The sequence below is a fragment of the Podarcis tiliguerta genome, assembly GCF_965153285.1.
Source record: "Podarcis tiliguerta genome assembly, chromosome: 4".
NCBI lineage: Eukaryota > Metazoa > Chordata > Lepidosauria > Squamata > Lacertidae > Podarcis > Podarcis tiliguerta.
The window spans coordinates 50,229,638-50,301,726 of record NC_139537.1 but is presented as its reverse complement, the minus strand read 5'-3'; the positions used below and the strand labels follow the sequence as shown (position 1 = coordinate 50,301,726).

Sequence of the window (72,089 nt, the reverse complement as noted above, 5' to 3'; positions counted from 1 at the left end):
AAGTAGGCATAAATCCTCTGCATAGTCACATGATAAATAAAACCATATGAATACATGCAAAGGTAGATTAAAAAGTCTAGCAAAAAAACTAAGGCTTGGGGGGGAACTCACAGAAATTAACATTATTATAGGCATCTGGCTTCCCAAAAAGAGAGAGAGAGAAATAAGATAAGGCCATAAGCTCTTAATAAGACAAGAAATTATAATCAGCAAGGAGATTAAGAAAACATCAAATTAAACATTTTACATAAATATCTCTGCTTTTATCATAAACTAGTTAAGTACTCCTGTGAAACTAGCCCTTACCTCAGTAGACTACATGTAGCACCTTACCAAACTGTTAACTCTTTGGGGATGGTAGTCAATCACGTATCAGCAAATTCAAGTTGCACAATTATAAATGACCAGGAGGTCTTGTGCAACAAACCCACTTCCTCAAAAAGATCAGAATTTTTGTGATAAGGAAAGAGATGGGAAAATGCATTGGAAATTTTGACACAACATTTTCTCTTTTGAAATGCCCTCTAACCACTCCACAAACAAATCAGAATGGATTATTATTAAATAGCTAGTGTTGACTAAGGTAAAGGTAAAGGACCCCTGACTCTGGGGTTGTGGTGCTCATCTCGCTTTATAGGCTGAGGGAGCCAGTGTTTGTCTGCAGACAGTTTTTCCAGGTCATGTGGCCAGCATAGCTAAGCTGCTTCAGGCGCAACGGAGCACCGAAACCAGAGCAGTGCACGGAAACACCGTTTACCTTCCCGCCGGAGCGGTATCTATTTATCTACTTGCACTTTGACGTGCTTTCGAACTGCTAGGTTGGCAGGAGCAGGGACCGAGCAACGGGAGCTCACCTTGTCACGGGGATTCAAACCGCCGACCTTCTGATTGGCAAGTCCTAGGCTCTGTGGTTTAGACCACAGCACCACCCATGTCCCTTTATCTCCCTGCAAACAGATCAGGTAGAATGTTCAATAAACAGGTCACCTGGAAGCACCCACAGAAAATCTAGAGATCTTGATCCTACAGAACCAATTTAATACACTGTTATCCCTTGGGGTTCCTCCAGACAACCTGTTTATTTAGCATTTGTCCTGATTTGCTTGCACAAAGCTTATGCAGTGGTTAGGTTGTATATGGTCTTTACTGAACATTCGTTTCGATTTGTATAAAGGGTGGTTATAAAACAATCAGCATCCATCCTAGTCTGCTTGCAGAGTGTTCCTCATGGTCAGTGTGTCCTATTTTGCTGCTTGAGGTGTCGGAGGAAGTGCTGCCCTGCTACTGCAGCCAGTGCTGCAAAACCTGCTGCCACCATTAATAATTCATCTCACACTTTTCAATGCATCCACCTGTTACTTTGCATGTCACAGAAGTTCAGTGTTGTTGTTTTCTATGTGGATTTGTTGAGCTAGGCAACCGGATGCTGTAATTCACTTTAGCTGAGCAAACCTGAGGTTCTGGTGTGCATTTGAATCCCTTCTGCAAAACAGTGATGGTCTGGAGGCCCCCTTGGTTCATGGAGAGCCACCTGTTTTTTGAAGGAGGTCCGCACAACTTATGATGAAGCAGGCCAAACATATGGCAGTTCATCAGAGGCTCCTTTCTCCTGATTCTTCTGCCTGCCTGGGAAGGCAAGGAGGTAGTCAAGCAACTGCCAGGCTACCATTATTGGTGGGTTGGCTGGATTTTGCTTGAGTCACAAGCTGGGCAGCATCTTATGATGTATATTCCAGATGAGGAAGCGCTATGGGGGGGGGGGGGGACAAGAATGTAAATAAGGTAATTTAACAAAGATATTCCTCAGGCACTTAATGTCTAGTTAGCCCCTCTAAATATAGGGAAATTTTCTCAGCTAGGTAGGTAAGTTAAGAAAGACCAAACTATTTCTGATGGTGTTCCATCACAGGTTGAGGTCAATACTGAAAATAATATAGGTTTTTAATGGACACGAAAGTAATTCAGAGATGAACATTTAGAAACCCAGAGTCTATGAATAGTAGACATCTCATTATTTCCCATTATGATTAATAAGTACTGGATGAGGAAGAAGTGTATTTCATGAAGAAGGTGGTTAAGTGAGCCGAGCATGCTTTTCGGAACTAATTAATCCCACCTCTCTGATTTAGATCTTACACGGGATAATCCCTACACGTTTATGTGATTTTCTTTATGACCACAACTTTTAGGACTTGTTCCATTTTTGTATGAAAGCATGTAGATGCCATACCACTTGGATATTAATTTTGGGGGCACCATTTATGACTCAAGGGCAGCAATAGTGATTGACTTTCATTATCCTTCCATTTATTTTGACTGTAGCTGACTGTAAGTTGTATCAGCATGTTTGCCTTCTGCACATCCATGAACACTATGTCCCCTATTTTTAATGTATGAGGGTTGCTGTTGTTTTTTTAGGCCTACAGCCTGGCGGAGCGGCCTGCAGTCAGAAGGCCCGTCCTGAATATCTTTCACATGAGAGGAAGGTGCATGTCAACACCTTTTCCTGCCCAATGGCGAAAGACATGCAAGAGGAGAGGCATTCAAGGGAAAGAATGGCAACTCGTGGCACCATATGGCTGGGAGCACCACTGACTTGCAGTATGTGAATCCAACCTGCATGTATTTAGAAGCTAATGATGGCTGAAATCCCAGTAGGAAAATTAGGGTTTTTGTTTTTGTGTTTTGCTTTTTGCAGCCTTGCACATATTGGCCCCAGCCTCCGTCCCTTGTTGTGTGTGCCTTTGGGGTCTAAATGTTATTAGGCTGGAACAAAAAACTTCAGGTAGCCTCTCCCTCCTTCACAATGACAGCAGTTAGAAAAGCTAGGCTCCTGCTGGGAGGGACAAGGCCCCCTGTGAAGGGAAATCGCCAAGGTCAATGGTGGGGAAGGATGCAGGCATCTGCAGACAAGCACTCCCAGCCACCCACCCCCATTCGACACTCATGGTCATTGTTGCTTTCCACTGACCAGCTGCCTACGATCCCTGGACCAAAAACAAAATGGGTAACACAGCCCCCATTCAATGGAGATTAAATGCCTGAAATGAGCCACACCTCTGAACAATTGCTTTCTGGAAAGAGGAACAGCATTCAATAGCCACCGAGGCCCATTGATCAGGGTTATAAAAGAGGTGAAGGCCTGCATGAAAAAGGTTTCACACCGCCCCTTAAACTAGCTCAGATTCTCCGCCATCTCCCTCCTTTCCCATTTTGACTGCCCATTTTGCCCACATTGTAATCAAGTATCTCTATCATCACTGCCCAAGATTCAAGTATTGACTTCATATATATACATATAGATCTATAATCAGCCAATACTGCAAAGCAACTTATTCCTCACTGATCACATTAGCACCATTATCTGTGCAACTTTACTACTTAAAAAATTAGTTACTATCATTCACACTGTGCAATCAGCTGTTAAATCCTCATTTATGTTAATTTGAATTTGAATGTACCACTCAGTGAAATGTTGGATTGCCATGTTTACAAATATACTACAGGTATTCAGGAATGTAGATGATACAAAACATGCTGTTTAATCTATTTGTGATGCAGTTTTAAATAAATTAAGCCTATTTATCTGTTACTTAGCAATTCTGGGCACATACTATTTCTTTTCTGCTTGTTACCACCCCGTCAGCCAAGATGTAAATTTGATATCTTTTATTTTTAAAGTTTTTAATAACTGGTAATCCTAAAGATAGGATTTAAATTGATGGATGCACAACACAGGTATAATTTAGATGAAATATTTTTTTCTAATCCATGGAGATTTTTTCCCGCCTAATCCGAGCAGTTGAACGGAAACAACTTCCTTAGTTTGGTAGCAACAGTTCTATTTTGGATATCTGTAATCTTAACATTAAATTTCTTTGCACAAAGTTATTGAAAACAGAATGACAGCTAGGCATGTTCAGACAAAACTTTCACTCCACCCGCAACTAAAATGATCTAGGGACTTCTGAAAGTTTGGATAATTTAAGAAGTTCAAATAATTTGCAAGCCAATCATAAAACTCACTACGACACCCCATGAGAAATTAGGAAAGAAATTACCAAGCACTATCCCAATCACAAACCTAGACAGCATCTTAAAAAGCAGAGACATCACCTTGACAACAAAGGTCCGTATAGTAAAAGCTATGGTTTTCCCAGTAGTGATGTATGGAAGTGAGAGCTGGACCATAAAGAAGGCTGATCGCCGAAGAATTGACGCTTTTGAATTATGGTGCTGGAGGAGACTCTTGAGAGTCCCATGGACTGCAAGAAGATCAAACCTCTCCATTCTTAAGGAAATCAGCCCTGAGTGCTCACTGGAAGGACAGATCGTGAAGCTGAGGCTCCAATACTTTGGCCACCTCATGAGAAGAGAAAAGACTCCCTGGAAAAGACCCTGATGTTGGGAAAGATGGAGGGCACAAGGAGAAGGGGACGACAGAGGACGAGATGGTTGGACAGTGTTCTCGAAGCTACCAGCATGAGTTTGACCAAACTGCGGGAGGCAGTGGAAGACAGGAGTGTCTGGCGTGCTCTGGTCCATGGGGTCACGAAGAGTTGGACACGGCTAAACAACTAAACAACAACAAATCCCAATCACAATGTGGTGTAATGGTGCTACTGTAATGTCACTCACAAGGGGATGCACCCATGGCTAGCTCCCCCTGGCCTCCCCCCTGTACACTTTCATGTGAAATAGTCAATGCATATACACGAACCAAGTGCCCATAGGCTCCCTGTTCATGACTGGAGCCCCCTGAACAGGCAGGGACGCTGATCAAGCGTCTTGAGCTTATTACATGCTTTTTGTGGGTATTTGAACTCACACATTTGGCCTAACACTAGTGGGGCAAGTGCTATTACACTCAGATCCTGTTTGTCGACTTCCCACAGGCATCAGATTGGCCACTGTGAGAACAAGATGCTGGTCTAGGTAGAAATAGGCCTGTCCAATCCAGCAGAGCTCTTTTTATAGTCTTATGTTTTTAGTATTTTATTATTCCATCTCAGGGAGAAGGTAACACAAAAGACATTTGCCAGGAATGTTACAGAGCCACTGTAAGTCAGAATAAGGTAAAGGTAAAGGTAAAGGTACCCCTGCCCGTACGGGCCAGTCTTGACAGACTCTAGGGTTGTGCGCCCATCTCACTCAAAGAGGCCGAGGGCCTCTTCCGGCTCACGTGGCCAGCGTGACATCGCTGCTCTGGCGAGCCAGAGCCGCACACGGAAACGCCGTTTACCTTCCCGCTGGTAAGCGGTCCCTATTTATCTACTTGCACCCAAGAGTGCTTTTGAACTGCTAGGTTGGCAGGCGCTGGGACCGAACAGCGGGAGCGCACCCCGCCACGGGGATTCGAACCGCCGACCTTTCGATCGGCAAGCCCTAGGTGCTGAGGCTTTAACCCACAGCGCCACCCGCGTCCCGTAAGTCAGAATAGACAGTTCTAATTCCAGGTTTAGCTCAAAAATATACACATAAGACCAGCATGTACTGTGCGCAGGTGTCATGACTCTTGCAAGGTATGCATTAGAGGAATCTAGTTTATATTACATGCTTTTAGTGCATTTAGAGCTAGGTTCACATTGCTTTCTCTTTGCTGTTTATTCAGGCTAGTTTTACATTGCTTTTATGCTGATTTTGATACTGTTTTATGTTAGGTTTTTGCGTTGTCATGTCATTTGCATATTTAGATTGTTTTATTGATTGGATTGGATTTGCTTTTGTAAACTGCCCAGGGACCTTTGGACAATGGATGGCCTGGAGATGGGATCAAAATAAATAAATAATCTGTAAAGAGCCTTGGGGAAAAGACTGGGCCTAACAGGTTGATGTTTCCTGAATTAAAAACAAACACCAAAACAGCAGACCGATGACTGGAAGTCTCTCTCCCCTCCCTTTGGAAAGCAATAACTTTTAGCTATTGGGAAGGGAAGAGAAATGGCTTTGCAGTTTGAAAAGAGAGAGCAAGTTAGACAGAAAGCTGGGTTGTTGTTTTAGCTGAAGCAGGCAGGCAGGGGAGTGGGACTGCAGGGTCGCAGGGAATTGCTTTCCTTGAGAATCCAGTGCAGGATTCCTGGATTTGCAACTTGCTGTAACAGCCAAACAGTAATTACATAAAAGCTACTACCCTTCTGAGGGACGCTGTGGTCTAAACCACAGAGCCTAGGGCTTACCGATCAGAAGATCAGCGGTTCGAATCCCCGCAATGGGGTGAGCTCCTGTTGCTCGGTTCCTGCTCCTGCCAACCTAGCAGTTCCAAAGCACGTCAAAGTGCGAGTAGATAAATAGGTACGGCTCCAGCGTGAAGGTAAATGGCGTTTCCGTGAGCTGCTCTGGTTCACCAGAAGCGGCTTGGTCATGCTGGCCACATGACCTAGAAGCTGTACGCCGGCTCCCTCAGCCAATAAAGCGAGATGAGTGCCGCAACCGCAGAGTCGGCCACGACTGGACCTAATGGTCAGGGGTCCCTTTACCTTTACCTTACTACCCTTCTAACAGGAGATATTAACTCTAAAGTGAACAATATATGGGGGCAATATTATACAAAAAGAGCTAAGTGAAAGAGATTAAAAATAACACAAGTAGAGCTTGTTGGATCAGGCCCATGGCTCATCTAGTCCAGCTTCCTGTTCTCACAGTAGCTAACCAGATGCCTATGGGAAGCCTGGAAAGAGGACCTGAGCATTTTGCCCATTTGTGATTCCCAGCACCTGGCATTCTGAGGCGTACTGCCTCCAACAGTGGAGGCACAACATAAATAAATGTCTTAGTGGTAAAATTGCATGGGAGGGCAGTATGGAAAAACGGACGTTATAAGTAGAGGGCTGGATCCAGACAAAGGGAGCAATCCAAAATTAAGACCTGCTGGAATAATGATAGTTTGGAATAGACAGGACTTTGGCTAAGCCAGAATCCAGTCCCCTATCCCAACTCAGCCAGAGATATACCAGTGTAAATCCTCCATTCTGGCTCATCTGAAACCAGCTCAGCCAGGGCAAGTTCTAAAAAAGAAGGTGTTTCGTGCTTGTGTGTGTGATGGTGGTGGGGTGAAGCAGAGGGAGACTTGCCCCATTCCAAACTTCTAGCAGCTTGATCACATGACCTAGTAACCCAATAGATTGACAAAAAGGGTGGTTTAAGCTGAACAGTATTTTAAAGACTTGGGTTTCCCCTCTGCACTCTAGAAATGAGTTTGGCATAAATTACACCAGCATAATTTACTGTGGAATAAATTACACTGGCTTCCTATTGTTTGTATTTCTCTGTCTGGATCCAGCACCAAACCCTATAAAATTCCTAAGTGAAAATGATACATTTTTTTAGCAACGTCAAGAGGATGAGCCTAAAGATTTAAGATGGTTACCCATCTCTAGTTTGTACTGCTGCATTTTAACAGAGCTCTCAGACTTTAGAATAATGATTGTTGATCACTCATAAAATCCCTAGATGAAAAAATGTTAGTTTCTGCATAGCTATCCTTCTAGCAAGCTAACTGGTATCATACAAGATAAGTCCAAGATGACTTTACTAGGCACATTTTAGTAGCATTAATTTGATCTGGCTATTCTCAGTGACTACTTTCCATTAAGAAATTTGTTGTTAAATACAAAGGATAAATTGCGCTCACATTTTGTTTGGTAGATCATTAAAATACTTCTATTTTTATTTATTTTTTGGATGCCTTTTCTTGCTGTCCTGCATAATATGCCCTTTTTGTTAAACTAGTAGATAATATATATTTATAGTTATTTAACTATACACTTTTGAAACTGCAGGCTAACAAAATTTATCATGAACAAAATGGCTTTTTCCCTGCAGTTTTCTAAGTGCTCCAATTCTATGAAGTTGTAATCCATAGGGACTCAATCATAGCAGTTCTCAGCTAGGGGATTCTTTTCCTAGTTCACACACCTTGAGACAAAGAGTATATTTAAGATGAAGGAAGGGATGAAATGGCTTGTAGGGTTTTTTTGTGCAAGATGTGGAGCAAATTTATTCCAGAGAGTGTCTGAAATAGGCTTCAGAAACTGGATAGAGTGTCTTCTTGAAGAAAAGACCTCTAAGTAAACTCCAGCACCATTCAAAAGATTTGCTCTGACACTTAACAAGTGGTGCGGGAAGAAAGAAAAATCTGTTGTCAGGTTTGGGGTGTTTATCAGCTACCCTCAAGACACTTGACCTGATGCTGTGGACCCCCTAATCCGCTGATCTGCATGCTGCAAGTCCTGCGAGATTCAGGCCCACAACCGCTGATGAAATTGACTGGGGCACTTGTCCTAATACACTGATCCCTCAGTACATTGTGTGCCACTCACCTACTCCCGCCTCTTCCCCCCTTCCCTCCCAGACAACTCCTCCTAAATTTAATTCTGCTCACAAATTGTGAAATAAGTTGTTTGGGCTGGATTTGCAGAGTGAATTGTCCCCCTAATGAAACAGTCTGTTCATTATACAGTTGTAGAAGGAAGATTTAGCGCTCCCATACCCCACGACTCACACAGGTTAACATTTTTAGACTGACGGTTGACAAAAGAATGAATAGCCCTATGCTGTCAAATCAGGCTTACAAACAGCTTGGCATACAAACAGTTACTGCTTGTGTGCATGTGGATTTAGGGACCCCCGGTCTCTTAATGCCAAAGATTTGTAAGTACAAATGGGTTAGCCTTCAAATTGTTTACAAAGGGAATAAAATGCCAAAAAAATGAGTTTGTTTTAGGCCAATTCCTTCCACTTATCACCAAAGAACAGTCTTAAAAATGGGGAGAGTTGTGCGGCATGGCGGCGTACAACATCTTAGTCACCTGAGGAACATACTCAATTCTTCCTTTTGTGAAATCAATCAGTCTTTGCCTTTTCCCTTCAAATGCCACAGAAACACTAATAAAAACCATTCTAAAGTCAGAGAAAACAGCCTTTAAAATTAAATTTAAAACCTGAGCGCCTGAGCTATTTTGAGCACCCACTCAAGAAAATAGCAACAATGCTTCAAATTGTACTCACGTGTCACAAATTGCAGAGGTATGAGAACATATCACATTAATATTTTTTTTAGTGTATAAACTAGAGTTAAATATCTTTATTTTTGAATACTGTATACAATAGGCTGGATACATAAAATTATTGAAGTAAGTAGAAATTAGAAGGTATTGCACTATCAGTAAAAGTCCAGAAGCCTGTGGGTAAAATGTTAGACTTCAAGCACTTTTAAACATGGTGCTTTTAAAGGGCATTTGAATAGGGCTGGATGCTTTGGAGGGGGTATAAATGTTTCCCTCATAAAACCTTAATTGTGAGGATGTTTACCTTTCCCTCATCCTTTTTACTACCTCTCTCTGTCATTCCCACCCCCTTTGAATAGCTGATTTCTTCTTTCTGAATTAGTTACATTATACAGTATTAACTATCTCAGCCTTGGGCCAGTCCTGCTGTTAGGCAGACTAAAGCAGGTGCCTCATGTAGCAAATATTCCCGACAAGTCAGGAAACAAAAGCAGTTATTTCCACTGTGTCGTCGTTACAGGTGAGCGATTTTCCTCCCCCCAAAAAGTTCAACAACTTTGAGTTCGCCCCCCTCCCCTAAAAATTTTGGGCCTGGACTTATACCTCCACAAGACCCTCCTCTCCTGTTTCTCCACAGGCAAAGTAATTGCTGCTGAGACAGTGCATGTTCTCTATGTTGACCCTGATCTTGAAGCACAGGAGAGCCATCTCACATCAAACGACTCCCCAGACCCCTGCTCAGTGAAGTGTCTGAGAAAGTCTGAGAATACCTGCATTTGAAATGGAAGATGGCACAGTCAAATAACGATGTAAAGTGTATTAGTATGAGAGAATGGGAAACATGAGCTTTTATTCAGCCGCAGTAGACAGAAGTTCAGTGGTAGGTTTCGAAATTCAAACGTAAGAGCAAGCAGCACTTCATCCCCAAGTTGAAAGATAATTGAGCAATTAGTGGCTTGAGGTCAATAATGCCAGTGCTAGATGCTTTTGAGATAATCAATTCAGCCATGCATAAAAGATACAAAGGTAGAAACAGAAAATAGCATTGTGCAAGCATTTTGATATAATGAACACCAGTGAAATCATTATCTCTTTACCTACTCTAAATGTAATTGTACAAACATACACTTTGATTAACTTTAGAATTTTGCAATGAGTTCAGTCTCGTCCCTGATCTGAGTTACATTAAACATTTGGACACCTGACCATGAATTTGTTTTTTTGCCCTGAGGATCTACATAAGTAAATTTAAGCTAGTGAAAACTCATTAGTTAAAGTGCTCAGTACAGTTTAGTTGGTACCCATGGATGATAGAGTACAACATCAAATTCCAAACTTGGTATAATTCTACTTTTCCTGAGTTTGACTTTTGATCATATGTTCTGCTATGGTCCAAGGGCATGTATATGTATGACAGTCCTCCAGCACTGTATGAGAACAAGCAATAATGTACATTACTGCTGCCCCATAGCTAGAGAAGCAGAAGTGTGAATGAACTTAACACACTTTAAACACATAACCACATGTTCCTGTAGCTTATCACATTGCATAGCCAAACAAAGATGCAATAACTGCATCAGACGTGCTCAAGACTCCATCCCATTATATTGTGTGCATCTTTTTACTGTCTGGTTGTCTGTTGTAATGTGCTGCTACTCCAAACCACTCAATGGCCATGAGCACAGTACAAAGAAAGCTATAAAAAAGAGTGAATTGGCCACATGCACAGACCTAATTCTGACCTTGTACCTGAGCTATACTATTTCAAACTGCAGGTGAGAGTTCCTGAATGCTTCACCTGTTCAGTTTTCCCTTGAATAGAGCACAATGCATTCAGGGAGTGGCATCGTGCTCTTTGCTCATAAAAGATTGCATTTACATAGCTTCCTAGACATGGGAAAATTTGGTGTTTGAATAAACTCATCCCAATCCTAATATGTAATTTAAAAAAAAAAAAAAATCCAGTAGCTCCTTCGAGACCAACTAAGTTTGTTCTTGGCATAAGCTTTCATGTGCATACAGTTGTTTTTATTTTTTATATATATTTCGACTGCAACAGACCAACATGGCTACCTACCTGAATCTAGTCCCAATCCTAAATATCCTTACTTAGATGTAAGCCTCAGTGAGTTTATGGGACTTCCTTCCAGGTAAAATATGCTTAGGATCTAGCCTATCATGTGCATCCTGCAATATAATTCAAATTCAGTCATTAAAAGGAACAATTTAGTGGTGTTGGAATCAGGGCAATTCATTGTTCATCAATTATGGGACGACTTGCCAACACGATGGCACTTCATTCCCTCAAATTAAAACACTAAAGGAACATTTTAAAGAAACCATATGGCTCTACTTCAAAAGTAGTTAGCTGGCAAATTGAGCACATTGATTAGTCCTTGTTATCTATGAAACACATGAATAAGTACATCAAATGAACTTGTTTTTCTCTCCACAAATTAAGTGTAATGGATAGAGTCAGCTTTAATTGCCACCAGAAAAGAGAAATTCTTCTTGCCAGAGTCCTTGTTTGTGGCAGGGGAGAAAACGCCAGAATGGATGGCTCCTCACGTGGACCGGATGTGAGAGAAAGAGACACTCCGGGCTTCTTTTTTCCTTAACCCAGCAAAGCAAACAGGGAGTTAATTATATCACTGTGACCAAACAGAAATAGAGCTTTGTAAACAGTTGTTAAAACCCCAGCTGAAAGGCAAAAGCTTTCAACCTGGAAGGACATGCTCCAAAGCCTGCAACAGAAAAGGCCACTGCTCAACATTACAAAGTCCCATTTGAGGGAGTGGCAGGGAGGAACATTCTGCAGAAGGGGTATGTGGGCTTTTTACCCACCTGGATAAGTATTTAAGTTGAGAAACAGAAGTATACATATTCCTTCCTCCTGCTCACTGTCACGTTGGAGGAGCAATTCTGATTAACCACGTGTAAAAGTAGGGCCAGCCCAAGACATCTTGCTGGTAAAGTGGAGAAGATCCTAACTCGAATCCAAGTACGGAAGCTGTCCAAGCTGGCAGTTGAATCTTACTTATTTTATTTATTATAATTCCATCCCACTTTGCCTCTACGAAGCTCAAGCTGGCACACGTCCTCCTACCCCTTGCCATTTTATCATTAGAACAATCCTGCAAGGTCAGCTGGGCTGAGAATTGGTCGCGGGCCCAGGTCATCCAGTGAGCTTCATGGCTGAATGGGGACTTGAAGTCACTGGTCTCTGAGGCCCAATATTCTAGCCACTGCACCAAACTAGCTCACAACACTTGAAGTTGAGAGCTTTAGCAGTGGTGACAGTACAGAATCCTTCACTATACCTGAGGGCAGCAGACTAGATTAAGTGGTGCAGGGCAAGTCACATGGCACAAACAGCTCTGCCTGGCACTCCCTGCCCTCTAGTACATGGGTAGGCAAACTAAGGCCCGGGGGCTGGATCCGGCCCAATCGCCTTCTAAATCCAGCCCACAGACGGTCGGGGAATCAGCATGTTTTTACAGGAGTAGAATGTGTCCTTTTATTTAAAATGCATCTCTGGGTTATTTGTGGGGCATAGGAATTCGTTCATTTCCCCCCCAAAATATAGTCCGCCCCCCCACAAGGTCTAAGGGACAGTGGACCGGCCCCCTGCTGAAAAAGTTTGCTGACCCCTGCTCTAGTATCTACCCCATGAAGCAGCTGTCTCACTCTGTCTAATGGTAGGGATGGTGGTCCTGTGGGATGGATAAATCATTATAAAAATAAAATAGAGATTAACGTGCATGAGTACAGAAGAGAAGAAGTACAGGCCATAGGGTCCTTAAGGATAGTTAGTTATATGGTGTAACATCTCCACTGAGATAAATATAGGGTTTTAAAACAACAATAACTTGAAACCTTATGAATGATAGGATAGGAAGTCAATACTTTTTTATTTACTATGCTTGCTTATTCTTTTTAAAGTCTCAAAGTGTCTTAACAGCAACATAAAATACAAACAAATAAAATAAATTAAAATCAAAAGAATGTTCAAAACAAAAATCTCCTTAAAGTCCTCATCCAACAATATGCCACACAAAAAGATGAGCATGACAGTAGATGCTAAAACCCTATGCAAATATCTATGATGAAATATTCGTAACATTGCATGCAACAGTATTGTTCTTGTTCTGAAATCACAGCAAACCATCTTGTGTGATATTTGATATCTCGCTGATTTCACTAAGGTTGTCTAGCACTTTGTGTGAAAGTACAGTTTTGTCTTATTTTCAGAACACGCAGGCATCATATTTTCCATAGTGACTTCCCTGACTTGCACAGCAATTAATTGCTTCCTCTTGAAGCTTTAAATAAGAGATAGCTTCAAATCAAGGATGGCATCTATTAAATTTAATTAAGTTCCCATGCTGCTTGCATGGCAAAAGGAGCATGGCTAAAGGGCAGGTGCTAATTGAGAGCAGATTCTGTGTTGCAGATGAGTGAGTTTCTCTGCTAAATGTATTTTTTTTTTAAAAACAAATGCGTGGTTTGTTTCAGAACACTTCATTCCTTCCCATGACACATTTTTTTTTTCATTTCAGTGGATAAGAGTCTGACAGTATCTTTTTACTTCCTCTCACCCTGGAAACCTGACACAGTGCAGTCCCTTCATATTGCCATAACATCTCCACCGTTGACTTGGCTACATCACCAACCAACTAATTTTAGAAGAATTTGGGAACACCATGTTTGCCATAACTGATCATCAAGCCAGAAGATAAAATGTGAATGAAAGCTACAAAATGCATCTATATGGAAGTTGTGTCTTGTAATTATGTTGTAATAGCCCACACTGGAATATTTCTCTTTTAGCCTGCAGTTACCTACAGTGGATTGTCTCCAATGAAGTTTTACTCCCAGCAGACTCATTGGTATTAATGGGCATGTCTAACTTATGTCCATTGATTTCAAAGGGTCTGCTCTGAGCAAAACCTGGCTCTCTGCAACCTAGTGTATTTGCTTGAGCCAATGATGATGAAACTCAAAGAGTATAATAAACTGTGATGGCCTGCGGTGTTTGAGTACACCCAGTGCATCTTGCATGCTATTCATTGAAGGCTAGATCAGCACTGGGAGGACACATAGCCTACATATCCAATATGAAAATAGAAAACAGTCATTTATTTGCTGCAGCGACACAACCATGCTTCAGGGTTTTTAAAGTATTGGACACAATCCATTGGGAGGGCCATCTTCACATCCATGGGAGTAACATCATGGGAGGGCTGTTTCTAGGACTAAGGTGAAACTATGGACTCCCTTGCTAATTTTTGCTATTAGGTGCTGCGTGTTTTTAAAGTAATTTTGTTATATTTACAATTTGAAATGTGGTTTAATATATCTGATCATATTTTTTGTTTGCTATGTTATTATGAAATTGTTTTTGTAGTGTTTTGTTTGAAATGCACCCAGCTGTTTCTTTGTTTAAAGCTGCTTTGAGCATGACTTTTGTGTGTGGAAAAGTGGCCTAGCCTCTTTTAGTGCCAGCTTGAACAATGAATATACTAACAAAAGGGTGCAGTCAACAGTCACAATAAGAGATGCTTTACATATTGATAATTATTCAAAATTTATTCAGATATTCCTTTCAGAACCTGCACAATTCATCTCTAGATGTCTAGCAATATTAGAATGCCTACAAATTAGGATAAAAGTATTACTATATATATTAATTTGAGAAAGTATGATAAAAGTATGCAGTAATACATAGACAGTTCCAGACCTTAAAATAAAATTAAAAGTTTAATGATGTGAATAATAATATTTTGCTGATTGATTCATCAGAATGTTTGTATCAAGATGAGCCATCTAAAAAAATAACTAAACTTCATCTTGATTAGACAAAGGTCTGAACACCAAAAGGGTCTGATTAAAGTAATGGCTACTTAACAGCAACCAATGAATCAAATGTCCCTTTTTCAGCAGGGAAAGGTTCTTAACCACTGACTGTTATCCGATGCATGAAACCATATGAACGCAGTTTCACTTCGTTAGTCTGTACCACATTTCCTTGGAACTGTGACTAATCCTCTTTAAATGACCAACATCAGAGTCTTTCATTTGACACAGGCAAGACACATACAAGAGATGCCTCTTCGCTTCTAATTACCTGCTGGCAGAAACAACAAAAGGTGTATCCAGAACAAATGGTTCACTACTCTAGTTAATGTTGCAGTTGAGAGACAGACAGACACACACACACACACACACACACACACAACAGAAAGAGAGAGAGAGAGATGTAGCCTATTATTAAAACACTGCCTCCCAAGTGGTACAGTTTATTTAAAACATTTATTATATCCCATCGTTTATTAATGGTTTTGAGATTTAAAAACAAAACAACAACAATACATACATACATACATACATACATACAACACAGCAAGCTGATATAAGTTCTGTTAAGGGTCATAGGGTAATAATAGGGTAACTAATAAGTCCTTACCAGCAGAATCCCAGACAAGGACTTCTGCTGATGCAATGAGACCCCACCCCTTCTGCACCACCCCCTCACTGGCTCAGAAGGTGGGACCAGGAGAACCCTTAAAACAATGCACAGAGGAAGAAGAGGGCAGAAATGTATTTCAGAAATAATAAATTCCTTCTTAAGGGATAATCCATCTTATCAGCAGTCAGGTTCCGTAGCCTCCTCTTTTGCAAAATGTGACAAATATACAGTGGTGCCCCGCAAGACGAATGCTTCGCAAGACGGAAAACCCGCAAGACGAAAGGGTTTTCCGTTTGCAGAGGCGCTTCGCAGGACGAATTTCCCTATGGGCTTGCTTCGCAAGACGAAAAATGACGAAAAAATTTGAATTTTTTTTTGCTCCAAAACCCCTTATTTTGAATCGCTAAGCTGCTAAAAGCATTTTAGCAGCAAAACCGCCAATCCCCCACCCCTTAAAAAGCCGTTTTTAGCCCTTAAATCGCCAATAGCGCTACTCCGTCAATGGGCTTGCTTCGCAAGACGAAAAAACCGCAAGACGAAAAGACCCGCGGAATGGATTCTTTTCGTCTTGCGAGGCACCACTGTAGTTTGTCACATGAAAAGTTTCCAACCACATCCAAAAAGGGAAACCTCTGATTGTACTATGTAGTGTCCAAGGCTGAATACACATTATACATTTAAAACACACCTGGGAACTGTAGCTTGTTAAGGGTCCTAGGAATTGTAGCTCCGGGGGGAGACACATTTTCCAGGATTCTGGGGGGTTGGAGGGGGGTGGCGGAATGTGTCTTAACTGTATGGTGTGTACACAGCCTTAGACCTCCTTCTCACTTCAGCTTCCCACCAACAACAACCTTATGCACAAAGTTAAGAGAGCGCCAGTAACAGCCTCAAATAAGAAGCTGCATCCAAAAGAGGAAATTCTGACAGCCCTTGACATGTACAGGAGACTTTGGGTCCTGGCTTTTGTTTGGATTCTTCTCCCTGCCCCCCAATTTTACAGTGACAAATATAGCTGAGGAGAAGCAGTAATGGAAAAACTCAGGTGAATCCATGATTCCCTAACACAAAGTCTTGGAAACCCAAACGACTTCGTTTTGAATTCCTGATCGCATACTGTGTTTCGATCCGAGTGCCTAAGACTCTTCATGATAATCAATCATACATGTGTTTGACAACAAGATAAAGGGAACCAACGGCTAATGTGCCAAGGTTCCATAGAAAAATAACCAAATGTCAATCACAAGAGTAGCTGGCAGCAGGGAGGTTGGCCTTCCTACCATATGCCTTTTTTCTTGCATTAGATCCTCTGTGGCATTTGTGCAGTGTCAGTACTTGTTGATTCCTTCCATTACCTGGTTTTAATTAACCCTCTAAAGTCCCTTTGTGTGACTGGTGATGTCAGCTGTGGCTCTGAATAGAAGCCACCCCTGTCAATAATTTTCGGAACAAGCTCCTTCTGAATGGGCCCAATGAGCCAGGAGGCTGTTTCCTCTTTAATCCCACATTTAATAGCACGAGCTGAAGACAATGGGCAGCTTCTTCAGCCTCTTTAAGCTTGATTCCATTTGACATATCCAGCCCTCTTTTGTCAGCCTCACAAGGATATTCCACCTCAGTGTACTCCACATAAGATTCACTTCACAAGTGTCATTGAGATGAAACAGTCAGAATGCTGGGATCTGCAACTCTAGGCCTCAGCCTCCATGACCAAGGCTGACACTCCTCTCACATCCCTTTGTGGCTATATACCTTCAGTGAATAAACCCATTTTATTTTCTGGAGTACTTGTACAGCTATAGTCATCAAAGCAGCGCAAACGAATACCGCTGTATAACACCCCCCCCCCCTTATATTCCTATACAGACACGTTTGCATCAAAAGAATAAAGGATTATAGATTTTGCCATGGCAACAAGCTATTATAAATTCTAATGTAGTACTGGAATGGAAAAGGCATTTATTTCTCATACTTAAAATTTCAAAAGGGCAAAGCATTGCATTTTCCCACACTTTTTTTTGTAATTGCGGATTGCATGTTGTGCTGTTTCATTTTCATCTTGCATGGCTGATTCTTACAGAGCTCTTAAAAATTATATAAATGCAACTGCTGCTTGATGCAGCATTTCATCCTGACAAAATCCAGAACATTTATTCTGAAGCCCTACATATATTATTTTAAGAAATTCACATTTTTCTCAAGGTGGCAGAGGTATGGCACATGCTTTTGTTTTGGTTAGGGTGGCCTTATTGTGAGAAGTTACCTGGGATGATTTACAATGTTGATCTTATAGATCAGGCATCTGTAGCACTTCAGACGCTGTTGATCTCCAAATCTGATTAGCCCCAGTCAGCATGGCCAATGGTCAGGAATGATGGGAACTGTAGTCCAACAACATCCAGAGAGCCACAGGTTCCCCATCCCTGTTCTATATATCTATGAATATCACCTTCATTCTTAAATTTTTAGTTTTTTACAGACTTGTACGATTCTCAGAATTGCAGCTAAATCACAGTAATCAATAAATGAGCAACATCTTTGTTCATGGACTCAGCAGTGTTCTGTCCAGTTCTACCAATGGAAGATAACACTTGATAAAAATGGGAACACACTATTTGGGCATCTTTTGCTCCTGTGCTGAACAACACAAGTGCAAACAGAAGCAGATTTAGGGCAGCGCAACCAGTTATGCCACACTAGGGGACGCTGCAATGATGACATAATGAATGGAGTAGAACAGAAGGCGAGAGGCAGGAGGGACTGACAGATTTTGGCTGTGTTTATTTGTTGTTAGCTATCCAATTTTAAATTTAATCCACAATGCAGTTTCACTATTTGGATGAATATTTCAATTTTTTTTTTTAAAAAAAAACCCATATAGGTACAGTAAAAACAAATCTTTGTAATTTGCAAATTACAAAGACTGATAAAAATATGTTGATTAAACAGCAGCAACAGGAAAGGTAATAGTGTCACTATGCATAAGGAGATGAGTGGTGACAATATCACCCACCTGACACACTGCAGGTGTCAAAACTACACCTGTTTTTGAAAAACGAATGAGTATCACTAACATGATCTAAAACTCTGGAGATAGGGTTTTTTTTTAGTCCAGTTCACAAAAACCATGGAGAAAATACAAGACAAGGATGATGATACCCTGGAAAAGGTGAGTTCCTCAAACTGCTGCATCAGTTTTTTAAAACCCTCATGAATATTCATTGACATCTTTGTACACACCCCTTTTAAACAACACATTTATGCAAGCAATCTCTCTTAATGCATTTTATATGTTATTTCCATTAATATACGCACATTTCCCCCAATATACACCTTTTTGTACATATTCATTTGGGTAGAAAACTGCATTGCAAAATTCAGAGAACTGTGATTCCCCCCGCCCCCAAAGGACAGCTGTCTTGGTTTGCATATTATTTTGAGAAATGTGAATTAAGTAGGATAACATTACAAAGAAACTGCCCATCCCTAGCTGGGGTCTCCCATGAAAAACTGTGCACAGGTAAATTGCAGGTGATGTTTGGGTGTTTCTCCCCCACTCATTTTCCTGATGATTAATAATAATCTGTTAACAGACAAATAAAAAGAGATCAACAAATCAAATATACATACCAAAATGTATGTCACTATATATGTATAAATATTTGAACATGCGTATCTGAGTAAAGCCATCAGTGCAAACACACCAATCAATTCCTGAAATGGTTTCCAAGAGAGTGTTTAAATAACTATTGTTTTGTGTCTCCTTGTACCAATACAATTACTCAATTTTTCAATAAATAAGAAGTCTGTCTGCCTTCTCTTAGTTAATTTTACGTTAGTTAATTTTACCATCTGAGCTATTTCCCATTTTCTAAGGTGATTCTTACCAGTTATAAGATATGGCTATACTATATGGCTGTTAGTAAATGTATTGTCAGTTGCATATCTGCTGGTAAAGTCAAATTACAAGTTGTAAGTAATTTCAAACCATTCTGGCTAACCTCAGATATGAGAGTGAGAGATTCGTTATCAGACTTCCAGCATTTTTTAAAAGGCAAAATGCAGCCACTGGGGACTCTGATTCAGACCAAGCCCATAGTGTGCCGAGCAAATAGTTAACCCTTTCCCTGTGCATGGTTTTTCCAATACCAAGAACTCGTTCACACTCCCTTGGGTCAATTCTTTTGCTGCAAGGAGCAATGCATTCACATATCTGCATGTTTTATCTCTTAAAAAAATAAGCGGGAGATCTGATCATGGATCTTCTGCAACCTTAACTAGCTATATTCTTAGGAATCTTAAAAGAAAAAACACCACTGAAATTTAGGTTACATAAGAGTTTTCCTGCAGGGTTATTTTGGCCCATAAAGATTTAAAAAAGAGACAATTTTATTAATAAATATAAAATAAATCGCAGCAGCTATATGTAAGTGTAGAATATTACAGAAAGGGTTGCAAGGTTGCAAAGAAAATGAGGTAGTGTAATCTGATCTAGTGTTGAACTTAGAGTAGTAAAAAACTAAGGAAAAATATACCACCTGCAGATTCCATTCTTCCACCTGAATTATATTCACTCTTTACTCTCCGAGACTTTTAAATGTTTTTTTTTGACATGTATAAATCCTTACATTTCACAACAGAATTTGTAGTAAAGTTAGCTTGGTTCTACTCTAATCTGCATTTTAATATATTAATCCAAGAAGGGTGGTAGAATTAAGAAGTCCATTCACCACTCTCAACTGATGAAATGTATGTGAATATTGCACTTGGATGTCTGCACCCAAGTTCAAAAGATATCATGTATAACTCCTGCACAACAAAGTCAATCTTATCTTGATTCCTTCTTCCTTTCATACGTTGGTCATGACTTGTAACTTTGTTTATGTTATTATATCTGAACACACACACACACATTCATTTCAGTATCTAAATAATGGTGCACACCATTGAGATGCAAGCAAGCACTGATTGGACATATGCTTGGATGCATACTAGAAGTACAATTGTGTGTCAGCAATTGGAACACTGATGAGTAGTTGTATGTTAATTGATATCTGATTGTAATAATTAGATGCACACCTTCATGAAGTTGTAACCCTATCAAAGGAGTGCTAATTGTGAACTGTATTACCCTTGGAATTATATGTTCCTCCATTTTTCCTACCTAGAAGGCAGGTTGACTACTTTTGTCACTCTCATACACACATTTCTAAGCCACTAATGAAGAACCTGTGGCCCTACAGATGTTGCCGGACTCCATCTCCCAACAGCCCCAGCCAGCATGACCAATGCTGAGGGACGATCAGCTGTACTCCAGCGACATCGAAAGGCCACAACTTTTATACCCCTTGCCCAAAGCCGTTTCCAGAGGGGAAGCCATGTTTGTCTGTTACAACATAAACAAGATGTCTTGTGACATCTTAAAAGACTAACAAGATTATTTTGGAATAAGCTTCCATGAAGCCATACATTGGAACTGGTTAATCTTTATAGTTCCACACAAGGGTGCCTACTTGAATAAAACATTGGGGGGGGGGGGACCATTACTCCATGCAAGAGAAATGGAAGTTCTTTGAATGTTTACAAATCATCTTTTTCTTTTTTTACAAATCTTCAAAGCCTTTGTTACTCGCAACAATTTTAAACTTCATTATAATTCTTTTGGCTCTTTTCTTAAGTCAATTAATGCATGTTTAAAAATGAAAACATTAAAGAGAGAGTGTGTGTGTTATATACACACAGTTTATAACTTTAATATTATTCAATATGGAATTATCTATATAAATAAATGGGGGAAGTAGTGGGAGCTATACAGAATTAAATTTAGGTGATATCATCATTATTATTGCTGTTGCTAACTTTTTCAACACAACAGAAGTAACATGGTTCAATACATCATAAACCAAGCAGATTAAAAAACCCACACATCTTCCATAAACTATGCTAACTAAACTTTTAGTTGTAAAAGAAGGCCTGAATGCTTCATTTTCTCCTCTGTTCCTTTCCATCCAGAAGTCAAGTACTTTCAAAACCTTTTTCAACCCACTTTCCTTTGTAAGAGCACTTTCTCTAGCTCAAATTTAATTTTCTGAAATGTAGCATAACCTAACCTTCATTTTCTTCATTATAAAGAAGCACATTAGAATTTATTTCTTTGTTTTGTTCTGTTACAATTTGATAGTGGGTACCATCCTGATTCAGGCATGAAATTAACAGTCGGTCTCTTCTTCCTATTGCATTTTCATAGTTTATTCATAGTTACATTTTCCCTGGAGTTCTTATGTGAGTTCTCAGTGTCATTAAAAAACCAAACCAAAAAAACCCAACCCTAGCGGTTGACAAAATATTTTCCTAATATTATTTCCAAAACAGCATCTTCCTATCTTATCATATTTACTCAGTGCCTTGTTGGGTACATGAAAAATGTGTACATTCTATTTCTTGTCATTAAGTGTACGTATTTACTACTGGTTTTTAAGGGGGGGGGAATCTAAATAATATATAGATTAACTTTCTACTTTTTTCCTGAAATCTAACAAAGGGATGCTACAGACAAATTTCTTTTAAGTTGCAATTCTAGATGGGCATACCTGGGAGTAAGCTCCCCTGAACAAAGTGGGACTTACTTCTGAGTAAATTTGCATAGCTGTCTTACTAAAGCAAGGGAAGTCAAATAGTGCCATCTGTAGATATTATGTTGCCATTACAGCCATTTTTCTAATTGTCAGACAATTAATAGTTTAACTACTCTGGCACCTCAGTGCCATAGTTATGCATGGCAGGGATCAGAGGTGCCATTCACCATAGAGCTGTTCTAATTTTCTGCCTACTCCTCCTTGGTGCCCTAAATTCACCCTACAATCCCACCAACATAAACAATAGATCCTCCAATTCATACTTCAGAGAAATAGCTTGAGCACCACGTCTTCCTATTAGCCTGTGGACTTGTCCACATTTGAGCATTATTTAGGTGTTAAACCATTCCCCCTCCCCATTCAGATTTAGCCAGAGTAGACTACACCCACACATATTCGAATTTGTAGTAACTATGAGTAGCAACTTTGGTATTTCCAGTACATACTAGTAGGGAAAGGTGAAGGTAAAGGACCCCTGGACAGTTAAAGGTAAAGGTAAAGGGACTCCTGACCATTAGGTCCAGTCATGGCCGACTCTGGGTTTGCGGCGCTCATCTCGCTTTACTGGCCAAGGGTGCCGGCGTATAGCTTCCGGGTCGTGTGGCCAGCATGACTAAGCTGCTTCTGGCGAACCAGAGCAGCACACGGAAACACCATTTACCTTCCCGCCGGAGCGGTATCTATTTATCTACTTGCACTTTGACGTGCTTTCGAACTGCTAGGTTGGCAGGAGCAGGGACCGAGCAACGGGAGCTCACCCTGTCACGGGGATTCAAACCGCTGACCTTCTGATTGGCAAGTCCTAGGCTCTGTGGTTTAACCCACAGCACCACCTGCGTCCCCTGGACAGTTAACTCCAGTCAAATTTGACTAGGGGGTGTGGTGCTCATCTCCACTTTCAGGCCGAGGGAGCTGGCATTTGTCCGCAGACAACTTTTCTGGGTCTTGTGGCCAGCGTGACTAAACCGCTTCTGGCACAACAGGACACTATGACAAGTGCCAGAGCCGTTTACCTTCCCGCCTCAGCGGTACCTATTTATCTACTTGTGCTGCTATGCTTTCGAACTGCTAGGTTGGCAGGAGCTGGGACAGAGCAATGGGAGCTCACCCCATTGTGCTGATACCACATACTAGTAGGTCCCGACAGGGCATGCACACAGAAAGTTGTGTGCACCTTGTTTATATATGTGTGTGTGTATATATAAATCCCTGCCCAAGAAGTGTGCAAAAGTACCCAGTTGGGCAATTGTAAATTTGCTTGTGTGGTTTTATGGCTTTGTGAAAATCTGAGAGATCAAAAGAGGGGTGTGCTCCTGTCATGGCCTTACTAGCTCACTGGAAAAATAAATGAAAGCAATTATAAATTCCTAACACACACATTTCAGATTGTTCTTCAATATACATGGGGTGGAAGTTTTTAAAAAAAGTTTTTAAAGTTTGCTTATGCAGTTTTCTGGTTTGGTGCAAACCTGAGGGTTCAAAAGGATCCTCCATTCAGCGGTACATTTAGAAATACCGTATTTTTTGCACCATAACACTCACTTTTTTCCTCCTAGAAAGTAAGGGGAAATGTCTGCGCATGTTATGGAGGGAATGCCTACGGGTGGCATGCCTACGGATTTTCCTCCTCTAAAAACTACGTGCGTGTTATGGTCGGGTGCGTGTTATAGAGCGAAAAATACGGTAGTTAGAAGCATGTTGGAAAAGAAATGAAAGCTTTCAGGAAGTAGTGGGCATGGAAATGGTAGTAGCAGAAAGTGACAATTAATTCACCCATCCCCAAACACTGAAACAAACAGTCTGCAACCTCAAGTGCAGTGGTTTATGCAGTGGGCAAAGTTTATCAGATTATCTACATAATGGGTAAACCCAAATTTACAGGAGGAAGGCATTGTGGTGGCTGGTGCTTGAGGGTTATGTTATGTGGACTGGGCAAATTAAATGAGAACACAAACGGTACACATAACATTCATTTAAAGGCTTATCTACATTGGAGTTTACTGTGTATCTATGGTAATGCCTATATTGGCCCTCTACTTTAGGTTTAAAGTTAGTTTGCTTTAGGCATCTGGTTAAAGACACCTCTGTAAAATCACACATTTGATCAGGGTCTAAGGCTGCAAGGCTACTCCTACTTACCTGAGAGTAAGCCCCATTTAATTCAATATAATTAGGCATGGCTAGGATTTGGCAATAATTGCTGCAATTGATAGTGATCCATAGATTGGGAGTTTATGTATTATAACTTGCTGGGGGGCTAATAATATTATCAAATTTGGTTTAGCCCTATTGTCACCCCATTGTGATTGCTGCCTATTATAAAAATCCAAGTTAAATACACATACCACATTTGTAAAAAGGGTATACGTAATACTGCATCGTGTTGACAATTTGTACAAACAGCATAATGTCACAGAAACTGCACCATAACCTAAACTTTGTCTTAAACGCTACTGGAGTCTCACAACTGATCAATGATATGCCTTATTCAACAAACACAAATGAATTAATTCTCCCTATTGTCTCCATCTGGTCAAATAAATCTTTGTCCCCAGGGTGTCCCTAAACCCCAGGGACCTTCTCCTGAATGACAGAGGTGGAACATATCTACAGTTGCTCAATGGCATCTGTTAGGTGCCTTTAACATCTGGTGCTACTCTTCTGTTTGAACCTGTGGCGCGACCCATCTAATATGTGCTAGGCACTGTACAAAAATAGAAAGAGCCAGTCGTTGCCCAGTGATTCACAATTTATTTACTTAAAACAGTATACATCACCTTTATTTCACATACTGATTTCAAGAGGATTTGATAGGAAACACTTTCTCTTTGAATGTTCTAGCATACTTCTATTTCAAGCCAACCTGCAAAGTATATCACAAATATACTAGTAGTTGTGTCATTGATTTATTTAGCAACTTAATTGCATTCCCACGCTATAATAGAGTATCTACAGGTGACCAAAGCAACTATCTAGTCTACAAAAGTGTGACTTGACTGTATTGTTTGTTATGTTTTGTCTGGAGGATACAGTTCACACGGGCTTACTGTCAAATAAGTGGGTATAGGCTTCAGCCCTCAAAAGAATCTCCTTGGTATCATGGAAAACAATAACATAAGGAAATATGAAATAACATTTCCTGTGACATAGCACACAAATTTCAGTGCAATCCTATCCATCTCTACTCAGAAGTTAAAAAAACCCTCACTGAGTTTAATAGGACATAATCCCAGGTTTGTGTGCATAAGACTGAAGCTTAAGTTACTTCTGTCTACTTTTACTGTACAACACAGCATGTCTGGTATTTCTTGTAATTTAATTATATACTCATACTAGCATACATAGTAAACTACAGTCATTGCATCACAAGGAGCTCTGAGCTACACCTTTGGAACCAATATGTGAAGGAGATTTTGAGAGAAATTCTGCCACCTTGTGGAACCCCAAGCCAGCTGGCATTAATATCTCACAAGTATCACTCACATACTCTTTCCCCTCTTTTTTCATAGGGTTCCTTCCAATTTCTGCTTTTCTCTCAAAATCTCCTTCGTGGCTTGGTTCCAAACTTGTAGCTCAGAACTCCACGTGACATAATGATTGTAACTTACTCTTCATTTATGATAGTAAGACTATATGTTTGTCTCATTGCACTACTTTGAGGTTTTCCATCCCTGCACACCTCAGAATGACTGGCCTAAGCCATTTTATATTGTGACAGTCATTTTAACTATGTAACCAACCCCACATTCTGTTCATGCCTTTTTTAAGTCTGTTGAAAAGGTGGTGAGAGTCTGCTTGTCTATCTGCCTTCTCCTGAACAAATCTGCTGGTGTGGCTGAGAGAGACATTATAAGAAAACTGAGAGGGGAAGGTAATTTTTTTCTAACTGAGAAATCAGTGTTGTCCATAATACATTATTATATTTGATTTGATTTTTCTAAAGTATTTTCAATTGAATGATACAAGTGAAGAATCCATTCCTGGATTTGAGATGGATTAAGCCACTGTATGGATTAAGCAGTGATCGTATACAGTAAATGAAGATCTCTGTACCTAGAAAGGGATTAGAGAAAAATATAAATATTCCGTTTCCTTTTTCCTCTCTGCTCACTTTGCATATTTGGCAGCTTGTTCTGTACAGCCAGTATTAACTGGTTCTGCAGGATCATTCAATCATTTTCTTATTGTACGTGGATTCTTTCACACTAAATTGTTTTTCAAAGCATGGGAAAACTTCACAGTAAAACTACAAAAGAAACCCAACCTAGCAGTATGATGTATGCCAGGATGCCATGCCAAATGAAATCTAGAAACCATTATTTAAAGCATTTAAGTTCCGGACATTCTCTTCTTTTTAAAAGTCCTTAAGAAAAACAGATTAGCCTGTTCCTGCTCTACCCAGTAGCAAAATCTGCAGCATATGTATACTCAGAAGTAATGCCTCTTATTTCTGTGGAACACATAGTAAGCGTGCATAGGATTTAACTTCTCTAGCCTGATATTTCCTCCAAAATTGGTTTTGTGGGAATGGGCATTCCTCTTAAATATTGTAGCTTAAATGAGGCCTGTATAGAGCAACACCATTATCTGTGTGGTCTAAGGACATGTGGCATAACTATCTTTAGAGAAGGCTGGATGAGAAATGACCTACAAACCTCATGCACACTGCCTGGAATCCCATGATGAACTAAATGAGGCATATAAATGCCCTAAATAAATAAAAGAATAGCAGGACTCTCCATGTTAAGATGAAAAAGAATTGACTGCTTGATGTTTAACATGAACACAAATATAGCAATGTACTGGAAACCTGCTGGAATGGAGAAAAACGGAGGTGCAATTATTCCCAGATAGACAGTGAAAAGCATATTTATTTTACCTATTAAGTACATTTATGTCCCCACCCTTCTTTCATGCCTATTGGGAGCCGCTTCGGACCACATTCCCTTTCGGTGGGCATTTTGGAAAGTAAAATCTCCTGTTCTCCCATGAAATGAATGGGAACAGCTGTACAAAAGTAGGGCAAGTTTCATTCATTTTAGTTGGCCTTGCCCAAGAGAATGTTCCAGTAGATTGTACTCATGATCTTTTTATACCTTCTGGACACTTCAGCCTTGATGATACCTTTGATATTATTAATTTTCAAGCTTCTGAAAGTTGATCAGCTCTTTTTCTTTATTGTTCCTGCCTATTGCTTGCTGTCTTGCATTTGTATTGTACCATCTACTTCCTCTCCAGATATATTACGGATCTCTTCCCAATGTGTATATTGTTTACTTCAGTAATAACACATGCATATGAAAATGTGGTCCACTGATTGTATGTATGTATGTGCATAATTTTCAAATCTATTTCACTTAATCATAACAATACTGAGCCACTAGGTGGCATATTTCCACCTATAACAAATGCAATTAATACACTTTTTCTTCTCCAACCTTCTTATCTTCTCATCTTCTTATCCCTATAATGTAGTTAATTTACTATGGTTAGTTTGGAAGCTTCCGAGTTTTCTGTACACTTAATCTGATAGGTAACATTGAGACTAGGTGGGATGAGACTCACAACTGAAATATAGCAGATTAGGGAATCTACAGACCAGTTGGGCTGATGTTGGTAAATTCTAAACAGGTTGGCCCAAGTGGGCAAAATTATAGAACAGATTTTTAAGTGATTTTCATCTGTGAGCATCTAGAAAAAAAGTTGTGATTTCTAGGATCCATCATGAGTTTATCAACAATGCATCATGCTAGGCCAGCTGTATCTCTTTTTTGATAGCTATTAGTGCGGTAGATCACTTTGATTTCAGAAAAAAAGGCATTTGACAAGGTATCCCATGATCTGCTTGTTGACAAGATGGTAAAATGTGGTATAAAAATACTCAGGTCGGTCCACAGATGGTTGAGCAACCATACCCAACAAAGACTCATTAATTGGTTCTGTATCAAACTGGAAGCAGATCTCAAGTGCCACAGAGTTTTCAATGTGGTGTTCAACACTTTAATGTTATGCACTTTAATTTGGTTTCATGAGAAATAATACCAACTAATTCCTCAGCTCCCCCCCCCCTCAGGTAATTCCAGTTACATGAGGAGAGAGAGCAGGGGTATGCTCATTGGCACCATCCCCTAGATTGTGGTCTTCATGGCCCTTCCCTTCAGTCCCCATTTGAGCTGAATGCCTGCATCTGACAGCCTATTCTGCTCAAACTGGCTTCTCATGCAATTTGGAACCCTAATCTCCACAGCATGAGTCCCACAAGTAAGGAAACAAACCTTGTGGGCATTATCCAACCAGTTAGTTCCTTAGCTGTGCAACAGAACTTCCCCTCCCTCTCCTCGTGCCCCTCCCCAAACTGTGTTCCTGGATTTCCCTCAACCCCCAGAGCAGGTTGGGGAGGGTGCAAGGGCTGCAAAGGAAGGGGAAGGAAGAGGGAGGAGAAGTTCCACTGCACAGACAGAAATCCTTCAGCTAACTGAATTATTTTGTTGGATATTATCCCATGTTCTGAAATAGTATTTATTATCCATATGTACGTGACCACAGAAATCATGGAAAGCAAGTAGTGTACCAAATTTCTTCCATCAAAATGTGTCCTATTGCTGGGGATTCTGAACACAATAACCAGCACATTTTCCATGCAAAAAGTTGCCTGGTCCAGGTACCCAAAAGTTGGTACTCTACACAGCAACTCAGCACCTATGGAGAGTTTACATATGCAACACAGTTAAAATCTGTTCACAAATTAAGTCTGAATATATGCCCCTCAGCTTCCACACCAATCTGTGCCCCTTGATTGCTGTCACCTGTTCCAAACCTGTAACTATTAACTTAACCTGTAACTTAAATAAAATATTGGGGGGGGGGCGAGGAAAGCCCCAACCCGCATAATCGATCATGCACAACATTTGAATGGCAATGCCCATTAACATGGGGGAGCCCAGCCCCATCAAATATTTTATTGTGGGGTCCAAAAACACCCCTCCCCCTAGCCCCTAGGAGTTGGCTCCTTTGGTGTTAAGATAAAGAAGAACTCTCAGTGTCCTGTTCTTCTTTCACAGACATCTTACAGATTGTGGCTATTTTGTTTTACAACTGTACATATGCCTTCCTGTATGATTTCTGTCATTTCCAAGACAAAATCTTAAACTGCCAATCTGTGCAAGAGGGGCTAATAAAGCCAGGTATTTATTTTACTGAGTTATTAATGAAGTGGTGTAGGCCTCAAGCGTCTCTCCTGGTTGTCATGGTAGCTCAGGCTGCGAGCCTCCAGAAAACATAAAAGAACAGTAAGTGCAAGACCACACATTCCACCCGGTCTTGTTGATTAACCAGGCTGTCAAATGAAAGCAAAGCACCAGTACAGTCGCAGATAAAATCTGCAAAGTGAAGAGCAACACCGCCAAACTACTCAACAGACAAGAAGCGTAAGTACTCTTCTCTGTTGCTAAACAAAATTGTGTGCTGCTGTTATAGAAAGAGCAGAGCGTAATTCCTAATGCCCAAGAAACAAGCCGCTTTCTACCACAGCAGTGTTCTCTGTCATTAAGCTTCATTCCTGAAAGTCTCTTTCTGAATCTCAAACTTCAGTACCATGTAGCTTTTCCTATGAATAAGTTTGTAAACTCAGGACAGAGGCTTTTAATAGCAGAACACTATGTGTGCATGTTATTATTATTTCTGAATAACATTCTTTATATAAGCAATGAAGCTAATAAATGAAAAACAGTTCATTTGGTTTCAAACTTTCGAAGTTTATAGAGACTAGTTTTCTGAGCTGTGTTGACTGTACAGGGATAAGAGCAAAAATCAAATTACATTTTTATCATTAAACCTGTCCTTAGGAAATTACCCGTATGTTTCAAGGATTTGTTTTATTTGTAAGAGCTTCTGTGCTATTTAGTTAAAGCATAAAGCTTTAACTGCAGCCCAAGTCAGGAAGGAAAAGGGTACTGTATTCAAGATTAACTTGATATAACTAATATGTGAAAGGCGGCATGTGAAAAGTGCTGTTGTTACTCCAGTGCCAGTAACGAACCTTATGGTGTAATTCTAATACCTCAGATTTCAAACAGTTTTTAAGACCTGGATACACTCTCACTGTGCTCCTTCAACATGTAGGAAGTGCAAAAAAGAGTTGTCAGCTTGGCAAATTTAGTTTATCATTATTTCTTTTGGAGATAATATTTTCCCTTGCATGTTTGCTTTCATGTTTAAATTGCCTCCCGTTAAAATTCTGAATTCCTATCTTTGTCAGTCCCGCTTTAGGAAAATGCTTTCTTCCAGTATCAGTAGAAACATTTAGTGGGAGTGACAGGCTGCTATGATACCACATGCTTGGGTAAAACAAACATTGGCAATGCAATCATTCCACTGGCATCTGCAAGTTTATCTAAAAGAAAACTAATTCCAGGAGCTAAAACCTGGGAGGCTTATTAAAAAAAAAAATTCTTTCTCTATAGCTTTTCTTGTTTTAAAGGCAATGATGTTGCTTAAAAATGTAAAACAACAATACACATAGATTTAGGGCCAAACTGCACATTATAATAAGCATGTGTTAAAAAGCATGCTTACAGCTAGACATTATTTGTTTAGAATAACCAGCTGTGGGGTACCCTGATCCAGACTGGGACATGGTATGGGGAGAGGGGAGGTTTAACCCTCTCAGCCCTACTCTGTTCCCCACCAGAAATCCCCCCATGCTGTTATTTGTTCCTAAAGGTGCTATTTGCACTCAATAGAATGTGGCTAACTAAATGATGAACTACAAGAGCTATTGTCTTATGTGGTTTGCTCAGAAAATTTCACCAGGAAGCAACCATTTGCAGGGAGATCTGGGGGAAGCATTTTTCAAAGAAGGAATTCCCCTATGTGAATTCGGCAGTGAGAGTTACAACACTTACTTTCTGGGTGCTTGTTAATATGATGTCACAGGACCGTTCCATCACAAACTGCCATGACTTTGTAAGCAACTTTCTCAATGGATTGGTTCAAAACATAAGACCCCACCATAGCCTTGGAATAAGCCTTGGGCTTGTAGGCTTCCTCATACTTTGCATCTTCCCCTCATGTCCATGCTTGTAGCAAACCATTGTCCGTAATTACATCTGAGGCAAAAACAAAACAAAACTATGGCTTTGATCTTGCCTTGCAAACCATGATTGCAAATCCAAGTTTGATCTTGGTTTGCACAGCAAGCACAAATTATTTTGCCAGGTTGGTTGCAACAACAAATGACGGTTTGCTGCAAACCAAGAATGGACGTACTGAATCACAGAGTGCGCAAGAAGAGGAGGGGGTGCACAAACTCATTCACATAGTACCCGACCATTATTTGCTTAGCATCCAAACTGAACCACTGTGTACTATATTGTCAAATGAGACCCCAAAAGGGTTTTGGATGCCAGGGATACTAAAAAACAAACATTTCCTCAGAAATAAAGCCCTTACAGATTTATGTTTTTGAACAGGATGTTCATTGGCCTAGTGGAATTAACAATGAGACAAAACATCTGCACAAACTCATCTTGGAGGCTTTTGCAGTCATGACAGCAAAACAGGTCCTAGAATTTATTTACAGAAAACTAGTGGTTGGGTTTTCCCCTCTATTTTTTTTTTTTTTTTAAGGATCAGGGGACTACTATCTAGTCCTACTGGAATGTTATTTATAACAAGCTCCCAATTTAATTCCATCTTATCTAGGAAGTTTCATGCTTCACCACAGAACCAACCACAACGCCTAAATAATGTACAGTATATTAAACTTGGGAAAGTACTGTTTCAAGACTTCTACTAAACTGCTCTTTGAAAGCAGATTACTTTTTATTTCAACTACAAGGTTTTAGTATTTTGACCCTTTTTTAATTTGCTTCCTTCCCCTATCCTCTACTTATTATTTGTAAACTTATTATTGTTGCTCATTTCTGTTTATAAAATAATATGGGCAATATTCAGTGCTAGTCATACACAGTGCTTACATAGAGCTAGCTGTTAGATTGTAAATTGAAATAAATGGAGAAGTAACTAATATTTTTAATGTGTCTACTCTGAGTATGACAAATGTTGGCTATTAACTTAAATATGGCTTTTTATAATTGTTTACACAACACAAATTTGCCCCAATATATTATGAAATTGGAATTTTCATAAGGCCAGGTCAGGCATGCATAGAGAAGCATAGAATCATATACTTGTAGAGTTGAAAAGGAGTCCGAGGATCATCTAGTCCAACCACCTGCAATGCAGGAATATGCAGCTGTCCCATACTGGGATCATCTGGTTCTGGGAGGTGGGTGGAGGGAAGCTAATCACAGCAGAAAGGGAAGATACCCATGACTCTTCACCAGCTTGACTCATTTCTGCCTCTTGGTCTCCTCCTCTGCTTCAGCTTCTGCCTCTGATTCTGGACTTCTCTGGCACAGATTCTCCCAGCTCACTAAGACCTGTCACCTCTTCAACTTCCGATAACCTCCTCCTCCCAGACGTCTCCCTCTTTTCTCTCTGACCACTCATCGTTGTGCTGCCCCCTTCCATCTCTGAACTTTCTTCCCTTGATGATTCCCCAGCTGGTTCCTCCCACCATTGCATCCAACCAGTCCAAGGGGTTGTTGAAGGAAAAATATTATCCAAACATGTAAATAGTGACAGTTTTTATACCCCCTGGTTTTCAAATAGGATCTAAACACCTGGAGCAAGAAATGGAGGTAAAAGAGATCAATATAACTGCAAATGAAGATACAGGCCAATAAAAGCCTCAGTGTAGGACCAGCATGGATAGCTGGCTCGGGTGAATATCTGATGTTTCCTCCCTTTATGGTTTTGATTTATGGCCTACTACTAAAATGAGGCTGCATTTTAAGCCGTATTTTAATTAACTTTGTTTGTTTGTTGTTGTTGTTGTTTTTATTACATTTTATTGTAATTCATATTTGGTGTTAGCCGCCCTGAGCCCGGCCCTGGCTGGGGACGGCGTATAAATATTATTATTATTATTATTATTATTATTATTATTATTATTATGTGTATCCATGAATGGATGTCAGAATAACAAGCCTTCTTATTACTAGTCAAACAAAATCCTGACCTATCTGAAATTTGGTTATGAGCACTGATGTAAGAATTTTTTTATAGTGCTTCAGATCTTTTGAATATTTATCCAAAAAAGATGCTATTGCTGTTTTTTCTGATGTTGTTGATGCTTTAGCACTGTTGTATAAGAAAGACAGTCACTTCCTGCACTTCTTCAAAGCTACATAGGTTAGAGATAATGAGCAATTTCTGTTAAAAACTATTCTTCTTAAATGGCAAGTAGCTGGTTTTTATATGTCTGAGTTCCAGCAAGTATTCTCTATTCCCCATTCTAATAGCCGTTCAAAAGATGCATTAAAGAACAGGAGCCGGTGATTGATTGTAACAGACTTTGTCATTGTAGTCAAACAGATTTTCCACTCTCATAAAGAGCAGCTTGCCAACCGCTACAGGGAAACTATTTTTCAAAATGCCGAATGATGCAAGCAGTAAAGTAGTTTGAGTAGGAGTCTTGAAACACGCACGACCATGTAGGTAACCCTTGGATCAAATATCAGTGCAGTGTGGGTGGTAAAAATTATCAGAGGAAGAGTATGTGGCTCAGGGTGGTACTTGCTGAAGCACAGAGAAACTTCAGGACTCACTGACACTAGTTTGTGTTGCAGAAAGAGCCAGAAAAGGTGAGAAAACATTTCCAAAAGTAACTCTTCTTGCAACTTCAAGATATAAGAGTACTGCTTGTATGGAAGAACTCTGCTTAAGCATAGCGAGTCAAGTCAAATGTGAAGTTGTGCTGGTTTTGGAGGCATGATATGAATAAAGCAAAGCTAAGGTAAGTAAATAGATATAAGAAAGTTGTGTTCTCAAATATAGTATTTTTACTGATGTTATTATTCATAACATTGGATTATGATACTTAAATAGATGGGCTGCTTCGGGTGGTATCGCAAAGGTACCAACCCTGGATAGAATAAACCAGAAACAGTAGCCATATTCACTCCCCTTTTTCTTAATACCATCCCTCACACAATGAAGGATCACCTTTACTCCAATCAGAGAGGATACACACAAACTCAGAAACTAGTGGCAGCCATAGAAGCCTCTGCTGCCACACTTTAAGAAAATCTAGGGACAAGTTGCATTCCTCCTTTTGCCTGCCCAATTGGGCTAGCCATAGCATTAGGCAGAATGAGACTGCTGCCTTAGGTGGCAGATTTGGGGCATCATTGTAAAAGCCATGAATGGTCAATAAGTTAATCCATTTTATTTTCACTGTAGAGGGAGTGTCATTTGAATTTTCTGCTTCAGCAGGTTCCAAAATATATTGCCTTTTTGCTGATTGGTAGATGGAACAATTAAGTGTAGTGAGAGCTAAAACCCCACAAACTTTGTTATGGAAATATAACCCCCCACTCCAATATTCCCTACAAGTGATGCCTATTTGCTCCTTCATTAAAAATTAGTGTAGTGCAGTTCATGCTGCACTTGTTAAAACATTTTCTAGGACTGTTGTGTTGCAGCATGTTACTTGGCAAATAGATAAACAAGTTCAGAGCTAAACAAAGTGCGAGCAAAATATTAGTCTATATATAGCACAATTGTGGTACTGTAGATGTTTTGATTTAGTTGACTTACCCGAGCCTAGAAACCAAGCTAAAAAATGAGAAAACGCTGTCAGGAAACTGTTGTAATTGGATCTGCTTGTTAATGCATGATTGGGCTCATAGACATTTGTGACCAGATTTATTATTGAGGTAACTCAATTAACCTCAAAAGTCTTGCAGGTGAGATGAATTTGACCTTTGTTTAGTATTAACTGCATTTTATTGGCATCTCTGGTATGCTGTTGAAGAGATATCCACAAAGAGTCTGAACTAAATATTGGGTTTTAAAAGGTAGAAAACACCATTCTCACTTATTCAGATGGGGGAATATAGGAAAGTAGAGTGGAGACAGCTTTAGGACATCTGATCCTATTCTGTCTTTGAAAGAATATTTCCTTCTTACAAGGCAACGCAGGATAAATGACTATGATGTCTTCTGAATATCATATCCTGATCATCATGAGGAACAGAATATTCTGTGCTGCATAAGATTTGAAATGTATGCTGGGGTACTACCTTGAAACAAAGCTGATGTTGGCTACTAGTTCCCTATACACAGAACTGCATGAATAGACTGAATAAGGAAGTAAAATTCGTATGGCCCCATACATGTTTTGGGCTACCTTACTTCCTACATCCCCATGACTGGAAGACTGCCTGCCCTTTGAGAAGTCATGTGAATGGATGCACAGCTTCTCTGAAAGCTGAGCATGTTCTAGAAGAAGCAAAAGTACAATATAAGATGCCTGGACCTCAGAATATGGATCAACAAAATTGTAATTCAACCCTGGAAGTAACTGACTTCTAGCACAAAAGCTCATGGAAAATAAAGCAGCTACAACTTTCTCCAGCCTAAAGAGGTTTAATTTTTAGATCTCTTTCCTTGCCTTTACCATGAGGTCCCAGGAGGATTACAAATTGAAAATACAGTATTAAAAACTTGTAACTATATTACACACTGCTCTATGGGAGACCACACCTGGGCAACTGCCCAAGGACTGTACTTCTTTTCTGCAATGAAAGCTTGCCAAACAGTTTACACCTCCAAGCAGAAATAGAGCGAGCGGGAAAATGTCACATTGCCATCATTCTGATTCCTGTGCAGAGAACATCAGTTCAACTATAACACTGAGCATACTGTGCTAGTGTCTGTCATCTGGCTCTGGATTGTAATATAGTGCAGATCCTCTGAATTATTGGATTTTATTTTGTTCTCGTATTTTAGTATTATTATGGTGTATGATGAAGCCAAGGGACGCGGGTGGCGCTGTGGGTTAAACCACAGAGCCTAGGACTTGCCGATCAGAAGGTTGGCGGTTCGAATCCCCGCGATGGGGTGAATTCCCGTTGCTCGGTCCCTGCTCCTGCCAACCTAGCAGTTCGAAAGCACGTCAAACTGCAAGTAGATAAATAGGTACCGCTCCGGTGGGAAGGTAAACGACGTTTCTGTGCGCTGCTCTGGATCGCAAGAAGCGGCTTAGTCATGCTGGCCACATGACCCGGAAGCTGTACGCCGGCTCCCTCGGCCAATAAAGCGAGATGAGCACCGCAACCCCAGAGTTGGTCACGACTGGACCTAATGGTCAGGGTGCCCTTTACCTTTACCTATGATGAAGCCAATAAAACTTACTTAACTTGTTGCAAATCTGAATCAGCTGCATGTTGTCCTGATTGATGCCTGTGCACAGCCATTCTCAGATAAAGGAAGTGCTCAGAAGACCAAGAGGAAAGCTCCAGTCTGTATTCTATGGAAGTTAATGAAAAACTGATTCAAGGCACATCTCATCTTTGGTTATTGCATTAAGGACTGCAAAAGAATTAAAACTGAAGTCTATGAAGTAAGGACCAGTAAAGTTCAGCATTAAAATATGATTGTTTCTTATCAAAGTTTCAATGTGCAGTGTACTTCATAATCCATCTCTTTTGTCTTTGCAATGACCCTATAAATTATATCATCATTATTCTCAGTTTTACAGCTAGCGACAGCAATGTACTAAGACAACCCAAATTCCTACAGAAGCAGGAATTTCAGCCTGGGACAAATCTCTACTTGTTCTGCAAAGAGGGTTTCATGGTCTCCAAAAGTAATTACTGCCCTCAACTATCAGTAATTTGGGCCTGCTTAGACTGATGGAAACCAGCCATAAGTAGACAAGGTAGGAAAATTGTGGGTGTGTACTGTATGGTAATAATCATCTTACTTTTATTCTCTGTAGGTTGCAGTCATCAGATCTGCTGATTTAATGAAGTGAGGTTCTTGTGGCTAAGAACACTGTAATAATGATGGCAGTATTAGTCCACGGACACCATCTCTTTTTGGTTGGCTTTTTAGGCTTCTGTCTGGATAGTTTTGTACAAGGCCAAAAGAATAATACTCTTATTTTCACCAAGGAAAGCACGATTCGTAACTGCACATGTCCTGATGATATTAGTGACAATGACTGCGATTACAGTCTGGCAAATCTGATCTGCAATTGCAAGACTGTTTTGCCCTATACAATAGACAAAAGCTACTACAATAATCTGACAATTTGGTTCACGGAAACATCCATGTTGAGAATGCTGTTGAACTTTACAGCTGTGTATGACCTGAAGCTCTCACTATGTGGCACGATTCCGCTGTCAGCAAAATATCTGACCATTTGGGGACTGCGAAGACTACAGATAAAAAGTGAGATCAATGGCCAGATACGAGAACAAAGCTTAACTATCTACAGCAGCCACGACAATGAAGCACAAGGCAAATTAAAGATGCCATGCAGAGACAGAAACATGATCACATACATTGCTGTTTTAGACACCTCTCTCTTCAGTGGCTACTCTCCGCTAAAATCATACAGCGTGGAAAACATCTCCAACATTACAGACCACTTTCCACACCTGCCATATTTGGACACGTTCTTCACCACAAATAACAAAAGCTGTATTATAACATTCATATACTGACACAGTATGCTTGGCCATTTCTATAGAGCAGCCATAGGCCGTTGCCAGAAATACAGTCTTGTAGAAACAGAGCTCCTGGCATTCCTTTAGAAGATGGAATCCCCAAGGGATGCACTCACTTTGGGGCAACCATGCCAACGATGGGAGGGGCCATGCCAGCCATGCAAAAACAGTCAGGGTATGAAGTAGGGCCAGTGAAGGGCATGGCCTCAGAAGAGCTTTGAGGGCTAGAAACTGGCTCTCGATTCCCCACCTTTGCTTCAAACCACACACACAAATAAAAATGTACAGTATAATGAAACCAAATTAGCACTGGCTCTGTATTTTCTATTTGAGTAAACAATGGGGGAGTTCATTTTCATTCAAAGCTCCTCTGTTAGCTGTCTACAACCTGCTATGTTCAAAACATAGGCTAACTGACTACAGTACTTGACTCTTTGGTCCTATCTCAAGCAACAAAATTGTTTGCAGAGCTCAATAGATTCAACACTAACTCCCAATCATTATTCATCATGAAGTATGCCCTTAAAGTATGCTGTGCTTAAAGTGCCCAAGCATTACTATGAACTGGGTCCATAGGATCAGATATCCTAGGATATTGCTTGGCAAATATGGATTGATGTTACCAACATTTTAAATTGGAAAATAATGCCATAACATATAATTAAAAGCAGCTACATTAAAATAAGCGCCTAACCAACTTGTAGATGTCCAGTGACAGAGAGAAAAATATGTCAAGAGTTATAAGGGGAGTTGGAATAATTCAGGAAGTCGTGATGAGTTTGCTTGACTAATCTTCTTTCAGTTGAAAGAAATAACTGGTACAAATCCTGAAAACAGGAGGCTTCGAAATATAACTCATGCAGTAGTTGGATTATTCATACGTCCTGAAATGCATAATTAAATTCCACTATGATAAAAATATAATAAACCAGCGTCCTGGTTGGGGGAAAAATTGATGGGACAAAGTAGCTGTCCACTTCATGCTACAGACCCATCAAATATGAGCGAGAGATCTAATCATGTATAGGACTCAGCTCTTAAGTTGAACACTAATTCAGATTGAGGAAAATATTTTAAATGTCCAAAACCCATGAAGCAGTGCCAAAAAACCACTTCCAAGATTTGAAGTGTTAAGTACCGACAGCCTTAAATATGGATAAGTACCAGCTCTTTACGGCGCTTGTTCTTCTGTGAAGTTCCATCCCATGATGCTCTATTATATTAGTAAACATTTATAAGAGTACCTAAAATGTACTGTGCACTGTTCAAATGTTAAAAAGCAAGACTGTAATCCTGCAACCAAACACAGTCTAACACAAAAGGGGAAGGGATCAGGAAGGAAGCTGAAAACATGCAAACTCGGGTTCTAATTTTTAAACTTAACATACTTGTTCTTAAGAGTGACCAGCTGGAATGGCAAACGTTCAGGGAGAGAAGGAAGCAGCCAAATAACAGCTGTTTGAATGCTTAAACATGGAAGTTCAGGCAAAAGAAATACTTCTTATGCCAGCCATGATCTCACTGGCAGCTGATGCCACTGGCATGGGAAATAACCATGCAATTGGCCCTTCCATCATGAAGTTGTGCAAGTGTTCTTAGGGTGATCAGTTGGAATGACAACTGTTCAGGGGAGGGAAGAACCAAATGGTAGTTGTACTAGTGTTTAGACATTGGCCCAGGAAATGACCATGTTATTGACTCCTTACCTCATTTAAATATTACTGAAGCAGTAGGCAATGGAGCCATGAAGAAGTAGGAATCATACGCAGGTCAAGAACTGCCTTGGACAATGATTTACAGTAGGTACTTCATGACTTGATCTCCAGGAATTAAGTTTTATTCTGTAATTTTATAGTACAAAATCTAAATATGTGTAAATTAAAATAAGCAAATTAATGGCTTCATTCCAGGTAATTACATTACCCCTCAGTGTACTTCTCAGCACTACACAAGTGGTTAGCACAAAGCTCTCCAGATAATTGGCTCCTCTACTTCCTATAGTGTTTCTGCAGTGCTGGATTCTTATGCTTTAAAACCCCTTTATATATATTACATATTTAATATACACATTTAAATGTTTTATATGCACACATTAAAATGCAGTGATTGTGGACATCAACTGTATACTCAGCATTGTGTGCCTCATACAGGTAAATGCACCTGTAGCTGGGGTTTTCAACTGTATGAGCAGATTAAAACATGTTTTGTTACTGTATAGCACAAAGTGATCCTCAGAGAGAATAAATCAAAAGAACATTCTGAGCTTATTACTATGCCTTGTTGATCAGATAAAAAACACAATGTCAAAGAAAACAATCAGCAACTTTTGGAAATAATATATGTAACTTGAATGTCAAATGACTTTCTTATACAGTACAATATTCATGATCATATTATTTAACTGTGATGTAGATTTCTCCTTGTAACACCATAGCTCTTGGCTCTATGACTACCTGATAATAATTACTTATGAGTTATGTTGTTTGAGATGCAGTTTGTATTTGGAATACTAAGCTCAGTAAACAGTGTGAACAATAATGTATCCAGTTTTACCAGATGAAAATGTTACCATGTACATCAAGTTTTAACTAAGCACAACTATTTTCTTTGCAGTTTTTACTAATGCCAACTAGCAAGTGATTTTGCTTGAGCTACGTGATTATGCTGAATAAAAGACGGTTTTGAAGTATTTTATATTATTTTCTAGCACGCTGTATTTTGAAGCTTCTGTGCAGCTTGCAAATGTGTGCGCAATGAAATATTAAAACATATGCCTCTGGGGTACTTTCAATGCAACTAACTGACTTCTTGCAGGAGTCCTAATTCAGTGCACATTCCTCCTTTAGCCACTTCAGCAACAACTGTGGGTGGCAGAGGTCCTGTTTCTTCTTACATATAGCCCCCTTATGTTGTAAATGCCTCCTATAGGCTGGGTTCCTCTCTCTCTCTCTCTCTCTCTCTCACACACACACACATTCCACCCCCAATACACCATACTCTATATTGATCAGTAAACTAACACATTATGGGGACAATTGTAACTCCCTCCCACTCTGCCATAATGGCTTTGTGGAGCAGCAGAAACACTATTGTAGCTACAGCAAGGCTGTTTTGGCCAACACTGGCACGCGGCAGCCATGAGACTGGCTCAGGATCCAATGGCGCATGGGCCAGCTCAGCCTTGTCCCTTCCCTTGCAAAGTCGCATTTTCGGATTTTCCTCTCAGATAAGCCAGGAGAGCTGGTTGGAGGGGCAACTCCACCTAATCCAAACCCACCCACCTCAACACAGTGTAAGAGGGGTTTGGATTGTACCGCTAGTGAATACACCAACTCCCATGTAAAAAGTACTGGCATTTAATTCATATCAAAATGTGAGAAAAATGTAGAGACATGTTCACAGAAGCACTAAGCAGTTAGTCTACATTAGATTTTGACTGAATTTCATTAAATATTATTTCTCAGTGAGACAAAAGATATTTCCAAGAACAAATTGTGCACATCTATAGCCTTGAAGGAAAGGTTCGGCACAATTCCAAATTCTGATATAAATCTTAATATTTTGATATTGTTACTATGCACAGTAGATGAAGCCCTAGTATAATCAGATGAAAGTAGTGAATATCTTCTGCTGGAGTCTGCTGCCCCCTAGTAACAGAAATATATTGAACTAACAAAAAAGTATTAAACTACAATTGTGAGCAAGACAGTAGCAATGACAAAATTCTACTGTAATATGAATCCAGAAACTGGGATCAGCTTTGTTATAGCTAGTTCTGTACAGCTGTACCCTCAACAAAGCTGATCCCAGTTTCCATATTTCTTTACCATGGATGGCCTTAGGACAAAGTTACCAATGACCACATTTTAAATCATGAACCTCACAACTGCAATGCAGTAACATTTCAACTGAAATATAAAAGGACAGGAAGTTCACACTAAATAATCTGGAGAAAAGAAGCCATAGCAGAGAACTGAGATATTTGACAAGGTAAACAATACCGCAACATACCTGTGAACAACACACTCTGGCCAACTTAAAAAACAATGCATTTGGGCAAAACCTTTTCTGAAAATGGCTCATCTCAGAAACTACACATTCAATATTTTAATGTAGCTGGGATTGGGCACTACTGTGTTCAACCCAACCCCTCAACACAGCCAAATGAGCACTGATTGGTCAGTGGGCAGGAATGCTGACTGACTGTTGAGGAGATGGAAGGAAACCCCAAGCGTGTGAGGAATGGAGTGTCTGCAACTGTGAACAGAAACACTGCAATACGGAGCCCCGTTCGCATCCCGAACAGAACGTAAGATGCGACAGCACGTATGCGCGTGTGCGGGTCGTGTTTCGCTGCTTCCGTGCATGCGTATGACAGCATTTTGACCGTCTGCGCATGCGCGAGCGGCAAAACCCGAAAGCGCTCAACCTGAAGCGTATTTATCCCGAGGTATGACAGTATATTGTTATAGGGCCCCACTTGCATTTTCTATTTCGAACCTGGAGAGTGCAGTGCTTATGTAGCCAAATCAGTGCCAATGGACAAGAGACAGATTCATGCAAGTACAAAATATGACCATGTTAAAAGAGGGGGACTGCATGGATGGATATAATCACATGGGAGAGGAGTGAGGTTCAGAACAAGAGATGGGAGAGGGGGGTGATGAAGAGATTCAAACTTTTTTCAGCTAGAGGGCTACATTCCCTTCTAGAGGCCTTCTGAGAGCCATAATGCCAGTACTAATGCAAAATCAGGGTGAACAACAAATAAAAATGTTACCTTCATATAGTAGGCTAGCTTCTACACACACCTCTCTCTATCTCCAGACAGACAAGGCAAAAATATTTGGAAGCAGAGAAAGTGAGGGGTGTGGCCAGGGCAGTGTCCCAAGGGTCAGACAGAGAAGCCTGGAGGGCAACATTTGGCCCTCAGACCTGAGGCTGTCCACCCCTATGCTAAGAGATCAAGGGAGGGATGAGGGGAACTTGAAGTGCTTCTGTGGCTGCCTGGCAGGTCCTTTCCTACTTGCCCCTTCCCTTCAAAAAGGCAGCCTTAAATAATGAGATGCACCTCAGCTGGAGGCAGAGAAAGTCCCCTCAGTAGAGTCCAAGGTATGAGTACTTGCAAAGCAGGGATGTAGCTCAAATGGTAGAGCATGCAAAAGGTCTGAGGTTCAATCCTTGGGTGTCTCCAGATAGGGCTGGGAAAGTCACCAGCATGAAACCCTGATGTCATAAAAGTTGTGGGTGTCTGAGGTAACCAGCCCGACACCTTGCCCACTCTCCTGGTAGCTGGAGGGCATCAGAGTCACCCTAAATATGAGCCTCACAAATATGGCAGCAGAGAGGATGTTGAGAAGCAGGTGGCTGGCCTGCTCAAAGGAAAAATCCAGAGGTGCCCTGGAGGAGTTTGCTGTGAGGTGCCTGGCTCTGCTGCCTGCCCACCTTCACTTACTCCAGATCACTACCTAAAGGAGACCTTTGAAGGTGCCAACAGGGCCAGTTAAGAGCCGAATAATCCACATCTTCAACAGCTAATATCTGTACCAACCAGTGCTGGGTTGCTTCCCGTTTCAGAAACCATGGACCGATTTGGCTCGCTTACCCAGCCGACAACTTCACCCTCCTCCTGCCTTCAACTCACCCTCCTCCTGCCTGAGAATTCAGAATTTGGAAGGCTCTCACCCCCCCTCAGGCCCAACTTGTCGCCTGCTAATTATTAATACAAATCCAAGTCTCTGTTAAAATATAGGCGCAGGAACCTGTTTTGAAGTCAACCTGCCCTCGTAATTGTTCGGTCCGCCACTTGCACGTACAAGTCCTGACTCGATGCAGCCGTCAAGTGCCGGAGCACGCACCTGTCAATCAGCCCTGCAAGGGCAGGGAAGCCGTGCCCGCCCCGCCCGCCTTTGTTGGACTTTGTTGCCCAATGGTCACAGCTGACGGGAGTTGGGAGTCCTGCAGCGTCTGGCGGACCACAGATCTTTTATCCCTACTTGAAAGCATAATAACCCTTCTGTGCTATGAAACACATTTAGGAGATGAAGCAAAAGGCGCCCAGCAGTCATGGCATAGCACTAGTCAAATGACAGAGGAGCATTTTTAATGCCCCATCCCTAACAATAATACCGCCGTTGCCCGCAGAAAGAATCCCATACAGTAATATCCTTTCCTTTCTCCCCACCCGCACCGCTTCTGCAGGCTCAAGATGGCGGGTTTCTACAGCCACCACCCTGGCGGCCGCTCTTGCCGCCGCGTCTATGGTGACGAAGGGAAGCGTTCGGTCGCCGCAGTAAGCCGTCCACTTCCCCGCCTCCTCCCCATGACGGGAGGAGGGAGGGGTCAAGCCGGCGGAGAACAGCAGAGGGCGCTGTGAGCAACTCCCGGGTTTATGGCTGCGATGATGTAGTTGCGGAGAGCGAGTTGAGGAGCGAGCGGCGGTGTGCGCGCGCGCGCTCTCTCTCCGGGCTGCTGCTGCTGCGGTGGTTGCGCCTCTGCGTCCGTCGCTCTTTTTCCTGTGCAGGTCCTTTCCCGCGCGCCGGTGTCGGTTGGGCCTAAGCGGAATGTTCCGCAAGGCGCGGCGCGTGAACGTGCGGAAGCGGAACGAGTCTGAGGAGGACGACGAAGAGCGAGACGAGTCGCCGCCTCAGCAGCAACAGCCGCCGGCGCCGCCGCCGGGAGGGGATGGGCCTTCTGGAGAGGCCGACCTGCTGCCGGGTCCGAAGCCGCCGCTTCTGCCGCTCCCGACGGGCTGCGTCCCCCTAGCTTGTCCCGGCGGTGGTGGCGGCGGCTTCGGTTTCGGCGGCTCTGAAGCGGTCGGCCGAGGCGGCGGTGCCGGGTTGACGGCCCCGCAGCTCCAGCCTCCGCCGCCTGTTCTTATCCCGCCCCCGCCGCCCCCTTCGCAACAGACGCCCCCGGGGAACAACGGGCTGGTGCCGGCGGCTTCTAAGCTGAAGGAGCGGAAGAACAAGAACAAGGAGGAGCCGCCGCCACGCGGGAGCCTCAGCCTCCTCAGCTTCCAAGATGAAGAAGAAGGTGAGCCAGCCTAGCGGGCGCCCTCGTCTCCACTCCCTCTGCCGGGGCCTAGTTGCTCCCGCTGCCCGACCAGCGTTGAACGCGCTGCCTCCCCAGTAATTTGAAACTCGGTTGTTTCAGGCTTTCCCGCCCCCCCACCTTCCTCCGGCCTTTGCTAGTTACAACCTACCTGCCATATGGCAAAGCGCTTCCGCTTAGGCTGCACGTTACTGCCTACCCCGCGTGTATCATTCTGCGTTACGATATATATGTGGAATTCGTCGCAGCTCAGAACTATGGAGATTATTCAGTAGAGTAGAAAATAGGTGAGCTTCCGATCGGGTACAGATGTCACATGTTGCCTTGAAAATGAAATATTGGGGAGAAATCGGTAAAATGGCCGCGGGAGATATTGAGAATGGCCTCCATTTCTCTCCCCCCCCCCCCCACATTCACACACGACATACATATATGCATATGTCATGTTACATTCATGTGCTTCATTGTAAACATACATTAAGCATGCATACGTTCTACTGAGTTATTGTAGGAAAGCCCCAAAGATATATCTTAGAGAGGTTTTTAAATGAGGTATTTTGTACCGTGGTATGATGAAAGTAAGTGCATAGTATGAAGGAGTTACATGTTTCAATTGCAGCTCTTAATTTGAAACACGTACAGAAGTGTGTGGGGATATAATTCTTCACTGATCCATGCATTGTTAGAGGGAAAAGCCACATGCAGAGATAGTCTTGCATGAAAACCGGGTCATAAATGTCAGTCATCACTGGCAGTTCTATTTCTGACCAAAATAAATTTGCAGCCAACTAGTCCTGTTCCCAGAACAACACTGTCAGTCTGTACTAAATTAATTGCATGAATAATTTTGTCTGCCAACTTGGTGCTACTGCTTCCTTAGTAATGTTAGAGGAGCACTGAGAGACTGCAAAGATAGCGAGGTATATTAAGGTTATATCATTTAATATATTTCATTGACTGGTGCAAATCCAACCACTGTACCTTGTTAATTTACAAACAGATATTGTTTTGTTTGTATAACCAAACTTTGCATTTCTGTATACGTATTACATACTTTCCTATTTATTTACCTAGAGAGGGAATGTTTTTAAAATATTCCCATATAGGGGTCTGTCTTACACCAGTACTCATGACAGTTTGTGAACAGTGTGATTCTATACAAGCCTAGTCAGTAATAAGTCTGGCTGTTTGGGGGTAGGGGGCTAACACTCAAGCAGCAATCCTATAAGCACTTACCTCTGAGAAAGCCTCATTTAATTCAATGGGATTTACTATTGAGTTGACATAGGGTTGTGCTGTTGGCATGGGAATATAGCAAGGATAGGAAACCTGAGGCCTTCCAGATGTTACTGGACTACAGCTTCCATCATCCATGACCATTGGCTGTGGTGACTGAGCTTGATGTTATTTAACATTTAGAGGGTCACAGGTTTCCTATCCTTGGAATATAAGAATATGCACACTGTCTTGTCTTTTAAGCGTTGCTCATTTCTGCTTGATATTCTGTCTTGGCCCAACCCCATCCTCACAAAAACAAAGTAGCCAACAAAAAGTAAATGTCTATGAAAAGAGGATGTGGAATTCCTGTAGTGGAATTTCATCTGGCCACCCTATGAAATGTTGAAGCAAGTTTTGACAGTTGCCGGGGCAAACTAGAGCAGTTTGTTTTCCTCTAATAAAAATGAAACATCTTTGTTTGATAAATTCTCAAGAATAGCTTTATAGTAGGAAGCCGCCTATGTAACCCAATACAGTATATGACATCTTTTTCTTTGAGTTTCCTCCCCTCTGGAAGTTAGGCAGGTGGAGAGTGTACTTTATATTTTTCAATGGTTTATATCCTATGTTTTTGTCACAAAAAACATTCAGAGTCACTCACAACATAAAGAAAATCAGTTGGATAAATAAAAAAATGTAAAACACCAGAAACAGCAGCTAAAATATCAGAATTTCAGGAAATGCAGGTTATAACAGAGATTTCAAAAACTAAAAGCTGTTAGAACGGAAAGTTCTTAGTCTTCCTTTGATATAACATTTTGGAGGTAACCAGTCAAATCTTTTGTACTGTTGGGAACAAATGTATTCATCAGGGCTCCAAAATAAACAGTGAAATTGTAGGTAGGACACTAAAACAAACTTGTGTGATAACTTATGTAGTACTCAAGTTACCATGCTAAAGGCCAGACATGAACTTTGGACAATTTGACATTGATTTGGTTTATCTACATAGAAGTTTTCAAATGTGTGTTTTGCTGGACCTCCTTAAGGACTTTTTTTGAAAATGATGTTTAACACTTGGGAATTAATCTTTAAGAACACATCAGTTATGAAGGATGCAGTCAAGTGTATATAAATATATTTTAAAGGATAGCTTGCTATTTATATACATCCTTCATAAGTGACTACATGCATTGGTTTTGTATGCATGTGCCTGTACCTGACTGAAAGACTGTTGTAAAGAGCACTCCTATGGAAACAAGCACAGCCCTTGTCTAGAGGCCTGTGGGTAAATAGAATTAAGAAATGGTAATGTGTGGGCTAGAAAAGCAAAAGTATTCATTTGCAAAAGTATGTATTGACTTAATGATTGCCTTGACGTGGTGGGGGGGGGGGAGCCCTGTAAATTTAATTTCAAAGAAGAAGGTTGCTCTAGGACATGTCAGTACACCCTTCCCTTACATGTAGTGAACAAAACGGCTTATTAATCTGCAGGTGTCCAATTTTGGAGCTTAAGTTAAAATTATATTTACCTATTTTGTATTCTGTTGTGCTGTTTTCTATGATTTGTTTTAAGATTCTTTATGAAGAATTGTAAAGTAATAAAATTTAGTTATTAAAACTGCCTTTTAATTATGAGCATGTAGCCTTTAAGAAGAGCATCCAACAAAGAGTTTAAAAGAATTACATTAAAAGTGTATATATATATATTGCACCTCAGGTGCTATGGGTATTGTTTTGCTATTGGACCTCTTGGAATTCATTCTTGTAGCAAATTAGGACTTGTGGTATTGGGATAGCACAGGAGCTGTGGGTTGGGTTCTCCCATTGTAAGGATTAGCTGTTGTGAGAAACAAACTGGGTTTGTTGATTTAGTCAAGTTAAAATGATGGATTTGATATATTTTAATGCACTATATAACACCTTTTATATAGCTGAAGAGACATTAGTCACTGTTTTGCCGATTTGTAATTTCTCTCATTCATGCTTATTTTTTCTCCTAAAGAAGCAGAAGAAGTTTTTAAAGTGAAGAAATCAAGTTACAGCAAAAAGATAGTAAAGCTTCTTAAGAAAGAATACAAAGAAGACCTTGAAAAATCGAAGACAAAACCAGAAACCAATTCTTTAGCAGATGGTAATCTTTATCTTGAAATTATAACTGAATAGGAAATGTTATGCTTAAATGTTCACGGTATATGCCAATCTTCAACCAGCTGAGTGGTTTACAAAATGAAAATATGCAGATATAGTAAACTACTGATGGAAAAAAACAAAGTAGTTGAACAATATTGTCTAATGCCTAAAATACTTTAAAAGCTAGGGGAAATAAAACAGTTATTTCTTGGCGCTGAAAAGAAATCAATGTTGGTGCTACACAAAGTTTCTTGGGAAGGGATTTCAATAGAGAACTAACTTTAAAAATGAATAAAAAGTACAGGGGTAGTTGATAATGGTAAGAACTAAATTTAAGTTTCAAATACTATAGGATCAATAAACAGTACTTTTTTCGGGGGGGGGGACACGGGTGTGCATACCCCTAAACATTTTGTGAATCGAAGTTTGGCCTCACTGTGGGGCAGTATTTCAGTATGAGTAGGAAAATGAGAGTACCCCTAAACATTTTTTAGAAAAAAAGCACTGCCAATAAGCAACCAGAGTACTAAGTACCAATTAAATATGTAGATGTTCAAATAAAGTACAGTTCAGATTAATCAAAATTTCATCAGCTCTAAGGTGCAGAGTTCTTAACCCAATTTAAGGTATGTTAATAACCTAAATATCGTTTCTTAGTAAGCTTCACGTTTTAGTTCAGCCTTTCCTGCTTTCCCCAACCTTTTAAGGAGCAGTTGAAATCAAATTAATATTTCATATTTGTCAATTGTTTCACTGCACTTTCTAGTTCCAAAATTCATTAGTTTTGGCCACATCTGTGGACTGCACAGGGCTATTATCTTGGGTGTATATAATGTGAGTTCTAAAAAATAGTTAAAATAATTTTTCCAAAACAATACTTCAAGAGCACACTTTTTTGCAGCCGAACAGTCTGCTGACAAGACAGGACAGATTAAAGATGCAATTCAAGAAGATGGGGCTGCAAACAGTGAACAAGGAGAAGAGGAGATGGAAGTTGAAAGTGAGAAAGAAGAAGAAAAGCCAAAAGCTGTAGGAGCATTTTCAAGTACTTTGTCTTCTCTGAATGTTCTTCGTCCAGGTTAGTGTATTTTTTTCTCAGGAGGAGGCTATCCTGAGATGAATTCTTTGCCTTTCTCATTCCATAGGCAGGGCTGTGTCAATCAGTGTAGTTGGATGACACCCCATCGCAGTTCCAGTTCCGTTATCTTCACAGCATGGGGGTCTTTTTAAAGCTGTTGCTCCTTCTTTCTACTTCAGAGACCAGGTATTTTTAGCTGGCCTTTTAAGTTGAAATTAGGGGAAAGGGAAACCAATTCATTATCTTAATTAGATCACTTTTTATTAATACCTTAACAGAATATTTAGATTTGATTTAGTTTAGGTAATTGATCGGCTTCCATCTTTGAATATCTATTTAAAAGTCATAGTCCATCTTAATCTTCTCTGACAAATTGATTTTGTATATCTGTCATTTTTCTTGTCTACCTCTGTTTCATGAATTATTTAGAACTAATTCTGGCTTAATGAATTTGAATCTGTTGGTCCTATTTACTACTTCAGATTCTACTTAATTGCATTTCAGTCACAGGAACATAGCAGCCTGTGGTGGATGTGATCAATGTGGCTACTCATACAGTATTCAGATATTGTTAGACTTTTACATAACCACGGAGTTGAAAGTACTGCCGCAGCAAGCCTTGCTATATCAACTCTCTCTTCAATAAAGCCAAGTGGGATGGCTGCAGGGAAGAAATATTTGGAGGAGAGCTGGATGGCTGATTATCCCAGCCTGGTTGAGGGAATAGGTCATGATGTCTTGCCTGTGCCTCTGTTGCAGCCAGTTGGAATTAGAATGCAGGTGGAACTGTAGCATGTGAACACAATTGAATATAACTGATGGCTTTTAAAAAGCACATTCATTTTTTTTTCTAGGAGAAATTCCAGATGCTGCTTTTATTCATGCTGCTAGAAAAAAGCGCCAAATGGCTCGTGAGCTTGGGGACTTTTTGCCACTTGACAGTGATCCAGGGAAAGGGCGCCTTGTTAGAGAAGATGAAAATGATGCCAGTGACGATGAAGATGATGATGAGAAGCGAAGAATAGTCTTTTCTGTGAAAGAGAAGTCCCAAAGGCAAAAAATTGCAGAGGAAATAGGTAAAATGATGAAAAGTTGCAATAAGTTCCAAATGCTCTGCTGTTGCTATTAAAAGTGTTTGGCGTAAATTGTTTCCAAAAACTGTATTTTCAGTGGCTTAATAGTATAATGTAATAGTGAGGTTGCATGTTATAAATTCATTGGTAGTTATAGTAAACAGTTTGGCTTGGATCTAAAGGTTGAATGAAAATCCAGTTGCACAGTTAGGCTTTCCCTCTGCCTCCTTGCTGAAGCTCCCTGCAACCTCTAAAAACACTGCTGAGGCTCAGGTATTGTCTAGCATATGGCATGGGGAATGCATCAGGAGTGGAGATGGATTTGGGGAAATCATCATTCACAAATGGAAGTGCCTTTCCAGTTATACAGTGTACTTTTGGTTATTATAGCTGCATATTGGAGTATGAATGAGGAGGAGGAGCCTGTGGTCAAACACGGTACAACTAAAAATGACAAAATATCTGTTTCTGATATATGTCACTGTTGCAAGTGTCTATCCACAATTTTGTTCTGCTTCTGCATTAATCTGTGATTTTAAGAAATACAAAAAGATGTATTTTCATTCATATTTTGATAAGTTTAAACTACTGTGAACTCTGTCGCAACTTTAAGAGAAGGGAAAATCTGGCTGATAGCCGAGTTCCAGTCTTCACATTAGTGCACAGGGTGCAGAGCCAGTTATTTTGTACAGGAATTTGCAAAAATCTTCTTTCCTCAAACATACTTGGGTACACCCCAGTTCACTCAACAGAATATGAGGTAGGGGCACATGCCCCCATATTGAGATTCCCTCAGAAACAGGGCTACATGTTTGCCTTTTTCATTAAAGGCATGGAAGCTTTAGAAAACTCGAATAAAGTATTCGACATGCCATTATTTAGTGTGTTCTATTCCTACTGATTATTATGTTTTTGTGCTCAGGTATCGAAGGAAGTGATGATGAAGCCCTGATTGCTGGGGAACAGGATGAAGAACTCAGTCGATGGGAGCAAGAACAGATACGTAAAGGCATTAATATACCTCAGGCATGTATTAAAGGAATTCTAAAATTGTAGTAGCAAATGATGACCCTTTGGCTAAATAAAGCTCCGGATTTTTCATCTTGACCCCAATTGCCAGTGCTAGAGGGGAGAAAAGAGGTGTAGATACCTGTGACAAAGATATTTGACAGCTAGGTTCTGGGGCTGACCTTGTCCTGACCCATTATTCTTCACTTGTTGAACAGGCCTACTGGTACATGACCAGGGTTTGATAAAACATGGGTTAGATCTAATCTAACATCTAGGTTATATTACTGGAGTGTGTTATACACGGCACTACCTCAGAAGAAGGTTTGGAGACTTCAGATGGTGCAGAATTTTGCGGCCAGGTTGCTCACCTGAGCAAAATGGTTTGCCTGTATAATACCAATCCTAATCTGGATGCAAATTTGTTTCCAGGTCCAATTCAGAGTGCTAGTTTTGACCTATAAAGCCTTAAACAGGTCAGGACCACAACTGAGAGGCAAGAGGTAAATAGAGGATCTGACAGTTGTGGCAATAGGACTGGTTGGCAGTGCACTATAAAGAATAGAAGAGGGGACCTCCATTCTCCTCCTCCCATCATAAAAGTGCCCCTTCAGTAAAACAATTTGCATACCAGGGATGTAAGCATAGCTGAAAGGACGAATTATCCAAGCTAATCTTCCCTGTTTTATCATTGAGTGATGGATATTTTGAGTTGCTTCTTTCCTTGATAAGCACTTGTGTACACATGAAACATACATGGGCAGGTAGAATTTAAGATATAATTTCTAAAAATTGCCTGTTGGACTGAATTAGCTTTGTGACCTTGTTTTTGTAATAAGGTTTACACATATTTTGTTCCTATAGGTTCAAGCAAGTCAACCTGCTGAAATGAATAACCTGTACTACCAGAATACTTACCATACAATGCCTTATGGTTCATCTTATGGCATTCCTTACACATATGCTGCTTATGGATCATCGGAGACAAAATCTCACAAAACAGATAATACTGTACCTTTCAAAACTCCCAGTAATGAGATGACTCCTGTTACTATTGATTTGGTAAAGAAACAGCTTAAAGACAGGTAGGGCACACCAACTTCTTAAAATTTAAGACCTGTCCTCTAGGTTCAGTCTGGGGGGCAGATGCAGAATTTCATCAATGGAAGCCCATACATCCTCATTAAAAAAGGAAGAAAACAAACTGTTCAAAAGGCTGCTTGGATTACTTCTCTGGAAATGACCATTTGATCATGTTGAAGATTGGTACATGAAAAGAATGGACACTGAAAACTAATTTTGTAGCCAAGGGATTGAAAGAACAGTAATACTTAGCTTACCACATTATATTTTTATGAGAAGTATAAACCATTCTTTTCTGAATAGGTAAACATTTTAGACAAAGGCTTAACATTACATGTTTAGTAGTTTTAAATGCTGTAACATTTACTGAAAATTGGAAATAACATGGATTAACTGAGCAGTTGCATGTACTTCTTACTATAAGCATGTATCTTAATGGCTTGAAGGTGAGTCAGATTAATAGATAAATAATGACACCTTTAATCTAAGCTTAAGCATTTGAGTTAGCAAGTTCTTAATGTTAAGGTTGGAGAAATTGTTGTGTGCTTCCCATTTCTGTTGAGGGCAACAGGAATTCAGGATACTGATTATGCAAAGGGAAATGTGGTTAGATAATAAATACCCTGCATATAGCATAAAGAGCCATATAAACCGGGGTGCTTTATGTACATAATATGTACATAGGATTCAAACACAATTCAGAAATGAGGTAAAATTGACTAAAGAAACAGCCACTTTTGTGTGTGGTTGGTAGAGGGTACACCAAGGATCCCTGGGTATACTATGCATCAGCTGGAAGAAATAAAAGTAGCATATGTAGTGAGTGTGCAGGGTGCTTTTGGAGTAGAGAAAGATGTGATGTACTCCACTGCTAGGTGGAAAGCTTTGGGTTTATGAATGTTGGGGAGAGTTGGAAAAGCACAGATTTCTGGGGTGGAGTAGTGTGAGGATGGAGAAACTGACCTCCTTGGACCACCAGCCTGTGTATGGTCAGTGGTCAGTAGAGATAGCCAATAACACCTAGAAGGCCACAGTTTCCTCATCTCTTTAAAGCTGTCAATACAGCTTTAAATGTTGTTTCTTGTAGTTTTCTTTACTATAAGAAAAATAGTGCATGTATACTGTAGGTTACAGTATGCTTTGGGATGTAAACGAGCGTCCATTGACATTTAGGTTGGACTCAATGAGAGAATTTCACAAAGCAAATCAGCAGCAACATGAGAAGCATCTGCAAAGACGTGAAGAGTCTACCAAGGCAATCGAAAGATTGGAAGGGTCTTCTGGGGGTGTTGGTGAACGGTATAAATTTCTGCAAGAAATGCGAGGGTATGTCCAAGACTTGCTTGAGTGTTTCAATGAAAAGGTAAGAATGCAAAATATATTCATCTTTTTCAGTAACGAAGTTTAGTATGTGCTCAGTTCTCTTGTACATGCCAATGAAACACTCGGCACATGTTTGAAGGTTTGGTTTTAAATGTGGTGAAAACAATGTAAGTCATTGTTGGAATACAACAGCGTTGGCATTCAGGTTGTGATGCCACCTTTCTCATTCTTAGAAGCATTTTCTGAAAACCATTGTAGTTCTCAATCATGACTCAGATTCTGGTTGTTTAATTTGCATTTCCCGGTTCCCAGCATAAAAACCCAACAACACCTGAGACCCACATAAGGATTCTACAGACCAGTTTCTTCGCAGCCAGGATTGGTTAAGGAAGGACACTTAAAGCCCAGGTTAGCCCATGGCATATTGGGAACCCAGGCCAGTTTCATAGGAAGAATATACTGCTTTTAAAGCAAGGTTTGAAAAAAGCAGTTTATCTTGCTGATAAGTGTCAAGTGCCAGGTACCCTTTTGTTACAAAGTGTTGTACTTTTAATTTGGATTTCAGGCAGTTCTTTACTAATCTGTACTGCAACTTGCCTTTCCTAGAACTGGAAGGATGTATTTAAAAAATACATTTAAAAAAATTGTTGGGATTGAGCTTCAAGCCCGTGCACATTCAACCTGGAGTAAGCCTCCTGGAATTCCATAGGACTGATTAACTTGGCATCAGTTTGCACCAAGTTTAGGATGAATTTCCTGTTTCTACTGTTTCATCTTTAAAAAACTAAACATAAATGAATTAGAATTCTTTTAAACTTTCCTGTGGAGATAATTTGCTATTGGTGATGTCATATTGTAAGCTATCTAGTAAGGGACGAGACCACTTGTGCACTGTAAAGTGCCATGCACATTGGTGGCACCATATAAAAAAAAATAAGTTCAATATCTGTGTTAATCTGTAAATAATAAACCTCCTGGTGCAAATAATTTGGAATCTCAGTAATCTGAAGGTAAAGTACCAGAAGAAAATCCAAGGCTTGGAAAATATTGTACAGTTACAACATAAGCAAGTTCATTATAATCAGGAAAACAGATGGCCATCCAACCTCTGCTTAACTATGACTATGGAGTTGGTTCCATAGTCAAACAGCTCTTACTTTTATTAAGATATTGATGTTCAGTCATAACCTGCTGTCTTGTAACTTGAATAGGGCCCTAGAGCCCAGAGCAGGAGAAAACAATCCATTTAAATAAACAAGTATCAAAGTCTCAGAATGTTTTGTTTTGTTTTTAGATTTTGGTAGAAATGTAAGCTGCAATGGTTTTGGAGTTGTTGGTGGAAGTGTAAACTTCAGATAACTTATTTTAATGCTTATTAGAAGTTTTATTTCCATTTTCATTCTGTATTCCTGTAACAGATTGGTCCCACTAATTGAGCCAATAAACCTTATTTAAATCATGAAGCACTAGGTCTGGACACCAAGAGGGAGGCGAATCGGATATTTGATATGCAGTATACAACAACCAGCCAGTCTTTCCCTTGCCCTTGCGTTTCCCTGTGTCTCCCTGGAAAGTTTTTTTTAAAATGTAGTTAGTTGCTTTGGCTTGGATCTAAAGGTATAGTTGTGCAAATCAATGGTTCATGCCCCTGGTCAGCCCCTGGTTTTTCAGAATTTCCATCCTCCCTGCTTCAACTCTCAGCATCATAAGCCATACTGTCCCAGAGGTTCCCTCAGTCTTTTAAGGAAACTTTCATGGGATGTAGAAGGAAATGAAAGGTTGGAATATCCTATCCTGTGAATAGAAAGTAGGATTCAATCCTGTATTTTTGAAGAAAAGTTAACAGTAATATTGGTATAGAAAACTAGTAGTTCTATTCAAGTGCAGAAGTATAACAATTAAAATATAAATTAGGCCTGCAATGGTAAACTTGGGCACTAGGTAGTAAATCTAATTGAATACAATGGGACTTATGTCTGAGTAAACTTGCTTGGGATTCTGTTGCAAATGAGCAAAATGTAGATTTCAAAGAAAGCATCAGTAGGTCTTGATCAGGTTACTCCATTTCTCCACTATGGTGATCTGAATCCCGATTTCTGCTAGTAAAATTATGAGCATAGACTGTATGATTATGGGTTTGGAACGACTCTTCTGTATGGATGAAAAAACTTTTGTCTAAAACTTAGATTCTTTCCACTAAATAGGAAGGCAGACAAGGAAAGACTAGTGAAGCAGAAAATTGTGTCGCAGTAACCTAGTTTTCAGATCTCAGCAGGGTGGGTAGGAAACTCGTTAAACGTAGCTGAAAATTGCACTATGAACTTGTGGTAGCTAGCAGTACACTCTGAATGTTTGTGGGCTTTGCTTCATTTTAGTAATGAATTCTTAACTAATGCAAGAAGAGTCCTATTCACTTTACACTAGTGTGGTTGTGTATAATGGATTGTGATGAGCCTGTGAGGCAGAGCAAGATAGCTTTGCCCTGCTTGTTCACATAGGATGCTCCTGCTTGTGAAACAACAGCAGGAAATACAACTGTCTTCTTCGGCTATGTCCTTTTCTCATGTTTGCTTCTGCCTCTTTCCTTCTTCCCCTGAGTTGGCAAAGTGGAATTGAATATTTTGGCAAAGAATATCAAAGCTTGAATAGATTTGAATTTTTGAGGAGGATTCAGCTTTACTCATGGAGAAATAGTGATGTTGATGGCATGATGCATTGTGTCGATGTGGTAGTGCTTGCAGCCACTCAGCCTCAGTTGCTGGTGGAAAAATATCAAGAGTAGAATAACTAAAATAGGTTTAAAAAAAACCAACCTTGTGTCTAGCGTGAACGCTCATGTTTGTAACTGCTTTTGGACTTTTGTGAATGTAAGTAAATCTTTCCAGTTCCTTAATAAACTTTATCGAAAATACATTCAGTCATTGGGTTACAAGACTGATTTTTAAAAATTGCCCTTTATTTTTTTAAGAAAATGTTGACTAAAAAGAAGAAGTTGTGCTTTCTGTTCAATATTTAATATTTTTTTCATTATATCACCTCCAAGAGAGATATTTCCTGTATGCAAATTCACTTTTTCCTTGAAATGTTCTGTCTTTTCTTTCTCAATTTGTAAAGAAACTTTTTTATTGTGCATTAATTATTTCATCAAGTGATCTCATGAAACGCTGAGGTCATTGCAAAGTCCCTGCTAGAACAGTTTTATTAAGTAACAGTTAAAACAAATTTGGAATTACTTGGACTACTAGTAGAGGAAAGAATTAATTAAGGATAGATTCAGATGAACAAGCAGGTGGGCCATAGCAGCTTGAAATCCAATTCCACAGTGATTGCTTGCTTCAAATGGGGAGCTATGTGTAGTGATTTTCTGAATGCACGTTTTAGCCTGTGCAGTATTACTGCAAATCCAGGTGACTAGGAGTTATGCTGAAGGGGAATGTTGGGAATGCCTTAAAATCAGGCGAAGGCACCTTCTTCTTTATATAATTATTAATCCAATCATATTTAGTGACTGTATATTACTGTGGACTGTTTACAACAATTTAAAATCAAAATAATTAGTAAAACAGTAGAAAATATTTTTAAAATACAAAAGAAGTTGCTTCTGTCAGGTTTGGGGGGGTTTCCCTAGTTTCTGCACTATAGCCCACCCCATTCATCAGAGTTGCCCAACACTATGTGGAGCATTTTGGGGTGCTTAAGGGCTGACATGGGGAAGAGGGAGTGGGGAAGTTAATTTGGTAATTCTTGTGCTTAACTCTTGATTCAACACTATATATTTGTTCTTTGGCTTATAAGTAAACACATGTCTAATAGTCTATGGCAAGTCCTAATTGCCCTCAAGAGATCAAGTAAAGAAGCTTTGAGTTTCCCTTTTTTCTTTTGGCCTACTCCCAAGTGAAATAATTTTCTATTGAATATATATTGTAGGGTAACCTTGTAAATGTTCTTACAGACTAGTAACTTTTGTGGACTTCTTTGCAGGCTTGTTCTTATGCTTTCCGTGAGGTAGCTTCTTGTCATTCTTTTCTATGCACTTTTCTTGAGTTAAATAGCAGTCAGTTGTTAAAACAGTAAAAAGAAAGCGATGCAGCTAAATGTGTAGCTGTATATCTTGGAATAGGGTGGCATCCCATACAGTTAAAACTTGAAGACTTTTTTATTACGGAGTATTATATTTTTACAGGTGCTCCTGATTAACGAACTTGAATCAGCAATGCATCAGCTGTACAAACAGCGAGCTTCCCGCCTTGTCCAAAGACGACAAGATGATATTAAAGATGAATCTTCGGAGTTTTCAAGCCATTCAAGTCAGTCCATCTTGAAGGTTTTTATTATTCATTAAACAACCTTGTTTACATAGTGCAGTTTTAATTTAAAGTGAAACCAGAAAGCATGTCTGGTTTAAATCTGGTAGAAAAAAAATCAGATTAAAGAATCTTAGCTCAGACTCTATACAGTGCCTTTCCTGTTCTCTGTCTCAGTGATTGAAAGCCATAGCATCTTGCTTCGATCCCTTTTTACACGTTAGATGTGTGTGTAACTGTATGTTGTCTTTTCCTCCCTTCCTGAAAGTATTTTTTAGAATGTTCTCTAAACCTAAAAAAACATGTAGGCGATTCTGATCAAAGTTTAGCTTTTGAATAATATTTATTTCTGCAGCTTACAAAAAGCCCCCCACCCACACAACACAATCTAGGTACAGTTTGCCATGCATGCCTTCATTACGTCAAACATTAGACCAAATAATACGTGTGCTAACCTTCCTGTCTTATATGTATTAGGCAATTTTGCTAGGACAAATTTGTAAAATAAATTATGCAAAAGTGAGTACTTATGGTAAAATCTTATTCCCTCTTTGATACCAAGCTGGTAGATAATAGGAAAATTCATCCCAAAATTCTCTAGTTTTTGTTTTCAAATGTTCAGTATATGACAACAATCAGATATCAGATTGTAGCCTACAACAGTACTAATTGTCTTAATACCAACTGAAAATCTGTCAGTTCCTGATACTCTTCAGTGCTGTTCACCAAGAATAGAAATGTGACCTGTTTTAGATGTACTAAAGGACTATTTTTCTTTATTTTTTTGTATGGAGAGGGGAAGGGCTGTAGCTCAGTGACAGAGCATCTGATTTGCATGCCGAAGTCCCAGGTTCAATCTCTGGCATCTCTAGGTAGAACTAAAAATGTCCCCTGCTTGAATCCCTGGATAGCTGCTGCCGGTCACTGCATACAATTTGAGTTAGATAGAACAATGGTCTGACTCCATATAAATGTTGAACACTAATGCTTTTTTTAAACAATACGGACAGTTTTTTATGTTGTAATTTTTTTAAGTGTTTACTGTTACTGAAGAGTTCTGAGTGATAAGTTGATTGTGACTTTTTTTTTTTTTTGCACATAATGATGAAGGCACTCAAATATTTTACCCAGTTGGTAATCGCTTCAGAAGATAATTCAGCCGCCACCACTTTATCTGTGTGGGGGTTATAATTGTCAAACTTATAGATGTATTGCAGATTTATAGGGACCCGCTGAGAAAAATCCCCGCTAAAAACACTGTCATTATTATGCTTCCTGTAACTGGAGAATGGGTGTTCTAATTTCAGTGTTTGTACTCTCACAGGTAAAGCCCTGATGGCACCAAACCTTGATTCTTTTGGACGAGACAGAACACTGTACCAAGAACATGTTAAAAGGCGGACTGCAGAAAGAGAAGCAAGAAGGTACAACAGCATTTAGGTTACTTCTATATGTATTGGAATGCATGTTTTGTATGATTGCTGTCTCTACGTAGTATACAGCCTACATATTCACGTGCTTGCAGATAAATGATGGGCCACTCACCTTGTAGGTAGAACATTGCTTGATTCTTACATGGTGTGGCACAGTGGAGGTGGAAGCTGGCTGCTAGATATATGACAAATCCCAAACTAAGAAGGGGAAAGTAGCAAAATGTTCAGGGCTGAGGTACTAGTCATCAAATTACACAAGTCCTGTAACATGTCAGATGGCTTCAACTCTGCTTCATTTCCTCTTGAAATAAGGGAGAGCAGGAAGGATGCATCCCTCCTTAAAATAACAGGTACCCTTTGTTTGGGAAAAGCTTGGTTTTCTAACTTTAATGCAACATTGTGTTCTATTCATTTTAATAGAGCTCGTCGTAGACTTGCCAGAGAGCAATCTGGGAAGATGGCTGATCACCTTGAAGGCCTTTCTAGTGATGACGAAGAAACTTCAACAGATACTACAAACTTCAATATGGAACGAGGTCAGATTATTCATCTTAATGTCAGAAGTCATAGTAATATCTAGATCGCAGTATTCTGTAGAGAAAATTTTATTTGATTAGATTGTATGACACTTTCAACCATGCTCTAAAAGCAACTTTAAATGTGGAATTATTATCTCATCTGTAGAATGACAGGCCAATGCTGCTCCCTGCCATCATCAGCCATTCATTTCAGGCAGCTGGAGAAGGAATTCCAGCCCTAGTCTAACCCTTATCTTACTAGCAAGGAGAACCTCCTGCTGTAAAACACACACACTCACTCTACAGAAGTCAGGCTTCTTGGCTCATACCATGTTCCTCTTTATTCTCTTTTGACTGCTGCTTTTCTCTGAATAGTCAGGATCAGGAATTTCATTGCATGCCTCCTTCAAGACGTGTTAGAGACAAAAGACAGGGTGTAAGTGTCATAATTACATGTATTTCCTTTGAAGTGGAACTATTCACAGGGTTTTTTTTGCCGCATGGAACTACTTCCATGATGCTGTGCTTTCAAGTGATTATCACCACAGGCACACTCTCGAATCAAGTCATGTACTTTCATACATTGAGGTAAACACTGTAGTTGTAAAACCAACTTCTTAAGAAAAAAATAACTTTGTTATGCCATTGCTATAAAAAGGCAGAATACAAACAATAGAAAGGGCTAGATTCAGACTGAACTGTGTCACAGGGATGGCTGAAGCTGACTTTGTTCCTTCCTTCCCTGGTAGTCCCCCGCTCCAGCACCCTCTGGTAAGGGTCTAGATCCTGTTGAAAAAGGGGGAAAGGGAGGGATCCCTAGAAATTAGGAAAAGGCCATCTCCCCATTTCCACTCAGCCACCACCATAATGCACCACCATTTAGCAGGGTCCCAAGCCGCTCAGTGAGAGTATTTGCAGAGGACATAGGAGACTGCTATGAGGAAGAAAGGGTAGGAAAGTTGGCTTCTACCAGCCTCTTTGTGCACATTCAGCTCTGCATCTGACCAAAGCAGTATAGATATTAACAATTTCTTTATAGTATATTTGCTTGAAAGTTTGCCTGAAACTGCATTGCAGATATAAAGCAGGAGATTAATTTATGCTGTTTAAAATACTGTTATCCTAGATCGCATTTTGAAGGAGTCCAGCAAAGTTTTTGAAGATGTGGTAGAAAACTTTTCATCCATTGACGCCATTAAGTCGCAGTTTGAAGCATGGCGTTTCAAGTATTCGTCTTCTTACAATGATGCTTATATTGGCCTTTGTTTACCTAAGCTATTAAATCCTTTAATAAGACTTCAGTTACTTACCTGGAACCCTTTGGAGGTGAGAGAAAGTTGAAACATGCTCACTGTGTTCTGTTTGTTAAACAAGGCAAAATGGTTACATAGAAGTGATTAGAAGCCCTGGATCTGAGGGCCTTACTGCGAGGAGTTACAGGGAGCCAGTCAGAGGGTCTTCTCGGCAGTGGGGCCATCCCTGTGGAACGGCCTCCTATTAGATATCAAGAAGATAAATAACTATACAACTTTTAGAAAACATCTGAAGGCAGCCCTGTATCAGCAGTTTTTAAAGTTTAATGTTTTATTATGTTTTTATATGTGTTGGAAGCCACCTTGGGTCATAAATGTCCAAATGGCATCTTCTGAACTACAGAAACTAGCTGCTTTGTCAGTCTGCTGCGACAGTATATTGATGGTATTGCAGTGCAGAACAGTGGCTTCTACAACTTGATCAGCCTTGACGCAGTAGTTTGCAAATAGGTGACTGAAAAAAACATGCTGACATCAGTGCCAGCACAGCCTCAGAAAATATGATGTGCTCCTGGCTCTACAAGGACATTCTGAAAAGGAGGCACCTAGCCTAAATGTTTGTACTAACATATTGATAGAGTGTTCACACTTGATTAGTATTTTGTTTTAAAAACCATACAGTGGTGCCTCGCAAGACGAAAAGAATCCTTTCCGTGAGTCTCTTCGTCTTGCGGTTTTTTCATCTTGCGAAGCAAGCCCATTAGCGGATTAGAGGCTATTAAAGGCTTAAGGGATTAGCGGATTAGCTGCTAAAAGGCTATTAGCAGCTCAGTGCCTTAGAAAAAGGGGGTGGGGAGCGAAAAAACCCCCCCAGGAATCGCAAAACATTTTCGTCTTGCGAAGCAAGCCCATAGAGAAATTCGTCCTGCGAAGCACCTCCAAAACAGAAAACCCTTTCGTCTAGCGGGTTTTCTGTCTTGCGAGGCATTTGTCTTGCGGGGCACCACTGTATTTATAGTAGCAATGGTTTATTTTAATAGGACAAGTGCCAAGACTTTGAGAGTATGCTGTGGTTTGAATCTTTGCTATTTTATGGATGTGAAGAATATGACCAAGAGAAAGATGATGCTGATGTTTCACTATTGCCTACTATTGTGGAAAGAGTGCTTCTGCCTAAATTAACAGGTACTTTATAAACATACAGTCATTTTAAAAGCACAGCAGTTTCTAATTTTTAGCAACATCATCTAAACACTTAGATTTGAGAAGTAATAATTCTTTTTTGTTGTTGTTAGTACTTGCTGAAAATGTATGGGACCCTTTTTCTACAACACAGACATCTAGGATGGTAGCCATTACCCAGAAACTAGTAAATGGTTATCCATCAGTGGTACATGCAGAAAACAAAAACACACAGGTAAAAAAATTTCTTTTATCTTTTTGTAGGACTGGACTGCTATGTCTGGTTGCTACTGTTAAGACATTTACTCATGTTTTGCACTCAATCCTAAATTAATTTTAAAATAGAAGCAATTGTAGTTCCCTTGTGTTATGTAACTGGTAACTATTTAGGGATTGGTGTGTCACAGTTGTGTTGCTGGAATGATGAAAATTTGTAAACAAACAATAAATGTCCATAAAAATAGCAAAAGTAGTTTCTGTCCATCGTCCTCTTTTTATGTTCCTCCTGATGGAAACATGCAGATGGGAACAGATATACCCCTGCTTTAAGTGGTTTACATTCTGTCTTCTCTTGTATACAGTGTTCTCTTGTATACAGTGGTACCTCTGGTTGCGGATGGGATCCGTTTCAGAGCTCTGGTCGGATCCCGAGGTTTCCGCAACTGGAGGGACCACTTCTGCGCATGTGCTTGTGGCAGCAAACCGCTTCTGTGCATGTGCAGAAATGGTAGAGCGCTTCTGTGCATGTGCGCAGCGCAGTAGACACTTTCGCAACTCAAAGTTTACATTACCCGAGGTGCTACTGTATTATTTACTACAAAGCTTGATGACTATGCTCTTTATTGTTGAAATGCTGGATTACCAGAACAACGTCCAGGCACTGAACCACTGGTATTTTAAAAGTGAACTCTTTATTTACTGCATTTGCAATTGTTTAAGATAAAACCTATTTTGAAAATAAACTACTTTTGCCATTTTCATGGACGTTTATTGTTTGTTTACAGATAGTTACCTTGGTAATATTATCTTGTGTTGATTGCAGTAGTCATTGTATCACTACTCTGTTCATTGCTTTATTGGAATGATGAAAATAGCAGACTGCAAATGAGAGTTGCAGAACTCATAAGAAAGTTTACAAAGGTCCCTGATGGAATGTTTTCATATAACACCAGGAGAGGTTATATTTATATCACTACTATGCCCATGGCTTAATGCTGCCCGCTAAGTTAAACTCTCTGAATTGTGATCATTTCCAAAATATCTGATACTCCTTCTTCAGAAACACCTAATCAAACGTAGCTTAGAAATTGCCAGTCATATTCCAGATATAAATAGATCAGTCTGCTTTTAAAGAAAACTAAAAACTTATTTATCCCCTCTTTTAACTGAAAATCTGTTGTCTCCAGGAGGCTGCAGCAAGAGGCAGAGAAGCACAATTAGATGAACAAAATCCTCTCACAATCAATTGCATCCAGACCACTGTTTTTAGTGACTTTTATGGGACTTGTTTCTAGGACATGCTGAAAACAAATCCTGTCCTTGTACAAAAGACCTTCAGGGACCACCTGAAGACCCTGTTTTGCATACACAAATTCAGTGCCTCCCATTTTTTTTCATAATTTAATGTCTCCCATTCGTGCTAACTTGCATAATTCAAATTAATAGAAAATATAAAGTTGGTAAAAATAATCTGGTATCATGACAGACTTCTCTAGCACAAGTATCTACTGGGATATTTGGTTAGATTTGTGCTAAAAAGAAATTTAAAAAATATTTCACAATCTTATGTTAAATTTTAACTCTTTCAGACATTACTAAAAGGCCTCTTGCTTAGAATGAGGAGAACATTAGATGATGATGTATTCATGCCACTTTATCCCAAAAGGTAAGATTATTGGTTTGCAGAATCTTTTAGTATTATGACAATAGATCACATCAACAGTTCACGTCATCTATACTACTGAAGTTTAAATAAAACTTTTATTTTTCAGTGTCTTAGAAAACAAGAACTCTGGTCCTTACTTGTTTTTCCAGCGGCAGTTTTGGTCTTCAGTGAAGGTGAGCTAGCAAACAGATGAAGTTTCAAACTTAGGAGCGCTACTGAAGTTTACTTTTGATAACTGGTAACTGACTCTGAGTGTGAAGTGAATTTGTTTGTGGAAGAAAGTAGGCATGTTGACTCCAAACCCAGCATTGCTGCATTTGTGACCTTAGCTCAGGGTCACCAACCTTTTTTGGCCCCCTGAGCACATTTGCAAACCAGCAGAATTGTGGGCAGCACACACACCTGCAACCATGTGTACACCACAACCTGTTCTGTGTATAGTAGAATTATTATAAGTCTAACTTTGGGGAGAGCACCAACCAGCCTGCAGAGAAGGTCTCTGGGCATATGTGTGCTCATGGGTCCTGTTTTGGCAACACTTGTCTTAGATTATCATGGTGCATGGCTGTCGTGTTGCATACGTTGGATTCCGAAGGCTGTGTGTATGGAAGACCACATATGCACTATTCTCTCAACCCTGTGCTCTCAAAACTCCTTAGACCACACAGCCTCCCACAAGTGCCTTTGCCTGTTTAGTATGTGTCCTTGAACTGTCATGATGCCTCTTGCTTGTCTGGAAGGAAGATGGAGGGGGGGGGTGTAAGTTCTGACATTTGTGTGAGTGGATTGTGACCTACTGTATAAAGGTAAGAGTCTCACCCATTGTGCTGCTCACTTTTGTATCTGTCCCCACCCACTACTGATAAACAGCACCTGCACGGTTACCGTAACAGAATGCAGCCCTTGACGACACCTTTTATGCCAAAGGGCATAAAAGGTGTCGTCATCTCACCCCACCCCACTGCCCCATGCTTATTGAGGCTTCCATCATCCCTGATCATTGACCATGCTGACTTGGGCTTATGGGAGTTGGAGGGCCACACATACTCCATCCCTGTTGTATATTTAAAGTTACTGTATATACGTGGTATTAAGAGGACAAGTGCATTTTTGAAAGTGCTAATGTTACATGTAGTTTTTAACTATGAATTCTTTATATAGTTAAACGAAATAAGTTTTTGAGTGTTCTGAATCTGAAACATCAATAACCGAAATTTGAAATTCATGAGGCATAATAGTCCAGGGAAATGTTTGTTACTAAATTTCCTAGATCCATTTTCATCAGGATTGAGGCCCAGTTTTGGCACAGAAACTACTTTGTCCTGTATGATTACCTATGTTAGGAGAGAGACAGGGGAAATGTGTCCTTGTTAATTTTCCTTGACCTCTCAGTGGCTTTTGATACCATTGACCCTGGTATCCTGAAGTGGCTGGTTGAGTTGAGGGTAGGTGGCACTGCTTTGCGGTGGTTACAGTCCTGCTTGGATGATGGTTTCCAGAGAGTGATGCTTGAGCGCATTTCAGCCCCATGAGCCTTCAGTGTTGGGTTCCTCGGGGTTCAGTTTTATCCCCCATGCTGTTTCACATCTACATGAAACCACTGAGTGGGGACATCTGGAGTTTTGGAGTGCATTGTCAGCAATACCACAGACAGTTCTATTCCTTTAAACCTGCAAGTGGATGTGCTGGACTGTTGTCTTTCCTCGATAATGGGACTGGTTGAAAGCCAATCAAATGAAGCTCAATCCAGCTAAGACTGAGGCACTGTTAGTGGGTCATTCCTTAGACCGGATGAATGGGAGGTTCCATGCTCTTGATGGGGTTACACTCCCTCTGAAAGAGCAGGTACTTGGGCTTGGAAGTACTTCTGGGTCTTCCTTTTTTTTTAGTTTTACTTCTGGATCTATTACTGTCGTTTGAGGCTCAGGTGGCCTTGGTGGTGCCCCTATCTGGCAGGGATAGCCTAACTTCTGTCGTCTCTGCTCTAATAACCTCTAGGTTAGATTACTCCAATGCTATACATGGGGCTGCCTCTGAAGATGGTTCAGAAACTTCAACTGGTATAGAATTCAGTGGCCAGGTTGCTTATTGGGGCAAGATGGGTTGAGCATATAATACCAATCCTGACCCAACTCCAGTGGCTGCCAGTTAGTTTCCAGGCCTAATTCAAAGTTCTGAAGTACTGATAGTGTGTAGTCTCACTCTGGAATCAATTTTATTTCTGTAGCTGGTCAGTAATTGTAGCTGCCACATAGAGAATTTTGGCCACTTTTCTGATGGCAGCAATACTTAATATTTCATGTTTTGTGGTTTATAGGTTCCCATAAAAATACATATTGCTTGAGAAAAGAAGAACGCGTAACTTTTTCTAATGGAAATCAGTAGTATCCAGGCTTAATTTTGACTGATTTGTACTACAGAAATGTTAGGTTTGGTTATTTGTCCCTTCAGGCTAGAACAAATTCCTACTCCAGCAAGAGAGCTAGCAGTCCTCTTTAATAACACACAATACCCCTTAGCAGAAAATATGGATACTCATGGCTCATATAATTCAGATTTAAATTCTGTATTTAAAATGGAAATGTTTTCATTCATTGATAATTATCTGCAGATGTAAATGATGTATATTTTAATAGTTCTGCTTTTTATATTCAACTTTTTATTATCTATGTTCAGTTATTAGGAAACTTTCTGCAGTGGCATGGAATCCTTTCCAACAAAACCTTACAAGAGTTATCAATAGATGGATTGCTAAATAGATACATTCTTATGGCTTTCCAGAATTCTGAGTATGGAGATGATAGCATTAAGAAAGCTCAAAGTGTAAGTAAAAGTGTAACGTTTAATTGTTCATTTCTATTGTTAAGCATCCTTTTTAAGTGACCTGATTTGCATCTTCACATGAAATCGTGATTTAAAGTAAACTGTGACTTAACATGAAGGATCAGCATCCTAGTACACACTGCTCAAAAGTTCATGCAGTCTTGCTGCTGCTGTGTCACAAACAAAAGAAGCCGGAATCTGTTCTGTCATGTCACCTGAAGCCAGACTCATTGTTTGTTTTTCTCCATATAAAGCATAAGCATTACCCATGGTTTGTTCTTGGCTGACCACCTGTGGTTTGTTTTTCCCAGTTGCCTGAGTCATAGTTCAGACAACACAACAAACCAGCTGTGATATGGCAGAAGCAGGGAGGAGCTTTTCTGGAGCTTTACAGCAATGTGCACTAGAACAGTATTTGATCACATTAAACCATAGTTTGTTTACATATGATGTGTGAACCAGGCCAGTATACTGCAAATTTATTAAGATGCTGTGCAGTGTAATGGCTAGAAAGTTGGGTATAAAAGTGAACAACAGTCCACACTGAAATCTCCATTCAGCCCTGAAGCCTGCTTGAGTGACCTAAGCCAAGTCATTATCTTTTCTGAAATATTTACATAGCACTGTTTTGCAAAAAAAATTGAGAACTCCACATATCCTGCTTTCTTGACTTAGTGAAAGGATGAGATTAAAATGATAGTACAGCAAAAAGCTTACCACACCAGCCAGCCACAGAAACTGCCAGGCTTTATTTCTAAAAATTTTATGTTAATCACTTACACAGAGATCACTTGACAATCATAAGACTTCAGGTTTGTCCATGTTTTTGGTAAAATTAATAAATTGATATCAAAGGATATAAAAGTTTTTTATTGACAGTTGCTGAAAGGTGATACGAAATATTTTAATTAAATTGTGAATCTGGCCAAGGACTTGTTAATATTTTTGTACAATATGAATGCATATTAGGTGCTTTTACGAATAATAATAAACAATGATGAAAATCATGATAATGAAACCAGCCAAAATGGTAGAGGTTCACATATATATTGCCTTTCAGAGTAAGCTCTTTAAAGGCAGATTCCTATAGCACAGATGAAATTCAGCAAACCAGCAACTAAAACACAAAAACAGCAAAGTCAAAAACAACAGACTCAGTAATTGCTGCTTCAACCTTATACTCTAAACCACTCTTTTCTTCTCAATTCTATAGGTAATCAGTTGTTTCCCTAAACAGTGGTTCACTAATCTTAAAGGAAGTAAGACAATATCACATCTAGAAAACCTCTGTAGATATCTTGTTCATCTTGCTGATACAGTATACAGAAATAGCATTGGAAGCTCTGATGTAGAAAAAAGAAATGCAAGGTAACCTATCTTTAACACTGTTTCAGTTTAAAAAGTAGTGATTGTTTTTATTGTATTATTTTAGGTATTTATTTACCGTTTGTTAATTTTATCAAGATGGCTTTATAAAATATAAACAGGATTCAAAAAGCCATAAACTAGGCTTTGCAGGAGTCTTTCCCCATACATCCCATAAACTCTTGTTAAGTTGAGGGGGGTGGTTTAGGATGACTGCAGGGATGGAGGGAATCTGAAGAATCCTTTTAAGTATGAGAATATTTTAGATTTGTACATGAGACTTTTTGGATCTTAACCAATATTATTGTAATGAAAATTAGCCATGTGTATATTATATGTAATTTAAAAATAACAAACAGCTTGATACAAAACATATAAGTGTCTTCCTACTGTTTGTGTGTGCCAGTACAGCGTCCTGGTTTATTCAGTACCTCATCTTTGCACATCAGACAGTTGAGTTTTACTGCAGATTATTTATTAATCTCCTTTTACATGTTTTAAGACGATTTACAAATAAACTATAAAACAGGTAAACAGTACCAAAATATGTCCTAAAGGTATATTAAAAACAATACAGAAGGAACATCTAAGGCAGAGACCTTTTCATAAACTGCTTAGAGATTTTATTTACAGTTGGGTGCTATAATATATTTTTTTTAAAAAATCCAGGTGGAAAAGTTTGTCAAAACAGTATCTTCAATTGTTTCTGAAAAGTACAGATGGTAAGTTGCAAAAAGCACTAACTAAAGTTCTTCCCTCTCTTCCTAGGGAGAATATAAAACAGATAATAAAACTTCTATCAAGTATTCGAGCACTGGACCATGCTGCAACAGTTGCAAATGATCATAATGTGAAAGAATTAAAAAATTTAAGTGAAGGGAAATAAAACTTTGTCTGTTAATTCTGGGCTTTAAAAATCATTCCTGAAGTGTAATTTTGTACATATGTAAAGTTTTCTTATATTGTAAACGATTGTTTTTAATACAAAGTGCATTCTTATATACAGCATCTGTAAGAGTATTGATGTCTTCAAAGTGAAAAAGAAGCCAGGAAAACTGCATCTTGTTTACAAAATTTTTATACTACATGGTGGCCATCTAGTCACTAAACTGCCCATTAGTTAATAGGAAATTCTACACTGTAAAATTCATTTAACTGATCTGCAAATATTTATATTCCCATAGTTATATGTTTGAAATAATGGTTTATTTCAAAGTAAGATATTCAGTAATTTGGTAATAAAATTGGTCATAAATATGTGAATATAGTATGACCTGGGTAAGAGTAAAGAAGTGTCCAAAATTGTAACAGTGTTGTTTGAAGTGTATGTACTGGTGACAAAAATAGCTGAAAATTCACAGCTGCTTTTAGGTAATGGTATGGTCACAATTAAAACTCAAGACACTTCATTGTATAATTTTTTTATCCCTTTAACTCTTACTGGCAATATATTTTCTCACAATTTAATAATTCAGATTATTAACCCTCCCCTATGTCCACATATTTGTTTATATCCTATGGCACGGGTGTCAAACACAAGGCCCGCGGGCCGAATCCGGCCCGCCAGACCTCGTCATGTGGCCCGTGTAGTCTGGTCTATATATATATCTGTGAGGGAAGCTTGGGCTGCGGTGCGCGCGCAGGGCGCCTCGGGTCCCTTCTGCGCAGGGGCAGGCGCAGGCCTCCCCCTCCTCCAGCTACCTAGCTGAGACTTATTTGACACGGCGAGGGCGGGGTTGGATATGGGAGGCCGCTGCTGCTGCTCGCAACTTCTTTTCGGGCTCGCCGGGGTGAAATAAGTCCTGGCGGGAGTGCAGCGCGCCTGCGCGAGGTGGAACGCGGAGAAGGGCAGAGCCGGCTTCGCGTGCGTTGGAGAGAGGGAGACCGAGAGCGCGCTTGTGTTTCGGGAGCGCGCCCTGTGAATACTCGGGGCGGCGTGCTTTTGCTTTGCTTTTCTTTATTTATTTCTTTAGGCGCGTTTCCGCGCTGCCCAATGAACAGCATCCTCCGCCTCTGGGGATTCGTGATTCAAAAGCAAATTCGATACGCAAGTGCATGTTTTGTAAATAACGTCAGGCGCGGCTTCCGCAGGGTGTGCGTTGCAAAAATTTATATATGGGGGGAAAGCTGATAAGGAATTGGTTTATTTTTTAGGGTATTTACACATCATGCAATTTTTCCCTCAATGTTATTACAGGGTCCGGCCATCAGTTCCCACCCTCCTCAAAGGTTTAGGGTAGGTAGCAAAGGGGGGGAAATCCAAACAAATGCTCGATTAAAAATTGGGGAATGAGAAAAATTAAAACCTGCACATCTTGTGTAACTTAAACACCAAGCCAAGCAGGAAACAATTTTTATGTTCATATATGTATTCAAATGAAATCAAGGTGTAGTGTTCCATGAGCCAGAAGCTTTGCATTACTTAATCCAGCTGTTAAAGGTGTCATGGGCTTTGAAGACACTCGAACTCGAACCAGCCCTTTGAGGGTGACCAAACTGCTGATGCGGCCCCCGGTGAATTTGAGTTTGACACCCCTGTCCTATGGTCACAATATTGACTATTCCAAAATGTTGCATTGTTTAATATTTAAAGAATAAATCCTTTTATTTTTGAGTCATGGCTTGCTACTACTGAGATTAGTTTGAATTCTGAAGAATATTGTCACTGTTGTAGATAGTCTGCTTATCTTCAAGTGTAGTATATTATACTTGAGAAAAGTAGAAATTGAAATATTAAATAACTTTGGATCATTGTACTTGATGATGCTCCTGTCATGTGATGTAAAGAAAATATTAAATGTACAGTCTGCTTTTTGAACACTGAATCATTTTATGAATTTATTACATTGATTATTTTCAGTTATAAGGCCAACCAACATCAAATTCTCAGACAATAGTATTAATACTACAGCCTTATTAAACTGCAGTTACAGTAAACTATGGCTTAATGGTACACCTTCCACCACCCTGCTAACAACAAACAAGTCGTGATCTGGTGTAGCAGTGCACTAAATCTAGGATCATGTCGTCGTCCCCCAAAAACCCAAAAGTAGTTGATTACTAGTCTTGGTTTGTTTGGATGTAATATTAACCCAGATCATGGTTACCCCCCCACCACCACCAACACCCAGCAGCATAGCAACAGTGTGCATATGCTTGCTGCACATTTATATGTTTATTAAATTTGCTGCAAGCGTATGCACACTGCTGAAAACATAATCAACAGTCTAGCTTAACTGGGAACTGCATACAGACAGCTGGGAAAGTCTAATTCTGGCACTGTATCTAACCTTCACAGTGTTAAGTAACTTGTGTCATCCAAAAATAGAGCAAGACTGTCCTAAAGCCTTTCGCAATAAGAAGGTTGAAGGCAAGGGGAGGCAGAAAAAAAGCTAGACTGCAATGATAGACAATTATTTGCAACATTTGTAGCCTGCCTTTCAAAAAAAGTAGGAATGGATTTTACCTTGAAATATTTTTTAACCCCTATGTATGTCTACTGTGAAGAAAGAGTTCAGTGGGGCCCACTCCTAGGCAAGTGACTAAAGGACTGTAGTCTACAATTATTAACGGGTAATAAACCAGAAGCAGGTTCCTCGAATTACTCAAATAGTTACCCTATTCAGGGGTCACAGCAAAAACAGTAATTTTGGCTGAGCAGTCCAGT

General features: G+C 40.0%; 2 protein-coding genes and 1 long non-coding RNA gene across 8 annotated transcripts; 2 read left to right on the top strand and 1 right to left on the bottom strand.

Annotated features, from left to right (window-relative positions):
* The first annotated feature begins 29,366 nt into the window (after positions 1-29,366).
* On the top strand, positions 29,367-40,384 carry EPCIP (exosomal polycystin 1 interacting protein). Of its 5 annotated transcripts, XM_083438644.1 has the most exons (4): positions 29,367-29,536; positions 32,784-32,895; positions 33,803-33,969; positions 36,958-40,384. In XM_083438644.1, the coding sequence occupies exon 4, from the start codon at positions 37,022-37,024 to the stop codon at positions 37,685-37,687; it is 666 nt and encodes a 221-aa protein (XP_083294770.1). In that variant the 5' UTR covers positions 29,367-29,536; positions 32,784-32,895; positions 33,803-33,969; positions 36,958-37,021; the 3' UTR covers positions 37,688-40,384. The 5 variants fall into 5 exon arrangements, with proteins under 5 accessions (XP_083294770.1, XP_083294771.1, XP_083294772.1 ...); XM_083438645.1 differs by lacking the exon at positions 32,784-32,895; XM_083438647.1 differs by lacking the exons at positions 29,367-29,536; positions 32,784-32,895; positions 33,803-33,969 and adding exons at positions 36,384-36,579; positions 36,710-36,825.
* A 648-nt stretch (positions 40,385-41,032) lies between these two features.
* On the bottom strand, positions 41,033-43,962 carry LOC310676633. The gene is made up of 2 exons (XR_014510653.1): positions 42,471-43,962; positions 41,033-41,438 (listed from the first exon to the last, which is right to left on the bottom strand). It is a non-coding gene; the product is annotated as an uncharacterized lncRNA (long non-coding RNA).
* A 124-nt stretch (positions 43,963-44,086) lies between these two features.
* On the top strand, positions 44,087-69,340 carry PAXBP1 (PAX3 and PAX7 binding protein 1). 2 transcript variants are annotated; one of them, XM_083438595.1, is made up of 18 exons: positions 44,087-44,725; positions 47,967-48,095; positions 48,996-49,172; positions 50,027-50,248; positions 51,168-51,271; positions 52,118-52,338; positions 53,510-53,699; positions 57,843-57,966; positions 59,288-59,387; positions 59,817-59,932; positions 61,041-61,240; positions 62,208-62,352; positions 62,463-62,584; positions 64,158-64,234; positions 64,341-64,407; positions 66,911-67,057; positions 68,271-68,425; positions 69,191-69,340. In XM_083438595.1, exons 1-18 carry the CDS (start codon positions 44,254-44,256, stop codon positions 69,306-69,308), a joined length of 2,886 nt encoding a protein of 961 aa, XP_083294721.1. In that variant the 5' UTR covers positions 44,087-44,253; the 3' UTR covers positions 69,309-69,340. The 2 variants fall into 2 exon arrangements, with proteins under 2 accessions (XP_083294721.1, XP_083294722.1); XM_083438596.1 differs by having other exon boundaries at positions 44,104-44,725; positions 47,970-48,095.
* Positions 69,341-72,089: the final 2,749 nt, after the last annotated feature.

Coding starts and splice junctions, on each gene's coding strand:
- PAXBP1 (XM_083438595.1), top strand. CDS start 44,254: ATGTTCCGCAAGGCGCGGCGCGTGAACGTGCGGAAGCGGAACGAGTCT. Junction 67,058..68,270: donor GCATTAAGAAAGCTCAAAGT/GTAAGTAAAAGT, acceptor TCAATTCTATAG/GTAATCAGTTGTTTCCCTAA. Junction 68,426..69,190: donor GTAGAAAAAAGAAATGCAAG/GTAACCTATCTT, acceptor CTCTCTTCCTAG/GGAGAATATAAAACAGATAA.
- EPCIP (XM_083438645.1), top strand. CDS start 37,022: ATGATGGCAGTATTAGTCCACGGACACCATCTCTTTTTGGTTGGCTTT.